Source organism: Anolis carolinensis, chromosome 5 (genome assembly GCF_035594765.1).
Source record: "Anolis carolinensis isolate JA03-04 chromosome 5, rAnoCar3.1.pri, whole genome shotgun sequence".
Classification (NCBI taxonomy): Eukaryota; Metazoa; Chordata; class Lepidosauria; order Squamata; family Dactyloidae; genus Anolis; species Anolis carolinensis.
In genome coordinates, this window is record NC_085845.1 from 130,815,122 (window position 1) to 130,887,210 (window position 72,089).

Genomic DNA, 72,089 nt, shown 5'->3' on the forward strand with positions numbered 1-72,089 from the left:
GCAAAGGTTAAAACAGGCACTGCTAAAATGTACATCATACAGAAGTTTATAATATACAAGGGCTATCCTGAAAGTAGATTACATTTTGGAATTTAAAATGAACAAAGTATAGGAGAAAACATTTACCATATGCAGTTGAAAGCCAGACCCAAATATCACTTCTCAACATAGTCCCCATTGAAATCTAGGCACTTCTCATAGCGATAAAAGAGTTTGTAAAGTCCTTCACCACCAAACTTTGCCGCTTGGCTTGCGTCCTCAACTAGGCGGGTGTCCCTTCCCACAGCTGTGCATGTGCATGCGCTCAACTTTCCCCCATGCTTGTCCTGGATCGCTCTTATAAGGTTTTGCAAGAAGTACACCTTTCCTGTCTCAAAAAATGGTTGCCATAACCTTCCTAGCAAACATTTGCAAAACAAAAGAGCGATCCAGGATGAGCGTGGGGAAAAGTTGAGCACATGCACATGTGCAGCTGCAGGAAGGGACTCCTGCCTGGTTGAGGATGCAAGCCAAGCAGCAAAGTTTGGTGGGGAAGGGCTTTGCAAACTCTTTTATTGCTATGAGAAGTGCCTAGATTTCAATGGGGACAATGTTGAGAAGTGGTATTTGGGTCTGGCTTTTAACTGCATATGGTAAATGTTTTCTCCTATACTTTGTTCATTTTAAATTCCAAAATGTAATCTACTTCCTGGATAGCCCTCGTATTAAACTGACAATAGAATGAAAACAGTTAAAAGCAGGCTCATTAAAATCAAACATCAAATAAACAGTACAGCCCATTTTGAAAGTCCCTTTCCCTCTATGCAATAACCACACAAAAACATACACAAAGGTCTTCATATGCCCATGAATGGGTAACAATGAGAACTTTCTGTGTAGGAAGTTACAGAACATGGGAGCAACCACTGCGAAGGCCTTCTCCTGGATTCCCACTAGAAGTATCTGAGAAGGTGATAGGACAGCGAGAAGGGCCTCCCTAAAAGATCTCCAAACATGGACAGGCTTATAGGGCATGGGCAGGACTTATTGCAGGCATGTCCAAAGTCTAGTCCAGGGGCCAATTGCGGCCCCTGCTCAAGTTTCCACTGGCCCTCGCTCTCCAGGCTTCCCTCTTTTGATTCATTTCTTCCTCCCTTCCTTCCTTGACCTCCTTCCTTCCACTCTCCTCAAGAGGAGAAAAAGAGAGATGGTGGCCTCTTCTGTCCCTTCACCCCAGTTAAGCGTCACCTTCGCCTAGCGTGGCTCCGGTCTCAGGCATCCTATCCCAGTGGTTCCTTCTCTCTCTCTTCTTCCATAACTTTTTCTTTATTTAATTGCAAATGAAGGGTCCCCAATTGCTCTGCTTGCCCCAGGCACTCACTGCTGCTGCTACATGGCCGGGAAGGGTGGGCCCTGGAAACTGAGAGGCTGCCTGACTTCCTTCCCTCCCTTCCTTCTCTGTGTCGCCACCCTGTATTTTCCATAAAGGCTGCCCTTCACTGTGACGCCTCCCTTGGAAAGAAAAAGGGAGAACCAGATAGCAACTATAATCCCCCCTGCAATCATCAAAGCCCTCCCGACAGATGGCCATGCTGAAAAACCTCCAGAGAAGAAGACTCCATCAGACTCTGAGGCAGCATATAACACTGTCTGAAACGACTTGAAGGCACACAACAACAATTCTAATTAACATGACTCTCTCATCAGCCAAAAGCAGGCCCTACTTCACATTGATAGACTGGTACATTTATGTTGGTTAAAATTGTTATTTGTTTTATATATTGTATTGTTTTTTCAGTGTACATAGGAACGCATTCATGATTTTTCAAACTGCCCCCCCCCCCCACCAACAGGCTGAGAGACCATGAACTGGCCTTTGGCTTTAAAAGTTTGGAGCTCCCTGACCTATGTGGTCCTGAGCTGCATAGAATTCTGCTGCCCCGAATTTGAATTCAGGATAAATGAAATACAGGAACAGCAAACAAGAAGCGAATGGAATAGGAGAAGTGTCTTTATTCTTATTAAGACAGTTTGCCAGCAGATGGCCTGGGGAAACTTGGAAAAGCACCAGGCAATAATGTAATTGTATGTCCTTTCAGTATTTTGCCAAAAGAGAAAACAAACATTATAAATTATTATACTTCCTTTAGTAGGGGGTAGCTTAAATGGAAAGCACCTGGCCTTCCCATCCAAACAATCTGATCGTAACAATGATCTCCTCCCAAGAAAGTAATTTATTCTCTCTTCCACCTGTTGAGGGGTATGCGTTTATGAGCATCATCCTTTGAAATCAATATTGTCTGATGATGGTGCTCCAAAATATTTATTCCTTTCTGTTGATCTATTGGAGGTGTCGGGTTTGGGGACGATGCCAAAATCAGAGCTACTGAGGGCAGCTTTTTTAAAAACATGAACAGAGAAGCAAATGTTCAAGTATTTTCTTGACACGATAGACTTTCTTGTTTGAGGATGGTCTGCCTTCAGCAAGGTCTGCCTGACAGAGTATTTGGAATATAAATGTTTCTGGGGATATAGAGATAACTGTAGCAGCGTTGTGTCTAGACGCTATGCATCATCAGATTTGCAAAGATCACACAATGGGCCATGTTGGTTGTCTGAGGGGAAAAGAGAGAGAGAGACTGAGAGAGAGAGATAGAAAACAGCAGTCTCAGTAGTTTTCCTAACTCAATTGCTCCTGTGGGGAAATGTCTCTCTAAATAATTTAGGACTATTGATTTAAATTTCAGGGAAGTATATTTTTTCTGCTTACCAAATTTCAGAAGAATTAGGAGAAATGGGAAAAGTGATTTCTTTTCCTCCAGGGCATCTTCACGTGAAATTGGGGCATGAATGTTTGGCCATATCTTGCCTTTTTGCTTTTTTTTTCACCTCTATTGACGGGTGAAATGTTGTCAGCTTGCCAGTCTTCTGAAAGGATTATAATATGATAATGCACAGACCTTCATTGTAAGAAAATTCTTATGGAGGCACTGTGATAAGAAAAATGTCTTTAAAAACAATGAAGTAACAAGGGATAATTTTACGTGAGAGCTAGGATAGTGTAGTGTTGGCCTATGTCTCTGGAGACAAGGGTTTGATTCCCTGCTCAGCCATGGAAACCTCCTGAGTAACCTTGAGCAAATCGCACACACTCAGCCCCAGTACATGCCATGACATAGTCACCATAAATTGGAAACTACTTGACGGCACATGACAATAACAATTTCAGGATTTGTGGAGTTAGCTGCTGTGATGATGTGGGGAAGGGCTCAGTGTTAAAACACATGCTTTGTGGAGAGGGGGGCAGAATGTAAATAAAGATTATTATTATTGTTGTACAGAAAGTGACACATTCAGTCCTCAGCATTTCCAGATGAGTCTAGGAAATTCCCCTGCTTGAAATACCAAGCAGCTACTACCAATCGAGTTAGGTAATTCTGAGTAAGATTGACTTGTGGTCTAATTCAAAATACAATATGTTTCCATCTTGTAACAGCTCGATGGTTGAATTCTGAGTTCTGAGTAGGGATATAAAATCTCGGTTAGCCCATGTAGAAACTTATCTTTGAATTATCAACATAGGACCATCTGTGGTCAAGAGAATTCTTTGTTTAGAGTGAACCACATATTTCAGAGAAAAAAGGTGTAGTTTGATACCACATGCTACGTTAGTAAGGTCCCACCTACATTGACCAATTAGGTTGTTGTGGAGTCACAATCACAGAATCATAGAATCTTGGAATAGTAGAGTTGGAAGAGATCTCATGGGCCATCCAGTCCAACCCCATGCCAAGAAGCAGGAAATCGCATTCAAAGCACCCTTGACAGATAGCCATCCAACCTCTGCTTAAAAGCCTCCAAAGAAGGAGCCTCCACCACAGTCCGGGGCAGAGAGTTCCACTGCCGAACAGCTCTCACAGTCAGGAAGTTCTTCCTGATGTTCAGGTGGAATCTCCTTTCCTGTAGTTTGAAGCCATTGTTCCGTGTCCTAGTCTGCAGGGCAGCAGAAAACAAGATTGCTCCCTCCTCCCTATGATTTCTCCTCACATATTTGTACATGGCTATCATGTCTCCTCTCAGCCTTCTCTTCTGCAGGCTAAACATGCCCAGTTCTTTAAGCCGCTCCTCATAGGGCTTGTTCTCCAGACCTTTGATCATTTTAGTTGCCCTCCTCTGGACACATTCCAGCTTGTCAACATCTCCCTTCAACTGCGGTGCCCAGAATTGGACACAGTATTCCAGGTGTGGTCTGACCAAAGCAGAATAGAGGGGTAGCATGACTTCCCTGGATCTAGACACTATACTCCTATTGATGCAGGCCAAAATCCTGTTGGCTTTCTTAGCAGCTGCATCACATTGTTGGCTCATGTTTAACTTGTTGTCCATGAGGACTCCAAGATCTTTTCGCACATACTGCTGTCAAGCCAGGTGCCCCCCATTCTGTATCTTTGCATTCCATTTTTTCTGCCGAAGTGAAGTATCTTGCATTTGTCCCTGTTGAACTTCATTTTGTTAGTTTCGGCCCATCTCTCTAATCTATCAAGATCATTTTGAATTCTGCTCCTGTCTTCGGCCATGAGACACACATGGGCATATCTGGATTAACCTAGAGAAGGTCGCTTGATGAGCCTGAACCCCAGGTTTAAAAAACACAGGGGAAAGCCTAAGTCCTGCACCAGGGTTCAGGCTTTCCTCTATGTTCTGGCAGTGCAGAAACCTACAGTTGGTTCTGACATTCATCCCACCTTCTCATTCTCTGTCATTGCCAGCTACAACAGCAACAGAGCCATGTACCTGCTTATCAGTAATCTCTCCTCCTGGTTCAACGCCATGTGACTGGCAAAGTAGCCCAGGAGGAGTGAAGGGTGAGAGAGCTCACTCGTTCTGTGCTCTTTTGCCAGTCACATGACACAGAAGCAGAAAGTGAAGCTGCCAAGGAGCAGGTATTTAGATCTGTTGCCATTGTAACCAGGATAGAGAGGCGGTGGCATTTGGGCCCTGCCCAGTGGGGCTGAATTGGCTTCAGTGTGGCTGGATAGTTAGGACACCCTTCCACATCTGAGGTGGCTCAGGGTGCCCCTGTCGGGCCACAATATGGGCGAGAATCACAATTTTTCATTCCATTCCAGTTCTGGACCATATTATTTGTCGGTGTAGGATCCAGGAAATAATGCCCGGCTGCTCACTGGAGGGAAGGATATTAGAGGCAAAGTTGAAGTATTTTGACCACATCATGAGAAGACAGGAAAGCTTGGAAAAGATCACAGTGCTGGGGAAAATGGAAGGAAAAAGGAAGAGAGGCCAACCAAGGGCGAGATGGATGGATGGTATCCTTGAAGTGACTGGCTTGACCATGAAGGAACTGGGGGTGGTGACGGCCGACAGGGAGCTCTGGTATGGACTGGTCCATGAGGTCACGAAGAGTCGGAAACTACTATGTGATTGAGCAGCAGCAGCAGAACCCCACTAAGAGAGAAGCAGAGATGTGTGGGAAAAATGTGAAATCACACCTGAGCCTGAAGAAGGAGCAACACAGCAGACAATGAAATCCTAATAACCAATGTCTACTTCTTTTTTCCTCTATAGAATCCAGTCAAGTGTATACTTATATTTTCCTATCACTTTCCAGACCAGGTGTGGGCAGCTGCAGATGGCCCATTTTACCCCTATATCAGTTCAATGGGAAGCAACAGCGTACCAAAGATAACATGTTCCCTAAAAATATATATAATGCATATCTTTTGTTCAACCTTCTACAATGCTTAAAAGCACTGCAGAAAAATGCTCCAAACTGGAGATGAGTGTCATAACTTCCTGTTTTTGTTTTGGCCAATTTTTGGCCAATGAGGGGGGTCTAACAGATGTTTAGGGTATCTGATAGGCTTAGAAGAGGATTCGAAGAGTTGTGGGATAAAGGATCAAATATTGCTTTGTGATGGGGAGCTTGGGACTTTAGGGGCCATGCTATGGGGCCCATGTGACCTGAAGGTGGCTGCACTTTGAGCACCCCCCACTGTACACTTTGTAAGTAAAAGAGTGGGACCTATCAGATTGGATAGAGAGCCTAGTGGGATAGTAGGCGCATAGTCCAATGGCACCTGATAAAGGTAAAGGATGACACTTGGTAGGTCAGGAGATTATTTCTGGTGCTCTTGGAATTGAACCCATTGAACATTGTCAGATTTTTCCATTGGGGAAAGAATTGAAATTGTTGAGTGCTTAGCTTGTTTGGCTCGCTGACTTGATTGCCAAGTCCCACTAATGCTTCTCAAGTGCTGGCAATGATCACTGAAAACATCCAATGTTTTCCAAGTGCTTTTGATATAACCCAAAGACTGCAGAATGCTTCCTAGTGCTTAACAGGAAGGAGTATATACTGTTCATTTTAAAATGACAAGCCAACGAGGAAACATGCTGCTTCAGGAAGTCTTGAGTGGTTGCTAAGATCTTGTAGCTTGGCATGATGGTGGATGCACCAAAAAGTAGAATGCACTTGGGTGAGAATGTACCCAAGACTGCGGCAAAGTGAAGAATGTGAGCTTAGATAAGATACTGTTGAGCTCCTCCACTCTGTGCTGGTCATGGATGGTAATAAAGTCTTCTTCTTGTTGCTGTTGTTGTTGTTGTACTGTTGAGCTGTTTCAGAGACAGGTTCTTTTCCATAGGCTGATGATTACCTCCTGCAGATTTAGGATTTTATCACACAAGGCTGATAAATTACAATTATGGTGGGATAAAAGTATATTACATGAAGCTTATCACATAATGTTGTGTCTCTCCTATAGTCACATAGCATTTGAATCATTATTGGATCATCCATACATTACAGGGAAAAATTGATTAATCAATTCAATATCATTATTTTCCCATCACTCTTCTTTACTTGATAATTTCCAAACTGCTGCAGTCTCAATATTAGAAAATATCTAATGCAGTTGCAGCAAAAGTTGGTGGGGGAAAAGGAAAATAGAAAATACATGGCATGCATGCTCTTGGTAGGACAGACATAGGTTGGAGGTGGAGGCTGTGTGGAAGACAGATCATGGGGACTTGCTTCAACAAAATGCCAGCATTGTGCAATTGTGGCAAGGTGTGAAAGTGATCATTCCAACAACAATGTTCCCATTCACATAAAGAACCTGATTGCAACAAGATAACAGGCTGGTGTGATAAAGCCCTTAGAGGCAGAACTGCTTTGATCGCTGTGATTTGAACTGAAGACAGCAGAAAGAAGATATATAAATTATCCACAGACAAATAGATGATTGAGAGGCAGTTAGGGTATGTACTCAAAAGGTGTCACCCCCCCCCCCCCCCGGTGCATTTATATACTGGTAGATACTTAACTGTGAATAGTTGTATGAGAAAAGCCACAGACTGATACAATGTGTGGACCTGAATCTTTAAATTGGGGGCCCGTTGTTTTGTCTAAGAATCTGAAGATTGCTGTGGTGAATTGCTGGTTGGTTAATGGAAACATTTGTTGGATTTTGTAGTGAATTCTAGAAAATCAAAAACATTATTGTGTCTTCATTGGACACTCATGTGCATGAGTGCATGTCAGTGGAGAACCTATCCCAGATGCATCGACCAGGGTTCTTGGTGCAGCACCAAGCTTACCTTCATGGAAAGGGAAAATAGGCTAGATGATAGGGAATCCATGTCTTTAATCAATTCTCAATACTCCATTTCCACTAGAATGCAACTCCTTTCTCTAGGTCAGTGGTTCTCAACCTGTGGGTCCCCAGGTGTTTTGGCCTACAGCTCCCAGAAATGCCAGCCAGTTTACTAGCTATTAGGATTTCTGGGAGTTGAAGACCAAAATATCTGGGGACCCACAGGTTGAGAACCACTGCTCTAGGTCTTTGGTGAGTTCTTGACATTGGCCAAATGGATAACTTTCCCTATTAAAGAAAGCGAACAGCAGATATCCTAAAAATAGGTTCCCCGGTGGTGAAGTGCGTTAAAGCACTAAGCTGGAGACCGAAAGGTCTCAGGTTCAATCCCCGGGAGCGGTGTGAGCGGCCGTTGTTAGCTCCAGCTCCTGCCAACCTAGCAGTTTGAAAACATGCCAATGTGAGTAGAACAATAGGTTCCGCTCCGGCAGGAAGGTAACGGCGCTCCATGCAGTCATGCCGGTCACATGACCTTGGAGGTGTCTACAGACAACGCCGGCTCTTGGGCTTAGAAATGGAGATGAGCACCAACCCCCAGAGTCAGACATGACTGGACTTAACGTCAAAGGGAAAACCTTTACCTTACTAACAGTGGAAATGGCTGTGAAGAGCATTCTGTACAGTGCTGTAGTGGTAAATATTGAGGTTCAGGATCTCATCACAACAATCCATAAAACAACTTTCGCAAGGAGAATAAAAAAATACAGACATCTCACTCTCTCTCTCTCTTTCTCTCTCCCGCCCCCCCCCCCCCCCATTTCTAGCACTTTTTACCTCCAACAGAAGCAAGTCTTTCTCTCTCTGTTTCATAAATTCAATGGGTCTTCATTGCTGACTCAAGGGAAAGCCATCCCCAAATATATTGACTACAATAGTAATAGAACTTAACTATACATTGGTGTTGGGCACCTCTATTTCCTCTCCAGCTGCTGTCAAGATTGCACTTAAACTCAATAGTGGTGGTGGCAATGGTGGGAGATGATGGAATAGTCCCCGCTAATAAAAGATATCAACCTTTCAGGTTCTACATCAATAATTCTTTGCCATCACACCAGTTCAGCCAATCACTGCTGAAGGCTTTAGCACCATTGACCCAATTCATTATAGATTCAGCATAATTAAACATGAAAGAATGTAACCTGCATACATGTGTGACATATGCAAGGAACTAATTTAATTTTCTAATTAAATCTCTGCTAGGAGTGTACGTGTCTGCAGATTTTGCGTGAACAACATGTAATCATTTGTAATTTTTCTCCCCTGGTTTTAGGTTTCTAATTATGAGGCTCAGCTGTTTGATGTTCTGCTTATGTCTTTGGAAAGTACAGCGTTCTTGCCAGGCTATCATTTACCCTAATTCAAGATAAAGGACTTGGGAGCACAAGGAAGAAAGCATCCACAACCTTCTAAATATTATGTTTATGAATCAACCAAGAAGTATTTTCATTTTCTACAAAGCAAATATGCAGACCGGCTTCCTGGCCCCAATATAAGCAAGATGTGTTAATAGTATTCATCAGCTTTTAGGATTCTACTGCTTTCTAAATCATAACTTCATTCCAGGTTTTCATTTAAGAATGCAAAGTAGAATTATTATTTCCTTTATCAAGGGGAATCTTCATATGCTGTCTGACAAAATACTAACTTTTAACTGTCCACTAGCCCCTCCATTTGGTTTCACCGGGGCACCTTGGATGCTTAAAGGAGGAAACAAAGGGGGAGACCTACCTGTCCACTTTCTATAGACTAGTGGTTCTCAACCTGTGGGTCCCCAGATGTTTTGGCCTTCAACTCCCAGAAATCCTAATAGCTGGTAAACTGGCTGGGATTTCTGGGAGTTGTAGGCCAAAACATCTAGGGACCTATAGGTTGAGAACCACTGCTATAGACCATTTTATTTTAATTTTATTTATTTTAATCATGTCCCCTCCCCAACACTTTTTTTCTTAAGCAAAAGATCCCCAAACATTGAAATCATTCCTCTAGGAGCATTATTATAACTCCTGGACCATTTTTCCCTATGCCTATAAAGACCAAATAAAATGTACCTACCCTGAACCCATTGTGAGCAGTTCACACAATGTACAGCCAGTTCCTCAGCAGAAGCACTGCTTCCAGTTAATATTCTGGCACAAGAAAAACTGCATTCTCTGGAGCTTCCAGAAATCCTGATCCTGATATTTTTGATGTGTGGGCAGCTGGATCATACTAGATCTGGGGCAATCTACAGTCCACATGTCGAGAAAAGACCCACTGCTGTTTCACCAGTCAGAAACAGCTTCCCTGCAGCGCCCTGCTGGCAGCATCACCTCTGGTGATATCTGTTGCGATATCACAAGAAGCAATCTTGCCAGCAAGACTCTGCTGGGGATTGGCTTCAAGCTGGCAAAACTATGTCAATATTGGCAGCCCTCAGGATGACAAAGCACCAATGCCAATGTGCTGCCATATGGACTGCAAAAGGGCTTTGGGATACATCTATGCTGGTACGTATGTGCTCCCCGTGGTGTATCCAAGGCAGCTCTGGAGCAGATTATTCCAGAATACTTCATCTGGTCTAGTTTACCTTTTCCAGCACCTTTTCAAGCACCACAATGTCTCTTCTGATGTGCCTTGACCTGAAACCCATTCATACTACATAAATACATCACTGGTATTCCACTTTTAACTATCACGTTCCATCTCATTTAATGTACCACAATAGATGTGTAGCTGAGAATTCTAAAAGTCCCTCCCTAAATTACTAATTGTGGACTTCCACAGGACAGAGGTAGGCTATCAAAATGGAGTCGCAGTGTGTAACTGTGTACATGGTCTTCCAGATATGATCACACCACAGATTTCTTTTAATAAAAGCACTATGACACTGGACCTCTGTAAGTTTTATTTACTATTCCATTTCTAATATTTCCCAATATGATTTTTTTTCAAGTCAATTTTGCACTGGAACACTATTTTTAAACTGACCCCTCAGATTCTCTTTCCTGGAAAGCAACCTCTGACTTAGTCTCCATCAGTGTTTACGCGAAGCTACCTTTTTTGTCCAGTAAACATCACTGTTCACTTGCTTACATTCAACCCTGATTTTAATGAAACATTAATTAATATTGGTAGAATGTGATGTTTCATCTTGGGATTTCATTCTTAGCTAGGACCTATCCTCAATCATTGCTTAAATGTCTATTTTAAAGACTCTAGACCTCTTCTAGTTAAGCTGTAAGACAATTATCTTCAAAGGGTCCTGGCTCAGGAGGGAAATCAGGCAGAGAAACTCAGTCTCGTGAGAGATGCAAAAAGAAAAGTTTATTTTCACCACAGCTGTGAGAAGGCGGGACAGCCGTACATACCCCAGAGGGCTGTACAATGCAAATGGCCGCCGCAACATGTGCGTAGCAAACAAAGAATTTATACCTTTTGCTTATCTAAAATAGACTAATGGCTGAGGGTCTTCCTCACCTTCCACATCCACTTGGCATAAGTGATACCTGTGACCTCACTTGTTGATTTCAAGCTAACTTTTGGTCTTGGAACTTTCTGGAGAAAGGCACCAGCTCATAGGAAGGGGGGGGCATATGAAGAGGCAAAGCTACATAGGCAATAGGTTACTATTTTCTGGCTTATGGTCCCTTCAAAGCTATTCGGAAATTTGCAAGGTAATATATATATAATATAAAATACCTCCTCCCAAAACCAAATCTGATGGACTATCAAGGCTGGCGACTGAAAAATTGATCAATCATGTCTTATCAAATGTCTGAGAATGGGAAAGCATTCACTAGGATGTGTGTTGGGGTGGGGTGGGGAATTCAATGCATCCCTACCTTGTTACCACCTTTCTCTAAGAGCGGGTACTTGGAGAAAATGCTCCAGTGATGAACTCAGGATATATGCAGTTTGATAAGAGAAGCTGCATAATTTTATAGCTTAAAGTCAGCAGATGAAGTTGTGTAAAAATATGTGTTGGGAGCCATTGTACCTGGCCAAAATAGGTGTTGTCCGATAAATCCTTCTGGTCTCTGTGATCAACTTGTCCTGACATTCTGAACTAGCTGCATTTCCTGAATTATCTTCAAATGCAGCCCCACATATAGTGCACAACAGAAATCTAACCTGAAGGTCACCTGAACATAGATCACCAAAGCTAGGTTATCCCTGTACAAAGAGTAACAAAGCTAATGAAAAGTAAAAACCCAATCTATGGCACCGAAACTATCTGTGTCTTAATGGATTGATGCACGAGAACTCCTGTGCTATTGAAGGGACCATAAGCCAGAAAATAGTAAACTATTGCCTATGTAGCTTTGCCTCTACATATGCCCCTCCCTTCCTGTGAGCTGGCGCCTTTCTCCAGAAAGTTCCAAGACCAAAAGTTAGCTTAAAATCAGCAAGTGAGATCACAGGTATCACTTATGCCAAGTGGGTGTGGAAGGTGAGAAAGACCCTCAACCATTGGTCTATTTTAGATAAGCAAAAGGTATAAATTCTTTGTTTGCTACGCACATGTTGTGGCAGCCATTTACATGGTACGGCACCCATTGAAATGGGTGCCTACGGCTGTTTGCCTTATCATAGCTATGATAATAAACTTTTCTTTTTGCATCTCTCACGAGACTGAGTTTTCTGCCTGATTTCCCTCCTGAGCCAGGACCTTTTGAAGGTAATTGTCTTACACTATGAAGTTGCTCCTTCAGGAGAAATGCAAGGCCATCTAGTACATGCTGAATAACACTCATCTTTTCAGCAGATCTTCAACGTTGCTTGGTTTGAGCCTTAGCATATTGGCTGTCATCCGAACTACTCTCAAGGATAAACATCAATTAATCCCATCAACGGCCTCACCAGCTGAAAATGAACACGAGAAATCAAGCTGCATGTTCTCAGGGTACTTATTATTCAAAAATTCCTGATAACTGAACAGTTGTTAAATAGGGTGAGGCTTAAACCCATTCCCAAACTGGAGATCCCATAGAGCCAAGCAACATTCCCTAAGAGTCACCATTTGGTGCTGGACATCCAAGTAGGAGTGAATGCATAACTATTCCCCTTTCCCAGCTTGGGCAAGCTTTCTGAAAGGATACCATGGTAGATGATATTGAAAGCCACTGGGAAATCAGAGACAACCAACAATCATAATTCCCGTTGCCACCACCAAGCTCCTTCCCAGTTGTACAGATTGATTTGGATCAGGTAGTTTCTGATCTTAAACCAGTCCTGATAGAAATGAATCTAGAATAACAAATAGTTGTCAACCCTCTAATCAAGGATTTTTTTCCAGGAAATTACATTTGCCATTGGCCTAATGTTAACTAAGATTTTCTCAGTCCAGGAAGGTTTTCTTTAGGAATAGGAGGAGGATCACCATGCTTTAAGATGGCCTTGAGCTACCTACTCATAATAAAGCATAAATCAAGTTGCTCTGAATAGCAGTTCAAGGAGGCATTAATCAAGGTAATCTTAATTGCAAATGTGTATCAAGTACAAACCTCCATATAAACAAGATACTCTTTCATTTGAACTCTGAAGAACCGAGCCCTTGGAATTTGTTATATACACTTTTTCTCTAGTAATAGAGATAACTCCTCAAATGCCTTTAGTATGATCTTTAAATAGGCATAGCAAAAAAGTCAATTGATTTCAGTCTTGGTTAAATTAAGAGGTGCAATCGGTTTGAACTGATTTAATGAAATCCATTCTAAAATCAATTAATTTTATTTAAACTGAGTAATTTTAATACAGACAAATGCTGAACACGGATTTAGGGATGGTATATGTCTGGTTTGACTGGAAATTGGGAGTCAGCTGTCAATTGATTTTGGAACTTTGGAAACGGGCATTTCTGAAAACAACCAGAGTAATTCATTTATTGTGTTCCTTGGAGATGATGCAGAAAACCTCCTATACATTATGATCTCTTCAGATGCAATTAGGCAATTAACTAACACACTGAACCATATTAAGACCATGAGGATTTACTATCATTTCAACTCAATGCTTCATAACCAAATTCCATGTAAAGATACTGTAAAGAAATACTGATAAAGAATTTTAAGGATTCCTAGTAATATTTCCTTAAAGGTTCTTGAAATATTTCTTTTACTTGTAATTCATTTTATTACCAAAGACATAAAACTAATGAGCATAATTACATTGTGTTAATTGTGGGTAAGCAAAGTGCATGCAAGCTCCCAAGGCTATTTTTGTGACCCGAGACTCCTTCAACTTCCTGGACTTCCATTATTTCACTAAGGCCCATCTAGTAAAGGTAAAGCTTTCCCCCTGACATAAAGTCCAGTCATGTCCAACTCTGGGGTTTGGTGCTCATCTCAATTTCTAAATCGAAGAGCTGGCATTGTCCATAGACACCTCCAAGGTCATGTGGCCAGCATGACTACATGGAGCGCTGTTACCTTCCCACCGGAGCAGTACCTATTTATCTACTCACATTTGCATGTTTTTGAACTACTAGGTTGGCAGAAGCTGGGGCTAACAGCAGGAGCTCACCCTGCTCCCTGGATTTGAACTGCCAAGCTTTTGGACAGCAAGTTCAGCAGCTCAGCAGTTTAACCTGCTGCATCACCAGGAGGCTGTCTAGAAGATAACAGGGTTTCAAAGACCTATTTATACTCCGGATCAAATGCCTGTGTAAAAGCGCATTAAGAAAAGGGTAATTCGTCTGACCTGGAAACTTTCAGGAGTGGTGATCCACCTTTCCGATCGACTGTAGTCCTCCTACAATGCAGAAGTTAATTTCTACTGTGTTTCATGGAGTCTCTATCTGTGGAGGTTTTTAAGCAGAGGCTGCTTGGCCATCTGTCGAGACAGCTTGGATTGGGTGTTCCTGCACGGCCAAGGGTTGGACTAGATGGTCCTTTGGGTCTCTTCCAACTCTATGATTCTATCATTCTGTGGGTCTGCAGGATCTGAGAAGGGCTATTGAAGATAGGATGACCTGGAGATCTTTTCCACAAGGTCACCATATGTTGAAGACAACAGCAACAACAATCCCAGAAGAGATTATGACTGGTTGGTTGGCAGTCTGAACAAGGCCACTATCTGTTCCTAGGTTTTGTTATGGGGACCACCCGTGTAGTGTTAAATATGGAATAGCAGGCAGTTCTGTCTTTGTTCTGCTTGTTTTGGGGCTAAACTGTAACAGGTAAATCAATGCTGAACACACTCAAGCTTCTCTCCTGCCCTGTGAGATTCTAGAAGCTGAAACGCCGCACTGTTGTCTATGATTTATTTATAACGGAATCTTTTCCTGCCTGATGGTGGAACATTTCAGAGGCCTATCTGTGTTCTTTTTTTCCATTCTTAAAGACACCTGTCAACGGCGTCTGGGAAGCATCTCAGCCATCACCTTTTTTTTGCAGACAGTTTATTTGAGTCGGACCAACAGAGGTCGCTAAGCTTCCACATGGAAGGAGCCTTCAACCCGATAGACTTTTTGCCTGAATGAACCCACAGCTCAGCGCAGTCAGTCGGCGGTCTCTCTCTTCTCTTGCCTGCCTTATTACAGTTTCAGCAGAAGTAGGGGGTGAAATGGTACCAGCATGAAGAAGAGAACAAGACCTGGCTTTGGGGATGGTGCTTTGTAGAAAAGATCCTTCTGATTTCAAAACAAGGATTGCATTTAACAGCTGAAGCAAAAGAGCATGTGAAAAATAGCTTTGAGATCCAAACTCATCAGGCGTTTCTGGGATTCTTTTTTTAATATATGATGCTAAGATGGTTTGGACATTTTGGTCTTCAAAAGCTGTATTCTGGAGGCATTACAAGTAATTAACATGGAGGCGTAAGTGGTGGTTGGGAAGTGGAGATGATTGTTGAAAAATGCATCTACACCAGTGGTTCCCAAACTTATTTGGCCTACCGCCCCCTTTCCAGAAAAAATATTACTCAGCGCCCACTGAAAAGGGGGGCGTGGCTTAGAGAGGTGGGCGTGGCTCCTGATCAAGAGGGCGGGTCTGAGCCTCTCCCCTAGTCCAAGATGTAGGGTGGGGAGGGGTAGGGGGCGGAGCCACAAATGGGCAGCCAGGACTAGGATGGGTGGAGTTACGAGCTCTGAGGCAGGGCTGAGCTTCTATCCCTGTCCTGCGGAGCCTGCCAGGACACAGGGGACAGGGCTAGAGGACGGGGCGAGGCCTCTTCCCAAGTGCCTGACAGGGCTGAACCTCTATACCCCACCCCCGTGTTCTAACAAGCACCTCAGGGGAGGTAAACAGAGGCTCAGCCCTGTCTCGCGCTCTTAGGAAAAGGCCCCGCCCCTGCCTCTAGCCCCGCCCTTTAGTCCTAAAAGGCCTCTCAGGAGAGGTATAGAGGCTCAGCCCTGTCTCGGGCTCTCGGAAGGAGGCCCCACCTCCTTCCCTAGCTCCACCCTCTGTGTCCCAACAAGCGCCTCAGGAGAGGTATAGAGTCTCAGCCCTGTCTCAGTCTCTTGGGAAGAAGCCACGCCCACTCCTTTAGCTCCGCCCCCTGTGTCCTAACAGGTGCCTCAGGTGTTTAGCCTTGTCTCCGGCACTTGGGAAGAGGCCCCGCCCCACCCCTGGCCCCGCCCCCGTGTCCTAATAGGTGCCATCACCGCCCCCTGGATCGCTGCAGCACCCACCCGGGGGCAGTAGCGCCCACTTTGGGAATCACTGATCTACACCAAAAGATCAATGCAGTCCAACACCACTTTAACTGCAATGACTCAATGCTATAGAATCCTGGGATTTATAGTTAGGTGAGATCCCAGGGCTCTGACAGAAAGGACTAAAAACCTTGTAAAACTACAGTTCCCATGATTCAATATTATCTGACAGTCTACCTAGTGAAGATTCTCCTGAGGACCTTCCAGACCACACAATTATATCACTATGAGGTGATTTTAACTACAACAGCTACATCCTGTGAGATCCTGTGGTTTCTAGTCAGGTGAGTCACTAAAGCAATCTGGGAATGTTAAATGCCAAAATTGCAAATCACAGGATTCCAAATAATGGAACCATGGCAGTTAACATAGAATGATTGGGCTAGGACAAAGAATCAGGCTCCCTATCCACTTATTCTGCATCCACAGATTCCATCATCCACAGCTTGAAAGTGTCAACCTTGATTTTGCCATTGAGACACCATTTGACTATACCATTTTATTCAGTGGGACTTGAGCATTCACAGATCCACGGGGCTACTGAAACCAAATCCCAGTGGATACCAAGAGACCATTGTAAATATTTCTCAAAGGCAAGTGATGATTGTTTGTGATTGTGAAAGATTTGCCAGTATGGAAATACCCTTCAGATGTGAAATTGTTGTGTGTCAAGCCACTGTGAATTATCCAAGACATGGACAACATTGAAAATTCGCCTCTTTACCTGGAAATATATATCTGCTTTTAAGGAAATGGGTTTTCCCCTTCAGTTCTGCTTTCTGAGAAAGCTAAAAACCTAATTAATGGGACTGATAGAAGCAGGTTCTATCACTTCTGATTAACTGAAAATGCTATTTAGAGGTTCAGAGAGGAATATGCTGCATAAGATTCAATGGGAAGCAGGGCAGCTCTTGCAAATGTTCAAAAATACTTTCAAGTAAAATCTTTACTAAACCAGTGGAAAGGCACAAAATACGTTAGGAGAGCAATGTACGGTATTTTTGCTTGGATACCCCAGATATATGACTTAAAATGCCCTTTTCAATTATAGCTTGTATTTTTTGCTTATCCTGTTCCTCCTCACCTTTAATAGCAGCCTGATATCTGAAAATATATTGGTTAAAGCTTTTTGAGGCATAATAGGATTTTGTTTGTTAGATCTGTTTCTGGTGATGAGGCTGATAGTGATGACATGAGCTACACTGGGTCACAGATGGCTGCATGGAATATGTATTGGTGTCTAATGGGGGGCTTATACGAGCATGGTGTTAAATATAGAGGAGCCATACAAACGGATGAGATTAGTGGGAGTAAAGAATTCCTCACCATGGTCTCAGAAAGCCTCCATCTGAAATGTGTGGACTTTTTAAAATTTTCTAAATAAAAATAGTGATTCATTTTTGAGGCCACGAAGAGAGGGCAGGACCATCACAATGCTAACATGGTTAAGTCCACCCTTTACTCCATAAACTCCATCCTTAAAGGCAGACAGCTGTGGTTCTGTACATGTTGGGATGCAATTCCCAGTAACTCCCAGCTATTCTATCCTGAGGATGATGGGAGCTGTAGTCGAGCAATACCTGGACGACTAATTGTCTGCCCCTGTTCATGTCACAGATAACAAAACAAAGGAATTATCAGGTTGCTGTGAGTTTTCTGGGCTGTCTGGCCATGTTCCAGAAGCATTCTCTCCTGAGGTTTCACCCACATCTATGGCAGGCATCCTTAAGGTTGTGAGGTCTGTTGGAAACTAGGCAAGTGGGATTTATATATCTGTGGAATAATGTCCAGGGTAGAAGAAAGAACTCTTGTCTGTTTGAGGCAAGTGTAAATGTTGCAATTAGCCACCTTGATTAGCATTGAATGGCCTTGCAGTTTCAAAACATGGCTGATTCCTTGCTTCTACACTGTATAATTAATGCAGTTTGATGCCACTTTAACTGCCATGGCCCTATGCTATGGAATCATGTGACTTGTAGTTTTGCAAGGTCTTTAGCCTTTACCACCGGTACCTGACAAAATGACACCTCCCAGGATTCCATGGTATTGAGCCATAGTCATTAAAGCGATGTCAAAATGCATTCATCCCGTAGAGTAAGCTGAATAAATTTATGCTACACCCATGCTGCTGGTCTCAGACTGAAGAAGGAGATTCCTTAGAGAAGATTGTCAGACACCAAGGCAAAGTTGCTTCATGAAAGCAACTGCCACAAGATGAATGTCTCCGGTTTTTGGTTTCATGGCCCAGAAAGGGAACTGCAGAAGAATACAAAGATATTGCAGCATCTGACAGAAGATGTATCTTGTGTGAGACTATGTGAATTGTGTTGTTTTAACTGGTTTTTATTTGTTCATTGCCTCAGGAGAGTCAGAAATACACCAAACAAATAAATTCAGTAAAAGATATGTATGTGAAGATTCATGGGGCTGACCCCATGAATAAATTTATTCAGCTTACTCTACAGGATGAATGCATTTTGACATTGCTTTAATGACTATGGCTAATGGGTTGGGAGGGGGTATACCTCTGCATTTCTCTTTTATGAATTCTGTGTTGATCAGTTAGAACATGATGAGGAACATCTAGTTCATGGATTATATGTGGTCTCCATCCATTCTGTGCCCCCCAAGCTCTGAAGGCCATAGACACCCTAAAATTAATAAACAGATCCCAGTTGCTAAAATAGCACTGCATCACACTAAAGTCATTTTATTGACTTCCCACTCCCTACTAATCCAAACTCATGATGATCCAAACCCATTTCTGACCGTGAGTCATGGTCGGAAATTGAAGTGGTGTCATGTTACTTCCATATCTGGGGAAGTGGGCACGTGAAACGCATGAGGAGGGCACATGATAAGAAAAATTGGCTTCCAATCCCTACCCCCACCCCACACCCTTGCTTGGTCTTGAGTTGGATTGAAACTGTTGTCATTTGGGCCAAGGCCTAAGTAATCCAGGCTGCCCCTTTTGGCTAGGCGTGACACAGAGGTGGACAGGGAAGCCGGGAAGATCAGAGAAGGGTTTAATTAGCCCCTTTGTTAATTGAAAGCCACAATAACAAGAAAGGCTTCTTTGTCTGTTTGGATCCACATACACCCAGGGAGAGCCTGGTTTACAAAGGGGCACTTGAGTTTTGAAAAGTTGGGAGAAAATGCTGCCGCTTCAAGTGTGCAATTGAAGGCAGATGATGTGTGTGTGGCCGCCTCGCCATCTTCCTGTAATTTAACACTGACCTAGAAAAGTGCAACGCTCCGTAGAATGACGTTGGTTTTCCACTTAACAGAACTAGATGGGAGGGAGGATCAAACACCCTGCATGGCGAAACTGCTTTAGGGGGAGGTGGTGGGGGGTCTTGCTTTTTATCTTGCTCATCTCCCACGTTCCTCCCCTTTCTAGCTATTTTATAAACCGGGAAGAGGTTTCTGATGGCTTGCTTGTCATCCCTTTAGGGGAAAAACCAACTCCTGTCAGTAAAGAAGGAAGCCCTTTGTTCCTGCCGGGTTCTTCCTGGCATTCCAGAATTTTAGAAATTGAACTATTAATATCCCTGCTTGTGTGTTTGTGTGTCTGAGTCTTGATACTGCACTATCATCTCTACGGGAAGGAGAGCAATTTTCCCTTCACAGTGAAACCTATCGGATCAGGTGTCTCAGTATTTGAGTTTCCTTAAACTCAAGACATTTTAGGAAAGATTTACTTATAGCCAGGCCTTGTCATCTTGGATACAAGGCATTTGCTGGGTCACTCATTTTATGAGCATAGAAACCTTATCCATTATGGCGTGCTAACACCAGTTACATCAGGGGGCATATATGTAGTCATAGGGGGAGTTTACAGTACTGTAAGTGCTAACACACTGGCAGTGATATTATGAACCTCTCAGGAGGCACTTCAAAAGTACTGGAATAGTCATAGTGCAGATTGGAGCGCATCTCTCAATAGTCCCATCTCTGCCCTTTAGAAAGTCTTTTCACATATGCAGAACTAGCACAGCAGGAAGAAGCTTAGTGAAAACCTCCTCCTGCTGTGACAGGTCAAAAGCAGGGAGAAAACCCCAAAGCACTCAATGCAGACTTAAATGATACTAAAAACAGAGGGAGAGGACCTCTGGCACATCAGGACTATGATTCCCATTGCTCTAGCCAGTGGCCCAGTGTGATAAGAGCTGTATGCCATCAACATCCTGGAAGGTCAATTGTTATAGTACAGGCATGGGCAAACTTCAGCTCTCCAGGTGTTTTGGACTCCAACTCCCATAATTCGGCTGTTAGGAATTGTGGAGGTCCAAAGTTTGCCCATGCTTGTTACAATATGACTGACACTACAGATGTTAGAGCTGCAATTTCCATCTGTTTCAGGCAACATGGCCAACAGCAAGGCATCATAGCAGCTGCAGTTCAGTATCTAGGCCACTGTTGAAGATCCTATTCTGGGATCTCCAAAAACAATGTATTTACAAAGCTAAGCGATACACCCTATTCTACAAGTGAAATTTTCTTCTCTGGAGCATATGTGGCGGCAGAGAGCAAGTCTGTAACTTCTCATGGTATTGCAATAAAAAGATTCTCTCTCCAAATGTACTTCATACAAGGGAGAAATATTGTAACCTTCTGGTAAGCAGCAGCATTTGAGAAGTATTTACATGCTAGCAGAACTTTCCACGAGATATGTTTCAGTTGGCAATGGGCCCATTGTAAGGGCCTCATCCAGCACAGATGGTCAAGATGAATATGCTAGCTTTGCAGGAATCCTAATAAACCATCTAGCCATGAAGCAGGACCATTAGCCAAGCTGTAACAGACTTATCATGGATCATATTATGTGTGATTTCTATTACAGTGAGCCTAAATATTTAAATATTGTGTTAAAACATGTGTCTATTTTCAAATATGCGCCAGATATGTATATGTAGGATCTGCTGTAGAATAAACTTCATTGTATTCAATGAGATTTATCTTTTGAATAGGGCTGCAATGAGACACTGAGCCAGCAGGGCATTGTTGAGACCAAAGGAATGCTTCACACAGATTATCTACAAAAAAGTTTAATTGAAATACCTGTATAAAAAAATATGATCTCCATACATTTCACACCGTTAAACAGAAGGAAAAAATGTCCAAGCTGCATAAATGCAACCAGATCACAAAACACACAGCTATTAAAATAAATTAAGGTTTATGACTCTGCCATTCTTCCTTCCAGAGCCAATGCACAAAGACTGTACAATGTCAATAATTTAAAACCCTTCCAAACAGCATTACTTTACAATTCTGGTATGTAAATAATACCAGACAAAAAAGGCATACCAACTAACTTTTAAAGTCATTCTAGTTCCCTTAAATTAGACTTTGTACAATTTTCCACCTTCCAACCAAAAAATGAAAAAACAAAACAGGCATGGTCAGACTTTTAACTTTTTCAACAAAATCAAAAAGAGAGGGGGGAAAATAAAAGGGAGACAGACAAGACAGATAGGAATGTACAAAAAAAAATTGTTTGGATCACCTGTAAGAAAGTCCATGACGAGAAAAGAGAGAAGCACAGTGTTGGATACTTCTAAACAAATAAATTAGCTAAAATAAATAGCCACAGATGAGACTGTGAGAGATCATCTAAACTCCAGACAATAAATAAAATAGTATAGTCCATGGGGGAAAAACAAAATGTACATAAACATTTTATACAGGTATGGAAATAACACACACACAAAGTCCTTGAATATTGCATTGATTGTGCATTTAACATGCCCATACATACTTTTTAAGACTTGCAGGTGGGGGGGGGGGGGGGGGAGTTGAGAAAGGGCCTTTTTTTAGTGCCCAGTGGTAGAGATGATGAAAATGGAATATGAGCAAGTGTTCCTGATAAAACAGCTGATAACCTGTGCAGCTTATTGGAAATACAGTGTGGAGCAGCAGAGGTTGTCTTGGGGGGAGGAAAAGGAGAGCCAGAAGAGAACCGGAAAAGGAGTGAAATGTTTGTGTTCAAGTATTCCATCGCCAGTGGATGGGACTACTTCATTCAATCACTGAACATGTTCTTCCACTGCATCATAGGATTTGTATCCCCACTGCACTTGGTGTGACTAAAGGGAGCCAAATCCTATCATGTATTGGATCTTCTTTGGACATACACAGCTCAAAAAAAGAAAGTCCCACTGAAGCAGCTTTCAAAAAGGCACTCAAAAAAGCAAATAAAATCTAGTCCAGGCTCTATGAGAGCAAAAAGATTTACCATGTTATTTATAAAGAGGTCACTGCTTTTTTCTTTAATTTAAAAAAAATGGTCAGTCTTTTGACTTAAGTACTGGCCTGCAAACTCCCAAACATGAACGTTTCCAAAGGAAATCTCTCATTCCAAAGCAGAAACCAGCCAAAAGGGGGAGGGGGAAATAAAAAAAGATCAATTCCCTCAGACAAAGATTCAAACTACAGAATAATGAATGCATTTTTTTCTAGCCCCTCCTACATAATGGCAGCAGCAGCACTCTGGTCTTTTTTCTTTTTTTGTTTTCCTCCTGCTTGAAGCTCCCCTCCCATTGCAAGGTCCTCAAGTCTTTCACAGGCTCTCGTTGCTTGAACTTGTGCTAGATACGTCAGTGTCAATGGTCCGTAGCCTTATGTCACAGTCGTCTGACTTCACCACTTCCGATTTGTGCATCCAAGGGTGATCAAAAATTTGCTCAAGTGTCGGTCTGTCGGAAGGCCTCAGAGAAAGGCACCATTTGATCAGTTGTTGGCATTCTGGAAAACACACACACAAAAGGTAAGGTTAGGGAAGAGGCGAATCAAAACCTTACCAATGGGTTGAGAGGGAGCTACAGAGTTGTGATGGGGGTCTAGGAAAAACCAAAGCCTACCAGGTGAAATTCTTCTTCGGAAGTATAACCGTCCCCTCAAGATCTCTTCGTCTTGTTCAAAAGGGATGTCTCCACAGACCATGTCATACAAGAGCACGCCCAGGGACCACACGGTGGCTGATCTTCCGTGATATCTGTGGAAGCGGATCCATTCTGGAGGACTGTATACTCGTGTTCCTGCAATGAAATAACACAAAACCCATCCCTGATATTAGCTAAGACGCAACTTTTTGCGAAAAGATCTACATCACATAAGCCTTATTTGAGGGGGGGGGGAGGAATTTGAGAGATGAAACTGCCTCTATGTATTATATCACATTATTAATTGGGGGCCTTAGGTCATGTGCTGTTTCCATGCAGTGGAGAGCACCGCTTCCCAGCAGCTGACTGTTTACTAACATAAAGCTCTCCTGCCCTGACCACGTGGCGTCTGCAGCACCACACCAAAAATAGACACAAAAGGACAAAGGGAGAGAGGACGAAAGGAGGGGGCTGGATTTAAAAAAAGAGGGGTGAAACTCCGATCTTGGTTGCTATATATAAATACATCTATACGGTTAAGCAGCCTTAGTCAGTTCTAAATAAAACTGCTGCCTTTTTAAAAAAGGAACAAAGAAAAGAAGGAATTCCAGATAATAATAAAAAGAACAGTGAAATCTGCCTCATGCTTAAGAGACGGTTAGCAACTGCCCTCCCTCTGCACTGAGCTGTTACTTGGATACCAAATAAAAAGTGGAATTTGTGATGCTGAAGGTCACATGGCACAAGGCTCCAGTTTCACAACAAACAGATGTTAAATGCTGCAGCTGACTTGGGGAAGGAAGGGTGGTGGCAGGGAAGAATCCCTCATTTCCATCTATTGCATTCACCTTGAAAGGAATAAAAATATAGGTGCTCAAAAAGAAGAAAGTGAAAAAGGGAAAGGTGTCATTCTAACCCTCCCCCATCTGCAATGCGGGATTTCTAAAGCATCATGTAGGAAGGAGATTGGTTAAGAAGGAACATATTATTAGGGGAAATGGAGGAATAAAGAAAAGAAAAACAGATGCAGGGAGGCACAGGGAACAGGCAAAGCCTGAGTCAATTGTAAACACTAGGAAAATGCCTCCTCCCACCTTCCCAAGGCAAGGAAAATATAAACTGCTGCGTCACTGCCTGGAATCACTTCTATTCCTACGCAACTGACGCCCCCTAAAACCGCCTTCAGTGCAAAGGATTTAATCACCAGCAGGTCTGTGACTGGCTGCTGTAGCAGAAATATCTTTTGTTAGTAGTAGGTGGTAGGAATGTGACTAAGATAGAGGGGGATGCGTCAGTGGAAGCACTTTCACGACACACATGCGCGCGCACACACACACACAGAAGCAGACAGACAGGGACGCTGAGGATGGGAGGGACACCTACCATCAAAATCAGTGTAGACTGTGTCCTTCAGGATGGCGCCTGATCCAAAATCTATCAGCTTCAGCTCCCCTGTCCTGAGATCCACTAGGAGATTCTCATCCTTGATGTCTCGGTGCACCACGCCGCAGTTGTAACAATGGCGCACTGCCTCCAGCACTTGGCGGAAAAAGCCCCGGGCCGTCTCTTCGTCCAGTGCCCCCTTCTCGGTAATGAAGTCAAAGAGGTCTTTGACCAGGTCGGGCCGCTCCATGATGATCAAGTAGCCATCCGGCCTCTCATACCAGTCCAGCAGCTTGATCACCCCTCGGAAGCCCGAGCCCACTTTTTTCAGGAGGACTATCTCCAAGGGCACCATTACTCCACCCTAAAAAAAGGAGGCAGGAGGGGATGCGGGAGGAGAGAAAGGAAGGGCGACGTGAGCTTTCTGTTCAGAATGCCAAGTAAGAAGGGGAGGGGAGACCAGAAGAAGGGAAAATCCTCTTTCTCGGCCATTTGAACACAAGTCACACATTTTGGTGCTGAATGGAAACTCCAGCAGCAACACAGAAGGGTTGGGGGGGGGGAGGAAGAGAGGCTGGCAAGACAGAGCAAGGAGGGAAGTCCACTGGGTGTCTCTGCTGCCGCAGTCAAAAGGGGAGGGCGGAGGGGGGCTCAGGGAAGCAGAGGAGGAGGACAGGAATGAAAAACCCCGCCAAATCCCCCCCAACGTAAACAATAACAGAGGCTAGAGAGGCAGCAGCATGGAAGGCGGGTAAGCAAACAATAGCCAGCCCTCCATTATTAATGCACTGTTCCACACAAGCAAAACAAGACTGTCTTTGGGATACTTACAATGGTGCCCCACTCGGTCACCCGCTCCTTCACCACATGTTTCACGGCCACCTGGAAAGGAAGGCAGAGAGGTTAGGATGGGGATGGGGATATGTAGGTGAGTGGGTGGGGTGAGGCTTTGCCTGTTGCTTGGCAGGTGGCATCAGCGATTTCTGGGCGACCCCCCCTTTTTTCCGCCACCCAAAGGGTTCGGATTCTGGAAAGGCCAGCCATCAAGGAAAGAGGGAGGGAGACACAACAAAAGCCTCGTGGTTGGGGGTGGAGGAGAATAGAAGGGAAGGAGGGAGGGCGCCTCCTCTTACCGGCAAGCCATCTGCGATCCTGTTCCCGGCATATACTGTGCCAAATCCCCCGCTGCCCAGGACTGAGCCCACTTGATAGATTTTATCGAACGGCTCCTTCTCCACTTTCACTAGAGGCAAAGAAAAGGGAGACAGGCAGGGGTGAGTGAGGCAGACAAGAAGAAAGATGCAGGAAGCAGTTTGTTGACAGGGAGGCAGCAAGGAGCCATCTCAGCCCCTGGGCAAGGAAGATTATGGGGATGCCCTGAGCCAAAACCTTCTCAATCAAAACAATATATATATCTGGATAGATATATGGGTTTGTTGACAGGGAGGCAGCAAGGAGCTATCTCAGCCCCAGGGCAAGGGAAGATTACAGGCATGCCCTGAGCTCAAACCTTCACAATCAAAACAGATATAAATATATGTGTGTGTGTCTGGATAGCTATATGGGTATATATAGACACATGCATACATATGTTTACACATGTGTGTACATTAATTCCTGTGATCTATGTGGTGGGCAGGTGTGTGTGTATATCTGGATATATATAGAGACACACACACACAAATGTTTACATGTGTGCACATCAATTCCTGTGATCTATGTGGCGGGCAGGTGTGTGTGTGTGTGTGTGTGTCTGGATAGATATATGGGTATATATAGACACACACATACATATGTTTATACATCAATTCCTGTAATCTATGTGGCGGGCAGGAAAAAAAAACGGGGTTTGGGTTGCTGTGAGTTTCCCGGGCTCTATGGCTATGTTCCAGAAGCATTTTCTCCTGACGTTTTGCCCACATCTACGGCAGGCATCCTCAAAATAGGGTTTCCTCCTCACTGATGTGCGAAATATCTGGAAACGCCACATCACAGAACAGACACCACTCCCAAACCCTTTTAAGGCGCTTGAGCGCGCACATCTTTAGGATTTCTTTGCTTTACAACAGTGGTTTCCCAGTTGGTTTGGATTTCTAACTCCCAGAAATCCCATCCAGCTTGCCAGCTGTTAGGAATTATGGTAGCTGAAGTCCAAAACCACCTGGAGGTCCAAAGGTTGGGAACCACTGCTTTACAAGGTGGGGATTTCCCACCCCCACCCCATATTTTGTTTTGGCCAGTTGGGCTGAGGCAAGGGACGCATGCAGAATCGAGAGAGAGAGAGGGATGCGTTTTCTTGTTTGTTTACCTGGCTGGAGGATCTTCACCGGCAAGTGATCCATGCTGCTTGGGTTGCAAAGGTGAGCAAGGGAGCCGAACTTGGAGAGTAACATCTTCCAAAAAATAAAACCAGTCACCAGGAGGGAGTCAGGGGAGGAAGGAAGAAGGCAAATTCAACGAAGCACGATCCGGATCCTTCCCGGTTGGTTGATAGGATTTCACCGGGGAGTAATAATAACAACAGAGAGGAATAAAACTGCTGATGGGAGCAAACAGCTCCTTCCTTCCCAAAGCTGGGAAGGAGGAGGCGGGAGGGAGGGAAGGAGAGGAGACTTGTCAGCAGCTGTCTCGAGATCTTCCTTCCTTTCAAAATTCTCAAAAAATATAGAAATGTTGTCCCCAATTTAAAAAAAAGAGGGGTGTTAAAAAAGAAGCCCAAATCCAAACGAAGATGTGTCCTTAGATGAGACTGCGCCACCAAAATAATAATAATAATAAAGAAGAGGTTTCTTGTGGTGGCACACTTTTAAATGTCGGAAAAGCACCACCCCATCGAAGCCGCAATGTTGGAAGTTTGTATTTTAAAATCCAGTCCTGGCTTGGAAATGGAAATCCAGTCAGCCGCAGTCAAGGAAGACAGAAGGAAAGCCTTTCCGCAGCAGCAGCTCAGCCTCCGCCTGGCTACTGCTCTCTTCTGGGCTCAATTACACAGAGGAGCTGCCTCTTAACTCTCAATATTTTGGTGGGGAGGGAGGGGAGGAGAAAAAAAGGCGCAGACACGCACGCGGATATATATATCCCTCCGCGGGGGGAAAAGAGGTAGCTACTAGCTAGCTAGCTATGGTGGGGCCGCTGTTGGCTGTTTCCTCCTCCCTCCCTCCTTCCCTCACTGCGGAACCTCGCCCCGCGCAGGTCGATTAGAATAGAAGCTGGGCGGGAAAGGCAGGCAGGCAAAGAGGGAGGGCGGCTTTGGGACTATTTGCTTATAGTAAGAGACGCGCAACGTTACTGTCTGAAAAAATTCTCATCACAGGGTTACACAAGAGAAGGGAGGGGGGAGGAGAGAGGGAGAAGAGAGCGCGCGCCAAAGAGAAACCAGAGGGCTATTTGCATACGCCTGAGCGGCTGCCCAATGAGAGGGGCGGTTTGGGGGAATGGAGGCCTCTTTCCAGCCAATCCGAGGGAAGGGTGGGTTTGTATATATGCATCGAGAGGAAAAAAAAGAAAAGAAAAAGGGAGGGAGAGGGGGGGGGGGGTTACGAGCGCAGGGCGGGAATTCCTCGGCGCCCTTTTCCCCCTTTTTTTCTGAGGGGAAGGTCATCTTGGCGGGAGTTTGAGGCACTGCGTCTGGGGTGGGGTCGCAGGGGGAAAGAAAAGAAAGGAAAGGAAGAAAGGCGAGAAGGAGACAGCCAGCCGGCCCTGAGTCGCCGCCATGAAGCCCCTTGCGAGGGCGAGGCGGGCTTCCCCCACGTTTCCTGCTCCTTTCGGAGCCCCCTCCCCAGCTCCCAAAAACGCGCCATTGAGGAGGTTCCTCCTCGCTTCCGTCCTTCCTGAGGCGGGAAGCCTCACTGCAGTGGCTCAAAGCAGTCGCCTGGGAGGGGGATTTCTGTGCTACGAGGCGCTCCCAGTGGAAGGCAACACATAAGGTAGAAAAGCCCCTCAGAAAAGCTGCACACCAAAAAGACTGCACTTGAGAGGATGGCATCTTTTATATATACACACACAACTCATATCAGCACCGCATGGGCAGAAAAGCCCCTCAGAAAAGCTCCATATTAAAAACACTGCACTTGAGGGAGGATGGCATCTTCTACACACACATACCAGCACCTCGTAGACAGAAAATCCCCTCAGAAAAACCATACCAGAAAGATAGTACTTGAGAGAGGTTGACATCTTTTATACACACACACACACACCTACACACACACACATACCAGCACCTCAGGGGCAGAAAAGCCCCTCAGAAAAACCATACCAAAAACACTGCACTTGAGGGGATGGCATCTTTTATACACACACACACACCAGCACCTCGTGGGCAGAAAAGCCCCTCAGAAAAACCATACCAGAAAGATTGTACTTGAGAGAGGATGACATCTTTTACACACACACACACACACACACTTTCTACACACACACACATACCAGCACCTCAGGGGCAGAAAAGCCCCTCAGGAAAACCATACCAGAAAGATTGTACTTGAGAGAGAATGACATCTTTTACACACACGCACACCTTCTACACACACACACACACCCCAGCACCTCAGGGGCAGAAAAGTCCCTCAGAAAAACCATACCAAAAACACTGCACTTGAGAGAGGATGGGCTGTATGGCCATGTTCTTCTGGAACATGGCCATACAGCCTGGAAAACACACAACAACCCTGTGATTCCGGCCATGAAAGCCTTTGCCAACACATTGAGAGAGGATGGCATCTTTTACACACACACATATCAGCATTGCATGGGCAGAAAAGTCCCGCAGAAAAGCCATAACAAAAACACTGCACTTGTGAGATGATGGCATTTTGTATACACACACATATCAGCACCTCATGGGCAGAAAATTTGTTGGCAGAAAATCCAACAAAATGCTATGTTCAGCGAAGGACAAGAGGATCCTCTCACATCTGCAGGAGTCTACCGTATACCATGCAGCTGTGGACAATTTGCATAGGGACCACCAAATGCAACATTGCCCAAACATGAATTAAGGGACATGAAAGGCACTGCAGACTAACTCAGCCAGAGAAGTCAGCCATAGCAGAGCATTTGATGAACCAACCTGGACAAAGCATATTATTTGAGAATACGGAAATCCTGGACCACTCTGACAACCACCTTGTCAGACTACAGAGAAGCCACTGAAATCCACAAGCATGTGGACAATTTCAACAGAAAAGAGGAAACAATGAAAATGAACAAAATCTGGCTACCAGTATTCAAAAACTAAAATCAGGACAGTAAATAAAGAACAACACTCTGAAAACAGAGGAATTTCAGACATGAATCAATCAGGGGCAGCTAACACCTCAGAACAACGGATTCCCCCAGGCAGGAATGAAGCTGGCAAGGCCATGAATGCTAATCAAGGTGATTAATTACAACATTCACACTGGCCTCCAACAAACAAGACTTCTTTTCCCCACCCTGGATCTTCCACAGATATATAAACCTCCTTTGCTTCGTTTTCCAACAGACCTCACAACCTCTGAGGATGCCTGCCATAGATGTGGGTGAAACATCAGGAAAGAATGCTTCTGGAACATGGCCATACAGCCCGGAAAATGCACAACCCAGTGATTCCAGCCATGAAAGCCTTTGATAACACATTGACTAAACTCAATTTTTGACAACCTGTCAGAAGAGCCCCATTCCAAAAGCACTGCACTTGAGAGAGGATGGCATCTTTCACGCACACACATATCAGCACTTCATGGGCAGAAAAGGCCCTTAGAAAAGCTCCATACCAAAAACACTGCACTTAAAACTTCACCTGAGACAAAAAGCACCTCCAAATTTGTGAGGGAAACCTTTGCTGGCATCCCTCACTTTGCATTGGCACTGTCTTGTGTGCGTTTATATACCGATAATAATAAAACAGGCAGGGAAATAATGATTAATCATCATAATCATAATGAAGAAGGATGGTAATCTGATTGGAAGGCGGATGCAGTGTGCCATGATATGCTACTAGGCTTCAAACTGGACTTCTCGTGTTGCCCTATCGAATGGTGGAGATGATAATCTGCATCAGAGGAAGACTTGAGTGTCAGATGTCACTCCTCTCAGTCCAATAGGTTTCATCCCCTTTCAAAAAAGGAGGCATCAATGTGTTGAGATTATTATTATTCACAAAGCAGGGAGTTTTGTTGCTTGTCAAAAAAAATCCTATCCATTCCCAACAAAGACTCAGAGAGAGAGAAAGACAGACAGAGAAGCATGCGCCGCAGTGTCTCCCATTTGAATTTTTGAATTCTTGCTTTGGTTTTTCAAAGGAGGGAAGCAAACTGCTCGGCGTCTGCTGCTGTTCCCTTCCTTGGCCAGAGGGGGCGACAAGGCAGCAGGGAAGGGCCTGCCTCGCACTATTCCTGGCTGCATTGCTTCTCTCTCTGCCTTTGGGAAGCAGGCTCCCGCCTTTTGTATTGATCTTTCAATCTCCCCTCTGTTGTTTTTTTTTAAAGAAAAAAGGCCATAATAATGATCATTATTGTCACCATATGTCTTTTCGGAAGAATAAATGTCACCCACTGTTTGGAGCTTGGGCTGTGCATCCCATCCCCACTGCCCAAACTCCAAGCATCACTGCTTGACTATCAAGTCGCTCCTGACACACACACACACACACACACACACACAAATCAAGCAAAAAGTGGGTGCTAGAAATAATATCACAAATGCTGACTGGCACAACCTGGGGATCACAACAAGATACAGTGAAGACATCTGCCCTTGCGTTTTGCTACTCTGCTGCTGAATACGCATTCCTAGTGTGGGACACATCTCACCACATTAAAACAGTGGATATGACTCTTAATGAGACATGCCACATTATCACAGGATGTCTACACCGCACACCGCTGGAGAAATTATACTGTTTAGCTGGTATTGCACCACCTGACATCCGCCAGGAAGTAGCAGACAGCAATGAAAGGACCGAGGCAGGGACATCTCCGGCCCATCTTCTGTTCGGAAGCACGCCAACTCCTTAAATCAAGATCTAAGATCTACAGAGATACCCGCAGAAACACCTCAGCAAGTGAAAGTCCAAAAGTGGCAGGCTAGAACCTGAAACTTCAACCCATGGCTTATACCAGATGAAAGACTGGGCGACTTAGAGGCTCTGAATAGACTGCACTCTGGCACCACAAGGTGCAGAGCCAACCTTAAGAAATAGTGCAATCCACAACATGCAAGTGTGGAGAAGAGTAAACCACAAACCACCTACTATAATGCAGTCTGAGCCCTGCCACACACAATGGAGGACCTTCTTATAGCAACACCAGAGGCACTCCAAGTGGCCAGCTACTGGTCAAAGGATATTTAGTACAATGCCAAGTTTTTAATTTTGTTTGTGTTTTTAAATACATAACAACAGTACCCTCGGTTCACTTCTGATAAGATAAATACAATAAATAAATAAATAACATACTGCTTGGAGTTTGGGCTATGCATCCCCACTGCCCTGTAATACTGTTTGAAATTGTGTTGTCAAAGGCTTTCATGGCCAGAATCACTGGACTGCTGTGAGTTTTCTGGGCTGTATGGCCATGTTCCAGAAGCATGCTTTCCTGACATTTCATGTCAAGAGTCAGACGCCAATTAGCGAACAAAAATAGAGTTTATTCAGCAGATAAGCCAAAAAGTAATGATAACAGAAAAAACCTTGAAACACTTCACTATCAGTGCTTCAAGAGCAGTTCAAACAAAAATATAATTCAGCAACACAAGCAGGTAAAAACAAAGCTAAACAAACTTAGTGCAAACTGCACTTTCTGAGTCCAAGCCCTGCCAGCCGGCTCTGTAGTTTTCAAAGGAACAGTTCCCAAAAGAAAACACCAAATTGGTCAGGAAACAAACAAACAAACTAAGAATGCAGTAGACTGCTTCCACAATGTGGATAAAGCCGAAGGCTCCAAAAGGATGATGAAAAGACGTCGTCCGGGATTCCAAGGTCAGGTCAGGAGATAACAGCGGTGTCCAAAGAGCAAGCCAGGCGTCAAAAGCCGATAGTAGTCATCAATCACAGGGCAAAGGCAGTAGCAAGGTCAAATTCCGATCCAAAGTCTGAAGAGGGTGCAGTCATCCAAAACAGGTCCACGATAAGACACAGCGAGAGCCAAGCTAGGTGATAACAGCAGATTCAAATCATAGTCCAAGTCCAGTCTTCATGGAAACACAGAGATCCCAATGGCGCCTCAGCAACAGCTTGCCACACGCAAAGTGCAGTGGCCAAACATTCCCATTTTATTCCCCTTCCTCCTGGGTGACCAAACACTCACACCCAAACACCAGGTGTCCCAAATCTACTCAGAGTCTGAGCTCCACACAGCTAGAGCTCGTGGATCTGGAGTACCTAGCAATTTGTCGGAGTCCCAATCATCCTGCCCACACTTAGCCCCATGAACACTTAAAGAACCATCCTCCCTTCTCCAAGCATCCCAATTGGGATCAGCTCCTGCAGAAACCCCAGGTTCAGAAGTATCCATAGACCCCAAATCCCCAGACATCTCCGGTGGCTGTGCCCATTCAGTGCCCGCTTCCCCAGCCACCACCTGTTCCTCAGCATCCATCTCCCCATCTGAATCTTCCTCAGAAGATCCCCCATATAGCTCTCTAAGTCGCTTCCTGCGCAACTCCTCCAGTGAACCCTCATCACGAGGGTTTTTTCTTCCTCTTCGAATTCCATCCCCATCAACCATAATCCCCGAAGGCGCAGTCACAACATTTCACCTGCATCTATATCAGGCATCCTCAGTGGTTGTGAGATATATTGGAAACTAGACAAGTGGGGTTTATATATCTGTGGAACGTTCAGGGTGGAAGAAAGAACTCTTGCCTTTTTGAGGTAGATATGAATATTGAAATTGGCCACCTTAAATAGCCTTTCAGCTTCAAGGTCTGCCTGGGGGAATCCTTTGTTGGGAAGTGGAACATGAAAGGCACTGCAGACTAATTCAACCAGAGAAGTTAGCCATAGCAAAGCACTTGATTGACCAACCTGGACACAGCGAATTATTTGAGAACACAGACATGCTGGATCATTCTAAGAACCACCATGTCAGACTACACAGAGAAGCTATTGAAATCCACAAGCATGTGGACAATTTCAACAGAAAGGAGAAAATCATGAAAATGAACAAAATCTGGCTACCAGTATTTAAAAAAACTCTAAAATCAGGACAGTAAATAAAAAACACCATTCAGAAACAGGGTGGCTAATTGAAACATTCACACCTGCCTCAAACTGACAAGAGTTCTTTCTCCCACCCTGAATATTCCACAGATATATAAACCTCACTTGACTAGTTTCCAACAGACCTCACAACCTCTGAGGATGCTGCCATAGATGCAGGTGAAATGTTGGGAAAGAATGCTTCTAGAACATGGTCATACAGCTCAGAAAACCCAGAGCAACCCAATGATTCCGGCCATGAAAGCCAGCAGCAACACATTGCATTGCATCTCTCTCTGCCATTGGGAAGCAGGCTTCTGCCTTCTGTATTGATCTTTCAATCTCTTCTCTGTTTTTTAAGAGAAAAAAGGCCATAATGATGATCATTATTGTCACCATATGTCTTTTCAGAAGAATAAATGTCACCCACTGCTTGGATCTTAGGCTGTGCATCACCACTGACCTATAATACAGTTTGAAATTGCATTTGATGCTAAGCATAGACTCCTATAAAGCAGTCCAGTGCAGCTGAGGTCACTTCCACACAGGTGAATAAAATCCCACATTATCTGCTTTGAACTGGGATATGTGGACTCAGATATCCCAGTTCAAAGCAGATATGGGTTATTCTGCCTTAATATTCTGGATTATATGGCTGTGTGGAAGGGCCCAGAGTTGACATATAATGCATCATATGGCTGTGTGGCCTTGGCTTCGGGAAGAATGTGGTGACCTCTGGGGTAAAAACCCAAAAGGAGGGAGTGTTTATAGAACTACAGGCAGTCCCCAAGTTACAAACATCCAACTTACAAATGACTCATAGTTAAGAACAGGGGTGAGACAACAGGAACTGAGAGAAATCTACCACTCCAAAGGGAAATTCACTCCTGGAAGAGTTATCATGGATAAAAGGGTTCACCACTGAAGCTTTCTCACCAATCCTTGTTTCCACAACAAGCCACATTTTTCAAAATCTTATTATAACAGGGACAGAAAGTGAAGTGAAATCTTCTGAACAGGGGCGTAAACAGCAAAACAAATACCACAGGAGTGTTAACCCTTCCCTATGCCATCCAAAGTTCTTTCTAAGGGCACTTCCACACAGCAGAAAAGAATGGGTCAGGGCGGACTGTAGTCCACACACCAGCCGCAAAAGCCCGCACTTTTGTGGCTGGGTATCCAGATGTTCTCCTGGTATCTTCCGGGAGAATACCCAGACACCATAACCCCCTCCCCAAACCCCATTAAAAAGCATCAAAAAAATAAAATAACTTACCCGGCCAGCATTTCCCCTCTGCCAGCCCCCTCCTGACACTTAGAAATAACACGTGGGGGCGAGGGGGGAGCAAGAGCAATTTTCCTCCTCCTCTCTCCCCTTCTCCTGGTGTGTCACTCCTAGGTGCCAGGAGAGGGCCGGAAGAAGGGAATTGCCGGCTGGGTAAGTTATTTTACTTTTTTTGATGCTTTTTAAAGGGGGTTGGTGAGGGGGTTGTTGTCCTCGCAGTTTTCCGGGCTAATTTTTCAGGGCAGTCCAGACAGCAGAAGTAGTGGGTTTATCCCGTGCCTCCCTGGAAAGTGCGGAATAAACCCACTATCAAATTAATTCACCACAATCCAGGGTTTTCCTGGTTTGTGGCGAATTAATTCGCGGTTTCCAGAAACGTCATCAGGACAGCTCCTTTTTTGATGCGGGAAGTCCTGCATTAAAGGGGCTGTCTGGAACGGCCCTATATCTATCTATCTTGCTGGAGTTACACTTTAAAATGTACCTGTTCTGACTTACATACACATTCAACTTAAGAACAAAACCTACACGGACCTATCTTGTTCATAACTTGGGGACTGCCTGTATTATTGTGTTTTTTCAATATAAATCTAGAGTTACAAGCAGCCCTTCATATCTCCAGGTTGTGTACCCATAGATTCTACCATCCATGCCTTGAAAGTATTCTCCAAAGCAAACCTGGTCCACTGCATTGTGCTTAACTTCAGACAGAAAATGAAGGCCCTTGGGTTAAAAACCAAGGAGGAGAAAGTGTTAATATGTAATGGTGATGAGGATGATGATGATTTATTTCTTATCCACCTCTCCTCAAGGTGGGATGCGACTTGATTTAGAATTACTATTGTGTTTCTTTGATATAGGTTGCTGTTGGGGATGAATTACATTCAGCCTTTTAATCTACGGATTCTCCATTTTTGGATTCCATCATCCACGCCTTGAAAATATTGCCAAAAGCTGACTGTCCACTATTTTGTGGAGGTGCTTGGAACTTCAGACAGAAAATGGTGACCTCTGCAATAGATCCAAGAGGAGGGAAGAAGAAGGAGGAGGAGGAGAATCACTCTAAGTCTGAAATGACTTGAAGGCACACAACAACAACAACAACAATCCTAATTAACTTGACTGTCTCATCAGCCACACTTCCTGTTGAAATACTGGTAAGTTTATGTTGGTTAAAATTGTTCTTCATCTTAAATATTGTATTTTTTCATGTTTTTGAGCTACAAATAAGATATGTGCAGTGTGCATAGGAATTCTTTCAGGTTTTTCAAACAGTAGTCTGTCCCCCCAACAGTCTGAGGGACCGTGAACTGGACCTCTGCTTAAAATGTCGAGGATGCCCAGTTTAGCTGTTTCCTATAAAAGCATAAGAGGTGCCCTGTTGGATATTACAAAATCCACAAGGAGCACACAAGAGCATAATAACCTGCCCAGTCATTTATTTGCTCCAGCTTTGCCAATCTGACAGGGACGATCCAATTAATCATATGTTCTTCCACGTTATCAGTTGCTTTTAAAATGTCCCAGTTTTTCTCTCCTGTTCCACCACCTCCCTTTGTCCTCAGCATACTTACCTTTGCTCTGAATGTTGTTATTCTGCACTTCCCTAGGCATAATAATAATAACACTTTATTTAGGCATACATCTAATGGAGAGCATGGTGGGAATTGTAGCCCAAACCATTGGAAAGGCCACATGTTCCCATCTCTGTTGCAATGGGAAATGCTTCAACTGTTGAATATTACCTACTTTGTGCACAAGGCACTATTGCTGCCCTAAAGTCACTTATGCAGAAACTTTTTGTGCTGTTCAATTTGAAATTTTGGACAATGTCGCAAAATACAAGAGCATTTCCCTTGTTGCTACTGTCTGTGAATTGCAGGTTGTTCTACCCAGCAATTTCCGCAGTCTGGTGTAATGATTTGTATGAGTGAGACATGTGGCTTTTCAAAGTCATGTGGCTTTTCATTTACGAACTTTGAAGAAAAACAACATAGCAGCAAACACCTGGCTTTAATTAGCATTGCACCTTTTAACGAGGCACTGCCCTCTCTACTCACCTTATCTGGCATCTTTAGCTTCTGCTTCACCTCACTGTTGCTCTAGTCTACAGGAACCAGAGTGCTTCTAGTTGATTTTTTAAGTGTTGAATTGCCCTGCCTCATACTTGACCCCCACCCCCAGGAGATACAGACAATGGTGTTTTTTATTTGTACCCATATTATCTTTTCCCTATGCTTCTTCCATCATGTTTCTTCACAAATTAAATCAGTTGAAGGAAGGAAAAGTGAAATAGGTCTAATCTACATTACCAAAATGCAATAAACGCACTAGTCAGCTGCTGCTGGAACATAATACAAGGCCAAGTAGTTCTACATCTGGGTCAGAGGAACATCCAGAAGTATGGACAGCTTTGGAGTCATGGACACCTGGCTTAGGCTGGATCTGTCATGATCCATTGTCCACACCTCCAATGGACCCACCACCATACCACCTCCAGCCAGCAGCTTTCTCTCAGAGGTTTAATGTTGATGTCGCATTTCTAGTATTTTCAGCAAGCCTCTTGGACCTGCTTATGGACCTGATGCACCTTCAACTCAAGTGACGCTATGGGTAGCAAAAGGGCTCCAGGGATGCTTTTTGATTATATCAAAGTAGCTCTGGGCCACTTAAAATTGGATTTAGTAAGTATAGATACAGTCAAAGTTGTACTTTATTGTCAGACTAGCTAAGAGCTATTCATTTGGGAACACCTTCAGAAAGGTTTAAATCTGCATCTAAAATGGGTGATGTTTTAGTCATGTTAAGGGAGGTGGTGCTCTGGGTTCTTCTAATTTTGAGAACACTGTTTACATATACATTTCAAATGAATGTACACTAAAATACTATTAGAAGTGGCAATCAGTCATCACAATATTTATTTTTTCACTACTACTCTCCATGTGAAAAAATAATCCACCCCATCTGGATTGCACATCTGCCAATCCCCAGCCAAGATGATGTTATTTCTATCTGCAGAGAAGTCCTGTTGGTACTTATAGGGGCTACCCTCCAACAGCAAATAGCATCACAGGAAGAAAGAGCATTGGTGTGGAATGGGACCATGGGAAACAAAGAGTTATTTGTCGCAGTCTGTTGTAACATTATAGCACAAAGGAAAACAAGTAGAGGGAAAAACAAAGTCTGGTTTGCTACATTTGTCTGAGCAGATTTTTTTGGGATTTTTTTAATTTCCCTATGCCAAATGTTGCACCTTTCATCCTGAAGAAAGATTCTGGAGAACCTGAAAGCTTGCCATTTTCATGATATTAATGAAGGTATTGTAGAAGCCTAAATTTTATTTTGAAGAGCTGGTTGTTCCCAGGGCAGAAGGAATTGGGGTGTGCTGGCTGAAAAACCACACAAACAGACTCAGGAGCCCTTTTTATAATCTTTGAAGCTTTGCTTCTCAGAACAAAACAAGTGTGTCATGGAATTTGGATGCTTACCAGTTGCAATTTCTGCTCACCCTAGGTGAGAAGATAAGTAACAAATTACAGGGCCTCTTTGAACTCTGCTGCCCCATCCACATAGCTGTGGTATGTATAATTTTCTAATAGAGCGCACCTGCTGAAAGGGAATCAATGTAGGGTAAAAGAGGCAGTCCTACACCAAGACCACATCTTAGGCAGAGCTGGTATTGGGACTGACACAGAGTTGGGATAATCACAGACAGAGTGGGTAACCATTGTGTGGATTTGTTTTTATATAATGCTTGTCAGAGGATCCTATCTAACTCACGAGAGCTTACTCAATGAAATCCATCTACTTAACTACATGGTAGTATTTATTTATTTATTTACAGTATTTATATTCCGCCCTTCTCACCTCGAAGGGGACTCAGGGCGGATCACATTACACATATAAGGCAAACATTCAGTGCCTTAACATAGAACAAAGACAACACAAACACGGGGCTCCGAGCTGGCCTCGAACTCATAACCTCTTGGTCAGAGAGATTTGTTGCAGCTGGTTGCTCAACAGCCTGCGCCACAGCTTGGAACCATCATTGTGACAGTTCCTATATTGACACCCCCAAAATAGCAAGGACGTCAGACAAGGCTGCATTTTATTATCTCATATGTTTAACCTGTATCATACATAAAGCAGAATTAGACTCAGAAAATTTGAGGAACATCAATAATTTAAGATATTTAGGTGGCACCATACTACTAGCAGAAAATAGACTTGGATTATTGAAGAGCATCAGAGAACAAAGTGTAAAGGCAGATATACAGTTGAACATAACAAAAACAAAAGTAATCACCACAGATGATGTGCGTAGATAATGTGTTTTATTGGTCTTTTATTATTATTTGTTATATGTTATATGATTGAATATTTATACTATTTACCTATATTGCTTAATTTATTGTTTATTTCTATGGCATTGAATAGTTGCCTTCTATGTTGTAAGCTGCCCTGAGTCCCATGGGGAGACGGGGTGGGATATAAATAAAGTTTGTTTGATTGATACCTTTAAAGTGAAGTTATCACAATAGTTCAAGATTTCTATACTTTAACTCAGTCACTCAGAATGAAGTCAGACAGAAGATAGGCGTTGGAAGGACAGCTAATGAAGGAACTAGACAGGATCTGAAGATGTAAAAAGAAATCATTGAATTCTAAAGTTAGGATTGTCCATGTCATCATATTTCAATTTTTTGTGTATGGTTGTGGAAGCAGAACAGTGAAGATAGTTGAATAGGAGTAAAATCAACTCATTTGACATGTGGTACTGGGAAAGAGTTATTTGAATACTATGGACTATCAAGAAGACCAATCAATGGGTCCTCTAGGGCACATGAAGATTGGGTTCCCCTTAGAAGCCAAGATAATTAAATTGAGACTGTTGTACTTTTGTCATATCATGGCTCACACAAAAGAACAATAATGTTTGGTGAAGTAGAAGGCAGTAGGAAAATAGGAAGACTGTTCTAGAGCCATAGATTCAAACAAGGAAGCCACAGTCCTAAGCATCAAGACCTGAGCAAGACTGTTGATGATCATGTGACTTAGAGGTTCTCTCATTCACAGAGTTACCATAAGTCAAAGTTGACAGTAATTAATAACAAGAAGAAGGAAAACTCTTCTAAAGCTTGACTTCAACTTGTGGAAATTCCATGAGATTATTATCCTAGTTAGGTTAATTCAGGAAGTTTGCCATAGCCTTCCATTAAGGCTGGAATACTATACTTGTCCAAGTAAGTGTCTTTGGTTCAGTAGGAATTTTAACCCAGCCTCCTGATGTCCATGTTCAGCACTAACAATGCTACACCTTTGGTTCTACTTTATAGAGCTAATGAGAGTTAATTTTTGACTTAAGACCAAGTCACTTCAGAATACTTTGGTTTACAACAGGGTTCACTTATATTATAATGTCAATGAGAAAAATCTATACTTCCTCTACCTATTGTGAAATGTATAGCTAAACTTAAAGTGAACAGGGAGTTCAAAGGGTTGACCAATAGGCCTATAGCCTTAAGAACCCTGGTTATACTACACTACTGAACCTAAAGCAGCCTTGTTCTCTGAACTTGCTTATGTAGCTGAAACAGTACTACACATACATAAGATAGTGGTAGCAGCAGGCTGGGTGGAACTTTGCACTGGGTTAATGAAAATTTGCAAGCTCACTGCCCATTCCATGTGTACTCATGAGCCTGTTTTTATTGACATACTATTTTAGGTAACCGGCCTTGCCCAGATTAGGTATTTTGTAATGCTATTTATTGGAAAAAAATATTAGTTGGTTTTTAATTTTATGAATGGTCACATTATAATCATATAATAGGATCATTTCTAAAAGTGTATAGGTGATGAGGTGCAATTCCCATCAATACAGATGTGTCCAATGTGTTCATTAGTTCTGTATCTGAATGGGTGGAAGTCAAAAGTCTGCTCTTAACTGGTCAAATGGGTCAGCCTTTTTGTTGGGGCACAACTCTGATTATCTCAGTCTGTGTAAGGAAGGGGTAAGGATATTGGGAGATGCAGACAAATAAGCAGGGTGAGTTGTGAGATAGGTTAGGAAAAGAGGAACAAACTGGTCATGGGTGGGATTGACACAGCTCTTCAGATGTGGGTGGACTACTGCTTCCATCATCTTCTGTCCCCCTACTCCCAACTCCACCAGTATTTTAAATTGGTCATGATCAGCATGTGTGTCAAGTCTGGTCCAGGCCCACTGCTGGCGGGACTCACAAAGCTCTCTGGATGTTAGTGGATTACAACTCCCATTGTCCTCTGTGAACCTCAACCCCTCCAGCGTTTTAAGGAGCCTCCGATGGCCTAGGGGATAAAAGCTTCGTGACTTGAAGGTTGGGTTGCTGACCTGAAAGCTGCCAGGTTCAAATCCCACCCGGGGAGAGCGTGGATGAGCTCCCTCTATCAGCTCCAGCTCCATGCGGGGACATGAGAGAAGCCTCCCATAAGGGTGGTAAAACATCAAAACATCCAGGCGTCCCCTGGGCAACGTCCTTGCAGACGGCCAATTCTCTCAATCCAGAAGCAACTCCGGTTGCTCCTGACACGAAAAAAAAAAAAAGTTGGTTATCATGGGTGTGTGTGCCAGGCTTGGTCCAAATCCATCATTGGGATTTACATGGTTCCCTGGTTGTGTGTGGACTATACATTCCATCAACCTCTGTCAATCTTCCCTAAATTTCATTGATATTTTAAGTTGGTCATGATGGGTATGTGTGCCAAGTTTGGCACAGGTCTGTCATTGGTGGGACTCAAACAGCTCTCTGGATGTGGGTGGACTAAACTCCCATAATAATCTGTCATTCCCCAAAAACCCTTCCAGTATTTTAAGTTAGATCATGATGGGTCTGTGAACCAGGTTTGGTCCAGATCCATCATGCAACCTTGCAACTATCTTGGAACATGCATACATACAAATATACAAACATATGCTCACTTTTATGTGGAGAGATAAATTTGGTTTGGCATAAAAATAGTGTTTTTAAGACACTATTTTATTTTATCTGTTACTGTCTGAATTCGATTATATAGCCAGACCTTCAGTACCACCAACCAGGACCAAGAACAGTTGTCTTAGCCCTCTTGCTGACCTTGAAGGAAGAAAATCAATTCCCCCAGAATGAAAGCTCCTTTCATTCTTAGCTGCAAGATTTTTCTCTCTTGAAATTCTTGTAGGATGTATTGTTGCCCACTTGCCTACATCACAAATGGAGAAATCCCAATAGGGACACTGCTGACTTCAATTTCCTCTGCACATATTGCAAATCCACCGAGGTGCATTTGTAATATGTGCAAGATGGATAGAAAAGCTGAGCAAAAGTGGAGGCAAAGAGGCATTCCTACAAGGCTGAAACTCTGCTCTCATGTCCCCAGAGAAACAAATTCTACAGACCTACATGGTGAGGCACTATGCCTCCTCTGCCAACCACAAATTGCAGAAAATTGCATCAAAAACGATCAGGGAGATAAAGCAGTTGTCTCAAAAGGAAAGTGTGAGGCATCAGAGATTTTTTGAAAATCAAGAATAACCCTTTTAAGTGGATTGTGTTGCAAGGAAAGTGGAGAAGCCTTACCACCTGTTCTGCTGTGGCACATGGGGTTTGCCCTAGCATTGAATGCCAATTCTACCTTCTGTAGGGTGGGGCGGCCAGAGGCAGCTTCTGCGGGAGATGAAAGCATAGCCACCTGTTTCTGTATTGTAGGGGGAAGGAAGGACTGTATTTTATACAATAAATGCATGGTGTGTACAAAGTGGATACTGAATGCTTTCTCTCCTTTAATGCTAGAAGTTGGCAGCAATTTCATTTTGGAGTTTCATGGTGCCTTGGGAATACTGGTGAGTAGGTGGTTTCAGAGACTGCAAAATTGCCATCCAGGAGCCACCTGCACTTCCCCATCCATGCTATTGGGAGTCATGTCATGTCTTTATTTGGTCTTTGTCTATTGCTTTGCATTTGTACAAGTAAATTTAATTAATTTTCTGATTATAATTAATAATTTATAGACACTGCTGTTTTTTTTAAAGTTTCTGAAGAACATGTAACTATTTCCTACCTGAAACACATCACACTTTTTGTTTGCTTTTAAATGAAGCCCATTTTTAAGCATTCAGAGAATTCTACTCCCCTTGGGATCATAAAACTGTAGCAGATCTTGGAATGATAGCCAAACTGTGGGATTTGTTTCCATATGGTGTATAATGGTGGTTATCCTGGACATTGTCAGAAGACTAATGAACAAAAATTCATGGAGAATGAGCCAAATTACTGAAGACTGTCAGGTATCTCCTTTTTAATTCTGCATACAGTGTGACTCCCATATCAATTGGTGGTATTTATCAAGACATCTCACCCTATGGATACCCGATATTGTGGATAATAGTGAACCTATATTTTGACTATAGGTGGGCTGAATGGGCAGAACCTGACTGGTAATGGTCACTTAAGAGGACATTTTCATTGGCCGCCCTGAGACTGTGGAATGACCTGCCGGAAGAGCTTCAACAGCTAAATGAGATGTCATCGTTCAGGACCGAACTGAAGATCTATCTCCTCCAGCAGGCCTACCCAGTCAATTTTAAATTATCAATTTTAAATGTACATGTAATGTTATACTTGATTTTCATGTGTTTGATCTTTGTTCTATATTTTTAATATATGTATTTTAATGGTGTTATGTTTTATGTATGTATTTTAACTATGATATACCTCATCTCAATTAAATAGGACAGGTGGGAAAATGATGATGATGATGATAATAATAATAATAATAATAATAGTGGTGATAAACAAGTCATTGATTCATCTAGAAATAAATTTCCTGTCCTTGAATAGGATCTGAAAAAAAAAATCTAAGTCTAATTTTTGCTATGAAAAATTCCCAAGCATTTCTCAATTAATTAAAGGTAATGTTTGGATAGCTCACTCATCTGTACCTCAAAAAATTATTTGGATATGTGAGTAATGAAGAAGTGGAACGTGTGAGTTTTCTTTTAGCTTGGAAATGAGCTTGGATGCACAGCCATTCCCCATCATGGGTGAAACTATGTCTGACTCACTTTCAGGCAAAGTAACTGGAAAAGTTAGTTCTCTGGAATGCCTGGGACACAGAAAGGCATGTCCGTCCTGAGTATGCATTCACACTGAGCCTGTGCACATAATTTTCCATGTGTGTTTGCAATGTATCCTTGGCCAGATGGTTGAAATACTATGTTGTTGTTTTTTTTTACAACTCCCAGATTCCTTTCAACCAGCATGATCCCTTTGCCCCCTATTTTTGGTATGTAATATGAAGTTATTGAAATACATTTTTTCACCTATCATGTTTGCTATGGTTCACCTCTTGTTTGTTCATTGTAGTGTTGTTTACTTCCAAAAATATGTGGCATACATCAAAATCTGTTTGCAGGCTTACTTGCTCTGTCCTTGTTACAATCTCAAGTTCATGGTTGCTTTGCAACTCTTCTTGAGAATGGTACACTACAGGGCATCATTATAAAAGATGGTGGCAAGCAAACCATTCATTTATCCAGAAAAATGTTCCTGCCTCTGAACTTTTCAGCTACAATGTTTTTAAAAGTGTGCAATGCAGGTGCTTGAGAGGTTGCATCTGGGAAAAATTAAATGGTCTGAGGCAACATGAACGTAGCAGACATAAAACAGATTGTATATAACCATCTGCTCGGTTGCCTGTAGGTGACAAATAGGAACATTTCTGTAAACTGGATTTTTTAAAAATAGAAAAGTGTGCACCCACCCAAGCTCCAGACCTACCAAGTGTGACTTCTATTGCTTTGTGTGGACATATGGGCTGGTAAAATATTTTTATGAGTTGGGACGTTTTTAGCCCTATTTGTAAGTTTGGATATAATCATCGCCAACAACTAAAACAAAAGACAGTTTGTGGTGCATATATTGGTACAGATAAAGAGATATTCTGGCTTGCTTCAGAATTACTAAACTAAATATGACTTTTCATCATTAAAAAGCACTGTATTGTAGCTATAAACAGTTAATGATATGTATATAGAGTGAATTTTCATCATGAATGGGAGAGAATGTTCAATACTGTTTCCGTCCATGTTGTAGTCTCAATGAAAATTACTTACTGCTGGCACCAGCTGTTAATTTTTTTTAGAGAAAAACATAGACATGATGTCTAGCCATATGTTCAGTGCCACATCTGGATTGGCCCTCCATCTTTAGCTGCACTGTAGGTCTTTCAAGGTAGAATTTTGTTGGAGACGTCTGCAGTAACACTTAGAAGAATAAACAGGAGGATCTCTGAATGTAGGAGACCTGACCTCTCAGTTGTAAACAAATTAACATAAATTCCTGTTCAGAAATACTATCTTTTTCGACTATAGCTTCTAGGTTCTTCCAGTTAGTTGGGGAATTCTGGGAAATGTAGCCCAAAAATATAGCTTTTCCAAGTTCTAGGGTTCTTTCATAATACACATTTATAGTGCTATGATTTCACTTTAGATGGCAGTATCATGTGAAATCCTGAGATCTGCATTTTAGGAAGAGGTATTTCAAATCCTCAGTCAGAGAGCAGTAGTACCTATCCAAGCTACATGTTCCAGGTTTTCCTAGGCGGTTAAAGGGGGTATAGCAAAATAACTGTGTAGCGAGACAGTGCCATAAGCTAATATTTATAGAGAGAAGGGGTCTATAAGTCTTCAAGAATTTGCCAGCCTCCCTGATTTTGAGAAGAATGTAAAGTAAAGAAAAGAAAGGAAAAACCTTTAACTTATAATATCCTGAAGAAGAACAAACAGAGCCAGGATTCATGTTTTATTGTTGAGCCAAATAGAGGAAAGTGCAACAAAAATCATCTTGCACTGTGACCTAGGGTTGCTGTGACTGAAAGGCAATGTACTTGTTCCTTGCCGGGAAGAGAGCATAAATGATTAACCAACTCAACTGGCACTCATGCTAAAGTGGACTTTGCCAGTGGTGCACAGGCCCATGCCAATCTGTCTAATACAGATTTCAGAGATGATACTCGACCACATCAGTATTGTGTACATAATTCATACTGATAATGTATTATAAAAAAGGATGTGACTGAAAAAAAATGATCTCTTGTAGATCTTCCATCACGTTTTAATGGTCAATGTCCACAAGAAATTGACTATGGAATCACACTGGAGGATCTGCAAATGCCTAGAGAAAACACTTCTCTGGGACACATCTACACGACCACTTACCCCAAAGGACAGGTGAATCAATGACTTGGTGGCTAGTACAGGTAAAGGGCCAAGGTTTACTTAATGTGTCATGATTTCTCCTGAAGAATCTGGAGCAAATTGCAACTTTGGGCCCATATAAACAGTTGGACTGGTTCCATGACAGAACCAGCCACACCTGTTTACATGCTCAACACATATTCTCTGGACTCAGGTGACACTCACCGGTGGGGGATGACATTCACTGACCCCTACTGTTCTCGGTGTTGTACCATGCCTCATGTCAATCACTTCTTGCCTGGAATGATACTAGCTGGAGCAATGAGGTGAGTAGAAAAGGGAGGGAGAGAGGATTTCTTGGTTCCCCTACCAATATCATTCCAGACAAAAAGCAACCAATATGAATCATGCCCTGCTTGCTGGCTGCTTTGATGAGAAGAATGGGATGGGGGCAGTACAGTGACTATCTGGCGGCACAATGACTTGGGGTGATGGTGATGGTGTAAACCATCATGGGACTGGTCTGACTTTGCCACTTTGGCTTGATCTTGACATAAGTTGTCAATGTAGACCCACCCATAGAAATTGTAGTTCCTCCAGCTCAACCCTATGGTCAGTGTTTGATTCTTTCACGAACTGTTTCAGGTGTGTAACTGGCAATTTCCAGTGTGCTAGGGAACTGCACTGAATTTATGCCCATTTGTTGCAATTGTTTCTACTCTGGAAACCTGCCAGGTTCTGGCAGTCAGTGGTTCAGGGACTGGCATTGGTCCAGGGACTATCACTTTAAATAGCACTGTCTTACAGGGTATCAACCACCAAATGTGCAATCCTTCATATACATATATTCCTTTTTGGAATATGTATGGATCAACATTTCAGGTTTCAGTTCCCCGTTGCGCCATGGAAGTCCACTGGGTCACCTTGACCTTCATACACCCTCAGTCCCAGAAAACCTTATGAGAGGGTTCCCATGAGTCAGATATGACTTGAAGGCACACCATCACAACAAAATATGTTGATGAATGGTGATTTTTAATAGTCATAGTTGGTTGTAAACTTAACATTGATTTTATGTCATAACACAGCATTATATTTTTCTAATCTACAGATTGCTCATTGCATTAAAATTTATTGGTCAGAGAATGAGGGAGATAGCATGGTGCACATGAGGACCATAGTCTTCTCGTCTGTAAATAGAAAATTGACACTGACAGGGGGAGATGATAAAGCACTTTCAGGAAGGGTGCCAAAGTTCAAAATGTTCGAGACACCCTGTTCTATGTACAGCACAACACAGAGGGCTGATCTGTTTTGTAATTGTAATTGTGGTGTGTTATTAAAGGAAAGTGTATCGACAAAAATAGTTTATTTGGTGATCTCTGATTAAGGATCATCTGGGTGCATTTCAACCTTTTGCTATATTGTCAGTTCCTATGACCATCCTGCTTAATGTTTTATCTAGAGATAACTAAAGTATGTTGCCTTTATGCCCAGCCACCACATGACCTGTGGTTAAAGGTAGCTTTTCAAGGTGATTTATGTGGTGCGCCTGACATGCATACTTATTTTACAATAATAACTTCTGCATTTGTTTTTCAATCCATTGTTAACAATTGTCTTGTTTATACTGTGTTCCTCAGTCTACTAATTAACCAGTTAAGAAGTTTAACAAATCATTGGTGAGAATATAGACAAATGCAAAGATTTTCTTTCCTCAAGAATGGCAGTTTAGACTCACATAATCCAGTTCAAATAAAATAATCTGGATTATTTACCTTGATAATCTGGATTATATGGCAGTGTAGATCCTGCCTTTGATGTGCTAAACTTTAGGAACAGCACTTGGGTTCACTCATTGGTCCCGCTTTTAAAATGTCCAACAGTGTCTCCGTAGAGAAGTGGTTCTCAACCTGTGGGTCTCCACATGTTTTGACCTTCAAGTCCCAGAAATCTTAACAGCTGGTAAACTGGCTGGGATTTCTGGGAGTTGTAGGCCAAAATACCTGGGGACCCACAGGTTGAGAACCACTGCCCTAGAGTCATATTTATCTGTCAGCAGTGGGTAATTCAGTAAACTGCATTTAATCCAGTGCAGTTTGTGACTTTCATATCGGTGGGGAGATGAATCCACTGTAGGTTTTATTCTGAATTATAAAGGAGCTGTCGAGGTAGCTTTTAGATCAGATTCACCAGTCCTCCAGCACAGAAGCCATGGTTGCTATCACAGCACATTTCCAACACACTAAAGCACCTGATGAAACCATACTGCATGTTAAAATCAAAGGACGGCTCAGGAAGGTTATCACACTGGACAAATTAAAATGTCAGATTTTAAAAAGAAATCAAGTCATTCGTCCCCTACAAATATCAGTTAGCTTTATATTCATTTTAATTTAATTTTTATTTTAAAGAAGACTAAGTAGTTTGCTTAGACTGGTAGTTTGGTGAGGCTTCTAAGAATTATATGTCAACCTCACTCAGGCTTTTTCATAGTTCCCCAGGGAAGAGGGAATGACTATTAAACTAAGTCTATAGTGTGAATATTCCCATAGGATTTCAGGAACCCTCAGGCAAGTTGTACAGAGTATGGGATGGAATAATAATGAAATGGGTCGCATTCCAGAAATCTCTTTCTGGGGCGTGGTGAGACTTTGTTTGCACGTCTGATTTTCTTAAGATGCTCTAGTATGATAGCTTGCATATGCTTTTATCTCCCTCTCTAATGAATAAAAACTCCCCGCGTCTGGGAGAGAAAGTGACAATGTGTACATTTAAACGAAACTTGCATTTAGTCTCTTCGATCAGATAAGGATGACAGGGAGGGCGTTTTCTTCAAGGCATCGCTTTGCCGTGGCTTTTGGCTTAACTATTGTTTAAATTATCATGTGACCCCACCCTTTTCCTTGCCTTACTCAGCAAGGGCATTCACATAGTTTCTTACAAGGGAGGACAAGAGAATCTGGTGCCAATTTTGTTGTGTGGTTTGTTTTTTGTTTTTTGGCCATAGGCTTGTATAAATAGCATTTTGTGGAGACAATGCATTAATGAATAGCTATGTCTGAGACTACAACAACTGAGACTACAACAACTGTTACTCACCGAGCCATGGTCTTGGGATCTTCATCTCCTTTGGGGTTAGATTTTGACATTACCTTTATTTACATATTTCATTTAATTCCTAAAAGTTACTTTCTACAAATGGATTACTACGACCCTTCCAAACTTGTTTCACAACATCAAAAAGCCAGGTTCTCCAAAGCTTTTCAACAGGCTACACCTGAGTGTACTTGTCAAAGTGTAGTTACACTGTACTCAATTAATTATTCAACTATTCATATCCTGCCCTATATGAACAAATCCCATGGCCTGGTACAGAAAATGAAATAATTTAAACAATGCAAAACAATGCAACATGGTTTTATATAACATATAGTTGTAATACGCCATCTATCTTTCCTCTAAAGTGCCACCTGTATCTTTGCTGGGAATGTCATGCCACTTGTGGAGCTGATTACAAAATGTTTCAAGGGCTTTTCTATCTAGCCAGTTCTCTTTCTAGTTTAGTCCAATGCACTATGCCCCTTAGATGTGATAATGCTCCTTAGCAATAAACATGCCTTGGCTCAGTACCCTTGAAAAAGAAGGACTGAAACCTGGCAATGAATTTATCAGTAAGGTCAGGGAGGAGCACTTCTCTATATGAGTAACCGTAAATAATTAGGGTTGGGCAAGTAAAGGAAAATGAAACTTAAGTGAAACTTAAAATCATAGAATCATAGAATTGTAAATGAACACAAATGCTGTCTAATCCAACCTCCTGCTACCCTGTTTCCCCAAAAACAAGACATCCCCTGATAATAAGACCTAGTAGAGGTTTTGCTGAAGGCTATAAGGCCTCTCCTGAAAGTAAGACCTAGCAAACTTTTTGTTTGGAAGCATGCCTGCCGAACAGAACACCAGAGCATGCAGGATCGCTAAATGTATGTACCATAGATTGATATACATGGAAACAATGATAGTAGCATGAAATTCTTGATAGGATTTCACAGTTTGTCTGGTTATGCTGGTTTGTGATGACAACTTCTGTACAGAATATAATAAATGTTCATTTTTTTGTTCAGCAATAAATGTGAATTCTTCATGGAAAAATAAGACATCCCCTGAAAATAAGACCTAGCACATCTTTGAGAGCAAAATGAATACAAGACGCTGTCTTATTTTCGAGGAAACATGGCATGTAGAGATGCATACAACAAGACTTCGGTACCTTCAGGAGGAAACATTCCTGGCAGGATTGCAGATACTAGGCATGAGCAAAAAAAATCAGAAAAGTTGTTAATCGTAATAAATTTGTTAATCGTATTAATATTGAACTGGGTTCCGAGGTGGTTTGGTGCTTCGAATTTAACCTTCCAATTCGAAGCGTTGGCGCCCATGCCTCGGAATACCTTCGGATAACTTTCAGATATATGAGAAATCTCCCATCCAAAGGGCTCTTAAAGCAGTTGCTGGAGAAAAATCTCCCTTCCCTTCCTGGTTGCTGAAGTGAGGTTTGCAAAGGGCTCTTAGAGCGATTGCTGGAGAGAAATCTCCAAGCGTTGCTGGAGAGAAATCTCCCTTCCCATCCTGGCTGCAGAAGTGAGGTTTGTAAAATATATTAGATAGTATCATTCTGGAAAGGGAAAAGGTTGCATTTTAAATCTATGTTTTAGTAGTATTCCTTTTAAAATTTGCTCTATATTTGTGTTATGTGTAAGCCCCATAGGAAGAAACCCCTTCTGGTTAGAAGCGAGCTAAGCCCCATTAGAAGAATCCCACTCCTAGATTAGCTTCTTATCCAAGATTATCTGGCAGTGTGGACTCATATAATCCAGTTCAGAGCACATAATCTGGGATCAGATTTTGGGATATAGCAGCAGTCTAGAAGGGGACTCAGGCTGGATCTACACTGCCCTAATTCCCAGCATCTGATCCCAGATTATTTTCTTATCCCAGATTATCTGGCAATGTGGACTCATATAATCCAGTTCAAAGCAGATAATCTGAGATCAGATCCTGAGATATAGAAGTGTGGAAGAGGAATCAGGCTGAATCTACACTGCCCTATATCCCAGGATCTGATTTCAGATTATCTGATTTAAACTGGATTATATGAGTCCCCACTGCCATATAATCTGGAATAAGAAGAAAAGTGATGGATCTGGACCAAGCTTGGCACACAGAGACCCAACATGGCCAGCTGTGAATCCTGGGGGAATTTTGGGAGGGTTGACCCAAGACTTTTGGGAATTGTAGTTCACCCACATCCTTATACATTTTCTCATGGGAGCATTCATAAAAAACAAAAGACTGAGGTTTTTTCCTAAGACATAGTGTAACATCGAAAGCGGGCTAAGCCTCATAGGGAAGAAAGCCACTCATGAGCAGAAGAGGGCTAAGCCTCATAGGAAGAAACAGCGGGCCCCTTTTTGGGGACAGCATGGTGTAGTGTAGAGGTTTGAGAATTGGACTACGATTGTGGCTTGATTCCCCACTCAGCCATGGAAACCTACTGGGTGATCTTGAGCAAGTCACACACACTCAGCCCCAGAAAACCCAATGAAACAGTTTCAAAACAGGAACAGATTTCCTTATTCAGAGGCTGATGGCCATCTGTCAGGAGGGATTTGATGGTGTACTATGATTTTTGTTCCTGGGTGATGAATGTCATTTCCTAATTGGTTCTGTCATAGAAACATGGCAAAACGTTACATTGCCAAAACTTTGTCTTTGCGCAAGGGACATGGTGCCATGATAGCACATTATGGTTTCCTGGGACACTGTCCACCAATTTAACAAAGTTTCAGCAACAAAAATAAAGTTTCTGAAGTAGAACAATGACTTTCAAAGTAAAGACAACCCAATGAAACAGGAAATAACATGTTCAAACCAAGAACAGATTTTTGTTATTATTAAAAAAATGTTTTTTATATAAACTTTGAAAATTCACCAAAAGTCTGAGGATAAGTCAAATGATCTTAGATTTGGTGAGCTACCAGTGGTTTTTGTGTTCTACCACTATAGCAAATTTCATTAGGATAGCTCAAAAAATGAGGGAGAGAAAAGCCCCTCAATTTTCCCCATTGACGATAATGTTTTCATCCATGCGCATGCGCATTCGCCATTAACGAGATACATACAAACATTCGGAAGTTTCGGAAAGTTTTGAATTTTTTGCTTCAAAATTCAAAAATGACTTTAGAAACAAAGCGCCAGCGCCCCCCTACTTTTGAAGCGAGTATTGAACCATTTTTTTATGGATCACACATGCCTAGCAGATACATAAAATTGCAGATGTGACTGAAGGCAATTAAATCACCTCATTTCCAGTTCCAACATATCTTAGTTGTATTGGAGGACCTAGAGATTTCTAAAAAGCTTTCCTGTTTAAGAATTTGCTAGTAATGGCTAACACGCACACTAAGGAGGAAAAGACAGGAACAATGGATAACCCAGATAAAAGACGGAACCAAAGTTTATACATCAGAGAAAGAGATTATGGACCAATTTAGCAAATATTTTGGAAACCTATATAAAAGTGACCATATAAATAGAGAAGAAGTTATGCTATACTTGGGGAGACAAAAGATACAAAGACTAACAGATGACCAAAGGGAGATGCTAAACAAGGATATATGACATAAAGAAATCGATATTGCTATAAGGAAATTAGATCCCAATAAAGCACCGGGTCCAGATGGCCTAACGCCAATTTACTATAAAAGATTGAAAGATGATCTGATACCCCACTTACAAAAAGTTATGAATAACGCCCTAAATCAAAAACAGATACCTAAATCTTGGAAAGAAGCTAACATAATACTGTTACCTAAAGACAATTCGGACCCCAATAACATCAAAAATTATAGACCTATTTCCCTATTAAATACGGATTATAAAATCTTTGCTTTAATTATTGCGGAAAGACTAAAATTATATTTAACAAATTGGATAAAAGAAGAACAATCGGGATTTTTACCAGATAGGAATATTAAAAACAACGTACGAAGTTTAGTAAATATAATTGAATACTATGAAAAACATAATCAAAAAGAAGTAGCCATAATGACGGTTGATGCGGAAAAGGCATTTGACCGTATAAATTGGGATTTATTTAAAATGTTAATGAGAGAAATGGATATAGGGAATAATTTTATGAATGCGATACAAGCTATATACGAAGATCAGACGGCAAATATCTGGGTAAATGGTCAATCATCTAACAAAATTAGGGTGGAGAAGGGGACTAGGCAAGGATGTCCCCTATCCCCACTAATATTTGTAATGTCATTGGAATTACTCCTTAATAATTTGAGAGATGACGACAATTTAAAAGGCTTAAAAATAGGCAAAGAGACATACAAACTCCGTGCCTTTGCGGATGACTTAGTGTGCATTATAGAGGATCCATTAAATAATATCAAAAAATGGCTACGGGAAATAGAAGACTTCGGCAAAATATCAGGTTTCAGAATAAATAAAGATAAATCCATGATATTAACCAAAAATGTATCAAAAGAAAGACAATCCCAGATAAGTGATATCACAGGTATGAAAACGCCAACCAAAATAAAATATCTAGGAATATATCTAACAACAAAGAATTCACAGTTACTCCAAAACAACTATATCAATAAATGGAAAGAAATTAAAAACAATCTCAAGAATTGGTCTTCATTAAAATTATCCTTATTGGGTAGAATAGCGTTTATTAAATCAAATGTATTACCAAAAATGATATATCTTTTCCAAAACCTTCCAATAATTAGGAACCAGAAGTTATTCAAAGAATGGAATAAAGATATATCAAAATTCATCTGGAATAATAAGAAACCAAGAATAAATTATACAAATTTGACAGATGCCAAAAATAGAGGGGGTTTAGGTTTACCGAACCTTGCCCTTTACTCAGAAGCCTGCGGATTAGATTGGGTAAGGGATTGGATTAATTTAAGCAATAAGAAAATGTTGACCCTGGAAGGACATGATTTGCGAGCCGGCTCGCATGCGTACCTATGGTACAACAAAGCACCAATCGAAAAAATTTTTGGCAACCATTTTATTCGTTCGGCCTTACTCAAGATCTGGAATAAATATAAACAGAGAATCTATAATAAAACCCCCCTCTGGGTGTCTTCTATGGAGGCACGCCAGAGAAGAGAACTGGGATGGAACACATGGCCTACGTATGGAGATATACTAGAAAAAGAAGGAAGGGAAATAAAATTAAAATCACAGGAAGAATTAAAATTAAAATATGGTAATCTAACCTGGCTCCAGTATTATCAATTAAAAGAAAGCTTCAATAAAGATAAGATTCAGGGATTCGAGGATAAGGTAACACCATGGGATGTAATAGTAGACAAGGGAAAGAGGAAAATTTCAAAAATATATAAATTTCTATTGGAATGGAGTACTGAGAAGGAACAAATAAAAGAGTGCATGACAAATTGGGCAAGAGATCTAGGAAGAACTATACGATTAGAGGAATGGGAACTTTTATGGGGGAAAAAATTAAATTATACATATGCCTATGAATTGAAAGAAAATTGGTGGAAAATGTTCTATAGGTGGCACCTGACCCCAAAAAGGATATCAAAATTTACCAAAGGAAAGAAGATTAAATGCTGGAAATGTGGAAGAGGTGAAGGATCATATCTACACATGTGGTGGTCTTGTGAGAAGGTAAAACCGTACTGGAGGGAAATCCACGACAAATGTCAAAAAATTTTAAAGATAAAAATACCACTACTCCCAGAATTCTTTCTATTGGGCATGACGAATAACCAATGGGGAAAGAATGAAGACAAAATCTTTACACACTTAACAACAGCTGCCAGATTAGTTCTTGCAAGATTATGGAAACAGAAATTAATACCCAAAGTGGAAGAACGGTAAAAAGAATATGGGATATAATGAATATGGACTACCTAACGTTCCTGCTATCAACAACACAAAATAAGCCAAAAAAAAGGATAGATTGGACACCGGTAAAGGACTGGATGAAGAAAGAAAAAGTTAGAATATTGTTATAAAGCCCTTAACGCGAAGGAGAAGTGTCAACTGTCGACACAAAAAAAAAAAGAATGATACCAACAACATAAATAATACAAATAGTTATGACAACTTTATAGAGAAGAATGGAAGTCAAGAATCGACAAGGACCCTGACCCCCCCCCCACCCTTATTACCCCTTTTCCCCTCACTTTCTACCACCCCCTCCCTACCCCCCATCCTTTCTCCCCCCCCCATACTTTCCTAACCCATTTTATTGTTATTTTCAAAATTTAATAAAAATTACTAAAAAAAAAAAAGAATTTGCTAGTAATTGCAGTGTAACTCTATGTTAACTTCTAGGGGAAGTATCCCATAGAACAGTAGTGTCCAACCTTTGGTCCTCTGGGTGTTTGTGATTCCATCTCCCAGCTTGTCCAATTGTCAGGAATTATGGAAACTGAAGTTCAAAACACTCGGAGGACTAAAAGTTGGACACCATTGCTATTTGAGGGAACCTAGCAAACTGAGAGATACCATCCCCCAAATATATGGTTACATGAAATCAAAGATATGGGTTGCACAGTTATGGCACCTTACACTCTCTACCTGAAATATGCCTACCTAGTCTCTGTTTAAAGATCTTCAAAGATGGAGAGTCCACCACCCTCCAAATTCTTCTGAAGATTTAAGTGCAAATTCTTTTCTTCACATTTGAATCTTCTAGTTTGTGATGTAGTCACTGAAACATCCGAAACAAGCTTGTATCATCTTCCACATGGCATCTCTACATATATTTAAAGATAGCTAGCATGTCACCTCTCAGCCATCTCTTCTACAAACTAAGCAAACACAACTGCTTCAGTCAGTCCTTATAAAGCTTGGTTTCCAGACCTTTTATCATCTCGATCACCCTTCTTTGGACATGTTGCAGGTTGTCAATACCCTTCTTGAATTGTGGTGTCCAGAACCAGACACAGTATTTCAGGTGAGGTCTGACTAAACCAGAATAAAGCGGCATTGCTATTTTCCTCAATCAGAATGCTATACTCTTGTTGATACACCTAAGATTGTATTAGCTTTTGGGGCCACTGCATCACACCATTGACTCACATTTACCTTGTGGCCTACTAAAACCCATGGATCTTTTCTCGCATGTACTGCATATAAAATGTTATTTTAAATTGTTTGGCAGGCTTTGCAAAATTTTTAAAAAATGTTTGTTATCTGTCCCACACATTAAAGATTTCAGATTCACATTTTCTTTTTTAATCCAGAGAACAGGTGAAAAGCAAACATTGCTCTCACTCTGCTGTCAGTGGATAGGCTGGAAAGGAAGCAACTCCAATATTGATGTGTTCTGTATCTTAAGGTAAAGGTAAAGGTTTCCCCTGACATTAAGTCCAGTCGTGATCGGCTCTGGGGGTTGGTGCTCATCTCCATTTCTAAGCTGAAGAGCCGGTGTTGTCCATAGACATCTCCAGGTCATGTGGCCGGCATGACTGCATGGAGCACCGTTACCTTCCCGCCGGAGCGGTACCTATTAATCTACTCACATTCTGTATCTTACTATACTAAATAACTATAGACCAGTCTCCAACTTTCCATTTTTGGGCAAACTACTAGAGCATGTGGTGGCTTCTCAGCTTCTAAGAGTTGTTGGAGGAGATGGATTCTTCAATATTCCTTTCTGCTGAATTATAAAAATGCTCACTGCCTTACAAAGCAAGCAACTCACAAACAAATGTTTTGCATGTTTATTTATTCGTTCATGCTTCCGTACATAATTTGACTAGATCACAGTTATATCTAAATAATACTTTTTGACACTCTGCAGCAGAAGTTAGCAATCACCGAGAAACCATATTTGTTATTCATAGAGTGTAAACATTGATCAATAGCAATCCCACATCTTCTTCACTGTTCCTAGTAAAACATTGTTACAGTTATGACACTGAAGAATAGAGTAAAAACCAGTTTTGGAAACTTGGGAGGGGTAAAAAAAATTACTTCATTTCACAACTTTGAAATCATCCTATACCTATTCTATGTCTCCTGTGCTGCCGTTTGGCAGTCATTGGCACTGGTTCTATGTACTGAAAATATTATTTCCTCTCTTGTCTCTTGTTGCAATCTGTTTGATCAACAAGAGTGTCTCTGTTACAATATGTCCCAGATCCAGTGATTTCTTCAGGGCCCAGAGGCACGGGTATGACTATGTACACACTACACAGTTTCCAATTCCCTATTTTATGAAGAGCTTATGTTCTAAGGGCACATGGAGCTGAACTTTCTGTTGAAATAAATTGACCCAGAAAGGTGCTCTTGGTAAATATTGCTGCACATCCTGGATTCTGGACCAAAGCATGTGTACAACAAGTGTAGGATAGAGCTCAATATAGAGAATGATTTCTCTTTGACCGCCCTGTAAAACTAGATTACAACCATTTGTGTCAAGGGCTGAATTTACTTAGGGTATTCTGTCAAGGGTGGCATCCCATTGTTGGGAAGGGTGTATGTAGATGGAACTATGAAAGATAACCCTATGCCTTTCATCGTTTCCCTCTCTTTTCCTTTTTTACCCAGCAGTTTGCTAGAGGAGGAGCACATTGCTCATGTACAAGTTTGAAGTGGTCATTTTAAAGAGCTTTCAAAATTATTCCATGGCCAACTTAGGATGAAGCTTGAGGCTCGATGTCACAAGTGGTCCTTGGACCATGGATTGTCCAGTGACACACTTGTTGGGTTTCCAACTAAAATATCAGGCTTTTCAATGTATCTTGGTAGCTGACAAATGTGTGAGGTGGGCGAATTCTAGGACTGACAATTGCATTGTGTCAATTGACTCAGTGTTGACTCAACACTGATTCTGATGTTTGGTTGTTTTAACATATTATCATTAGCTAAAGTTTCAAATGAGGATTGGCAAGGAAAGAAGTACTAACTCACAATTCGCTTCCTTGAAAGTTTTTTGCCAGTCTGCAAGGCAAAGAAACGGAAACAAAGCAAATCTGTTGTGATTTGTGAGCCCCCTCCCACAACTTCTCGTCTCTTACAACCAGCAATTTGGAATGTCTCTTATGTTTTTATGCTGACTTGAGCATATAAATGAATGTAGATATTATAATCTTATATTAAAGTAATAGAAATCATATTGTGCATTGTCAAGATCTAGGGTATTATAGTCTCTAATGCCTTTGGTGCAATTACAGTAATAAATTCAGTATGTAAAATATGCATTGTTGTATTTCTGCACTGTGTCTTTTTGTCGAGGGAGAATTTCTCAATGGAGTGATAACACTATGTAACAAAATTTGAAAAGAATTTCTGTTCCTGTTTTGCAAGTGTTAGTGTTTAATTGTGTGATACCTACTTTGAAAGCAGTTGTTATACTCCAGAAACTTCGTTTTTGTGGCTGCCACAAACTATCTTGAATTGGTTGAGACTTGATCAGATAGTCATAGAAAAATTACAACGAAATGTGCTGCAGGATGTCCTGCAGAAACAAAACTTTAGCAATTTAATAAACTTTGTCCATGTCTTTATGATAAGAACCAATTAGGAAATGACATTTATAACCCAGGAACAAAATTTGTGTTACATAGTGTAACAGAATCTTAAAAGACATCAATATTGGTAAAAATGTTGGCTTCTTGGATGCTTGGAATTTTTAAGATGCTTGATGTCATCTATCTAGGCCATGATAGCCTTTCTTATTATTGTAACAAAATATGTTGCTGCATTGTGACGACTAGCAGACGTCTTTCCCTCCTTTTACAACAGATAAAAACATGGATTGTCAGTTTGCTGTTTCTTGAACAGTTTCCCACAAACAACTCTTCTGAAGTCAAGCCAATCCAGCAAGTTTTGACTGGTTTACCAACTATTTCATACTGAAACTGTGGAAGTTGCTCAACGCCTCAATGCCAGATTATGATCTGAGTTTTGCCAATGCAAACCAAAAGTGTGGCCATTGTCATAAAGGGCATAATTCCAAGCCTGCATTCCTGTGATTTAGAACACATTCATATCCAGTCTGTTTGTAAGATGGATGGGGAGGTAGGACTATTAGATCAATCAAATTCAAAAGAAGAGAACAAAGCTATGCACATAATTATAATCCTTCAAACACATTTCATGTTGCCTTTATGGGTTAGTGTTGTATTAAAATAATTACTTAATTAGAGATGCGTGCATGTAAATATACATATTTAGGGTAGATGTTATCACCTGGAAGACCTATAAGCATTTTATTTCCTGATTGGGTGGAGTGGTCATGACTACAATGCAGAGAGCAAAGGAATGTATTGTGCTGGTACTTCCACTGTGAAGCTTTAATGAAATAATCTTTCTTAATGAAGAAAAACATATATGAAGCAAACAATGAATTGGGCTAACTAACACATTCCATTGCATCACTGGCAGTAATATTGTATTTAAAAGTATTTATTTGTGACAGAAATGTAGAATGTAAGGAGTTATTTCAGAGAACAATGGATTCATGTGATCCCCTCCCCCATAAACATTTTGGCCATCAGCAACTTCAGAACATGCTGACTTTGCAATTTATCATAAATTATCCCACTACAAGGCACCCTGCATGTTGCATTTGTCAAGAGAAAGGACAACTGTATTAATCATATGTTGAAAATGTTCTCCCAAGCAGGGGCAGCTCAAGCGGTAAGCGAACTACGCATTTGCGGAAGGCACCATCCTCTAGGGGTGCAGTTGAGGCACATTCAGGCACCTAGACTCCAGCTGCAAAAAAGAGGGAGAGAAATGCCACTTCTCTCCTCCCTGAAGCGCCAGCCCCCTTCCTACTTGCAAGGAAGGAGGCCGGCACTTTGGCGAGGGAAACACTGATTCTCTCCTCCCCAAAGTGCTGCCCCCCTTCCTTCTTGCAAGGAAGGAGGCCAGCGCTTTGGAGAGGAGAGAAACGCCGCTTCTCTCCTCCCCAAAGCACCGGCCCCCTTCCTTCTTGCAAGCGAGGAGGCCAGCACTTTGGAGAGGTAAACGGCGCTTATCTCCTCCCCAAAGCGCCAGCCCCCTTCCTTCTTGCAAGGAATGAGGCCGGCGTTTTGGCAAGGGAAACACTGCTTCTCTCCTCAAAGACCTGGCCTCCTTCCTTGCTGCAAGGGAGGAGGCCGGCGGCTAGACGTAGAAAGAAGCAGCGAGTGATTGGTTTGGGGGGGGGGGTGCCAAAAATACTGCTTGCTTACACTTGAAAATTACCTAGGGCCGGCTCTGCTCCCAAGAGAGAATTTTCCCAAGTTTGGCTCTTTTATTTATTTACTAGTTCGGGTGCCTGGAGATATCTGGGTTATTTGAAAAAGTCATTTTTTAACATTTTATTAATGGTCCCATTAAGAAAATGCAGAAGGTTGTAGGCAAACTACAACTCACACCATGCCAGGTTAATCTGCTCAAAATCCACCAGTTTTTATAGTTGGATATGTTCGGCATGTGTGGCAAGTTTGCTCCAGATGCATCATTGATGGGGTTCAGTGTGCTCTCTGGCTGCAGGATAAACTACAACTCCCACCATGGTGGGTCAGTCCTCTCAAACCCTTCCAGTAGGTTCAGTTGGTCATGCGGGTTCTGTGTGCCAAGTTTGGTCCAGGTCCATTGTCAGTTGGGGGTCACAGTGTCTCCCGATGTACGTGAACTACAATACCTAGAAATCAAGGTAAATTCCCCCAAAACCGCTCTAGTATGTTCAGTTGGTCATTCTGTATGCCAAGTATGGTCCAGGTCCATTGTCAGTTGGGGGTCACAGTTTTCTCTGGATGTAGGTGAACTACAACTCCCAGAAATCAAATTCAGTTTCCTTAAACCTTTCCAGTATGTTTAGTTGGTCATGAGGGTCCTGTGTGCCAAGTTTGATCCAAATTCATCATTGGTGGAGACCACAGTTTTCTCTGGATGTAGGTGAACTAAAACTCCCAAAAATCAAGGTCAATCCCTCCAGTATTCAAATTTGGGTGTTTCAGGTATGTGTGCCAAGTTTGGTCCAGAACTATCGTTGTTTGGGTTCACAGTGCTCTCTGGATGTAGGTGAACTACAACTCCTATAAATCATGGTCAATTCTTCTCAAACCTCTCTAGTATTTTTTGTTGGTCATGGGGGTTCTTGTGTGCCAAACTTGGCTCCAGGTCATTGCTGGTGGGGGTCACCATGCTCTGTCTTGATGCAAACTGAACTACAACTTCCATCATGTTGAGTCAGTCCGCCAAAGCCATCTATTATGTTTAGTTGCTGATCAATTCCACTGTGTTTGCTGTGTGCCATAGAAAAGAGTAGGAAAGGGTTATTGGAGAGGTAGTGGGTGGGATCATGCAAATTCCACACCAATGGAGAGAGTAAGAAACACGGAGATATCTGTGGTGGAGGAAACACATAAAATCTAGGATGAAATTGTTCCTGTATGAAAGCATTCACACACAGTATTGTATTTGTGGAGAATATTGGCAGGAGTTGGCGGCGCATGTTCACAGCATTCTCTATAACCAGCAATGTCATTGGAGGAAGGGCCTTTGGTGGCTCCTCATTGGTGGGGGTCATAGTTGTTTGTGGAAGTGGAAGCCTATCTATGGAAGCCACATACATACTTTCACTTTTATTATGGATATAGATATAGAAGATAGATATATAGATACTGATAAAGATACATATAGATTAGTTGATGTTCGGTCTCAAGGTCTTGGGGCAGCATGCAATCAAATTAACACAATGATTTCAAAATGGTGCAAATGATAAAAGGCTTAAAATATGTTAAACAATGTCATAAGTTAAAAGGCAGATTAAAACTAGATAAAATACTATGAAAAAACTTAAATTCATACACATGTTCGATTTGTATACAACTAATTTGACCACAAAGGCTTTTGTAGGCATGCATGTTTTTGTTTGATACTAGATTGACAGCAAAGTAGGACTCAATTGAGTCTCTAACGGGAGGATATTCCATAGCTGGGATCCACAGCAGAGAAGACCTTCTCCTACATGTTTCCGGGCACAGGCCACAAGCCTTGGATAGGCATCTGTAGGGAGACGCCCTCCTTCAGATATTGAAATCCCAAGATGTTTGAAATAGCACTCCTGTGTTATCAATCATTTTGTGTTTTTAAATTTTGTCAGGATCCTCTGGGAGATGGAGCAGCAGGAAGAAATAAAATAATACACAACATGACAAATATTGCTGGAGTATAGTTTGACCTCTGTATCCACAGAGGATATGTTCCTGGACTTCACATGGATATGTGAATTTGCTGATAATAGCAAACCTGATTGAAATGAAGAACGTCTGGCCTAAGAATGCCATAGAGTTGTGGTGGAGGACTTAGAAAACTCTTTAAAAATGACATATTTTGTTGAATGTGGATAAATTAAACCATGGACCCCAGCCCTGTGAATATTGGGGCTGTACTATATTTTAATGTGTGGTGCAAGCACTGTCAAAAATACCCACTTCCTTCCTTCAAAACTGTTTTAGAACTTCATATGGATGAAATGTAACAGCATCGTTCCCACCCCCTTTTCCCTCTCATTGTTGAGTTCTGACTGCGTTAAAGAAAACCTCAGGCATATTTCCCTGAATTCAGACAGATGGAATGCTTGTCCTTTGAAAAATCAATTGACATGGAAAATAGTACTTACATGACATTGCAAACATTTATAAGCAAGACTCAAAGATTAATTTATTACCCCTGTGTAGTAAATTGTTGATATTATTATCCATGTTTTCCAGACAAGGAAATGAAAGAAGAAACCTTAAGTGACTTGCCATAAGCTATCCAGTAAGTCAGTGGCGAACCAAAGAGCTGAGGATCAAAGACTAGTACAGACTAAGATTTTTTTATCTCTCCTGAGAAAGGAATAAGTGGTGAAAGAGGATGCTCATAGAGCAGAAGCAGACTTTTCTCTGACTTCATGAGATCATAGATATCAGTACATAACTTATACATTAATGCATTTAGGCTTCAGATTGAGTTGGAGATAGAGGACTCCAGGGCCAAACACTAAACAGGTTTTGTCACAACTGAGGATCACAATAAATAGCACTGTACAGAAATATCTTTCAGCTACATTCTTTTGTTCTTCGTATATACTGACCATTTGATACTGCTTTTCGTTTGAAAAAATCTCAAAGTGCAGGAAAAACAGATACAATATTACCAAGAGCATACAATAATGAACGACAATAAAACAAGACAAATAGTAGGATAAATCTTCTTTTAAAAAATCTCCCTAGTCTAAGGAATGGCAGTATATATCCATCTGGCATAGCAATGTTAGATTATGGGAGTTGATGTTCCAAACATCCCAAAGTCTGAATTTCCTTCACCCCTGCTGTTCATGTTCACAGTGATGCATCACAACCCGATCTATGGTGAACTAAGTAGGGCTTACTACCAGATAAATCATGTGTCCTGCAACATAGATGAAATGAAGTGTATTGCTCTGGAAAAGTTGTGTAAGTGAAAAGATAACTTAGCCTTAAGGCAGTTTCTTGGCCTAATCATTAATACATTATTGAAAAATAATTTAGTATTTTCAAAAATAAGACCTTAGTGATTTGTGTTTATCAGAATTCTACTTAATTAAAAGACCTTACAGTTTATTGGTCTTCTGTTTAACTGATTAAATAATTGGTCAATCAGATTTATCAGTTAAAATGTTTGTGCAGAATAAATACACAATACAGCGTGTGTGTGTCATTTTCACGTGTCTTTGATTATCACAGTACTTGGATAATTAAGCTAAGTCCATAATTACAAGGACATTCTGGGAATTTGTCCTCAATAAACCTGTTGTTCATGAAAAACCTGCTCTTAAGTGTACAGACTTGGGCACCTTAGCATTTCAACGGAGAGGCCCTGATTGTAGTTCCACAATCACAAACATGTTTGTTTCTAAACGAATGAATAACAGCTTACATTCTGCAGACATATACACCTTCCTGGCAACAGCTACCAGGAAGGTGTATATCCCACTACCTTCATCACTCAGCTAGCTTGCAGCTGAGCCATGCAGGTATTGATAGTTTCATTTTTTAGACATACGGTCCTGGCTTTAACTGTAAATCCCTCCTCCCTTGTTACTAATACTCTTTTATGGGACAATATTCCACGTCATCTCTCGTTTAGCTTGTTATGTGTTGACATGCTTTCAGAAAGGCGTATTGCATGTCATGAGTTGGGAAATTCCTACGGTTAGATATTTATAGTAATTGCAGATTTTTGGTCTTTGTGTGTGCTCAAACCTCCAAAATATAAGGGAATATAAACAGCCTAATGCCCCCTTTCAATAGTCAGATGTACAAATTCCTCAATCAGATACTTCTGTATCCAGTACCAGAAAAATAGGGACTTCTTTCTTCTATTCCTTCTGCTCCAGACTTCCATGCCCCACATAACTTCCTCGGGTGTTCTCCAACCATAGAAGGTTTTTAGGATAGAGAAGGGACTGAAGGATGGAAGGAGATTACTGACTCTAATGAAAGAAGTAAGATTCTACACCATTAGATCCTAGATACTGGATAAAGCAGTGAAACTTGCTTCAAAGTAAATGTCGCTGGCATGACGAGCTTTTATAGGATAGGAAAGCAGATCTCTAGTATGCATGGCAGGGCTCCCAGTGGTGAAGTGTGTTGAACTTGTGGTGAGCTGCTGAACTTGTGGACCAAAAGGTTGCAGGTTCGAATCTGGGGAACAAAATGAGCGCCCACTGTTAGCCCAGCTTCTGCCAACATTGCAGTTCGAAAACATGCAAATGTGAGTAGATCAATAAGTACCACTCCAGTGGGAAGGTAACGGTGCTCCATGCAGTCATGCCGGCCACATGATCTTGGCGGTATCTGTGGACAATGACGGCTCTTTGGCTTAGAAATGGGGATGAGCACCAGCCCCTGGAATTGGACACAATTGGACTTAATGTCAGGGAAAACCTTTACCTTTACTAGTATGCATGCCTGGTCAATCAGCAGTCCAAAACTCTTTTACTGAATTAGCAAACAAGGTCTTAGGGATTGTCCACAGCCAGTCTTTAGCCGTTATGATCCAGACTGACTCTAGAGGTGGCCGCACAACACACTCAAACCCACATTGATGACGTCTTGGCATACACATCATCCAGACAAGCCAAAATCACATTGGCCCCACTGGACTGTGTCTGTTTCACCACTGCTGCTCTAAGCCAGACACAAAGCTAAGTGAGAGCTCCTGGCTGTTATGGTTGCTCCTATTTTGACATCAGCAGAGGTGCCCACATGACCAGGAAGAATGTGGGGGCAATTACTCGAAAGGAGGGCCTTGTGGTGAGGCTTTTATTCAGAAGGAGAAAGAAATGATCCCTGAGAAGGATCCCATTCTTCTTAGGTGGGATTTTCCTCCCCCTTTTTCTCTCTCCGGCCATGCAAGCATCACTGTTGATGTTAGCATGAGGTGCTTCTGACAGTCAGACATTCTCACTGTCAGAGAATGTGCCTGACCAGTAATGGCAACTACACAGGCACAATCTATCACATTTCCCCTGGGCTGATGAGAGCAAGAAAAAGGGGATGGTAGCAGAAGCCTGTGTGTATAGTGGAACGGTCTACATCGGATCCATTTGTACTGTCCATACTGGGCCCAAACTGCAGAACTATTCTAGAGTTTCAGCCAAAATCCAGAGCATCCTCCAACCATCCTTAACAGCTAAACTGGGTTTACCCCCACAATAAGAACCAGAAGGCCCTTGATGTTATGAAGACAGCTAGGAGTAACTTCACTGACAGTATATCTATTGAGCCCATGTAAATGAGCCCTAAATTTGAGGAATTTGTAACCAGTATTCAAAGATGGCTCTATTAGGCAAGGAGACCTATCTAATTCAAGCAGCAGATTTCAGGTGTCTTGAAAGGGCAACACATTTCATGTTATTTTCACTTGTCATTGTTGTGTTTTTACTCGCAAGGATAGGGAAAAGCACTTCCAAGATTTCTTGCTTGATTGGCCACATTGCTTGTTGGGGACCCATTTGCTGCAAACAGTCTTGGACTAGACATGTCAGTAGCAGAACCAAGCTAGTATATCCTTTAACACAATGTTAATTGTGGGGTTTCTGCAGTCATTCTTTTTCAGCAGCCGAATTTGGAATAGGATGAGGTTTGGCGTAATTACCCTTATGAGAGACTAGGGAGTCACTAACATTTGCCGATCCATAACAGCTAACCCAGAAACATTTTAGTAGACTCTTGTCTGTCTCCTGGTCTGGCTTGTCACAGAGTTGTTTTCTTTCCTTCTCCTTCTTTTTGATTAGAGATATCAGTGGAAACAATGTGTTCCAAAATGAACTTTTCCCATCTCTCTGATGTCGTCGTTTTACGCAGGCAACAAATTGCAGACCAGCTCTAATCAAAATGTTGTTGAAAATGAAAGTGAGAGAACAATATGACCGTGCCACATGGTAGCATTTTGTTCTTAGCTAAATGTAGCTGCTACTAGAGATTGTACTGTTCTCTGAACAGCCTCTAAATGATGCTCTTTGATGCTTCAGTCTGCCAGAGCTTATTTGGACTTTTTGAAAAGCCATGTGGCAGTCTGGCTCACTTTGTTAGAATGTGTTTCTTTTAGTTGTCATCATTGAATCAGTCAAACTGTGTATATTTGTAGGAAGGGAGGGAAATGGGGAGAAAGGGAGCTACAATGGGAGCTGTGATCCAAAAAATTTACTGTCCCAGTTTGGGGTCTCAATCTCTTCCCTGATGGAAATTTTAAGTGGATAGAAGTCCTAACAACATCATGAGTTGTAGCTTATAATTGAATTGAGACTGAACCAAGTATTCACAGATTTGTACATTTAATAGCCACCCATCTTCATCTCATTCCAGGAAACATATAGCAGGGTTTTATTTTTCAAGGGCTCAGAACTTAAAAGGAATGATTTTCAGCTTTGTAACTGCTCATGCCCCATTGGCAAATCACAATATGAATTATTTCCATAAGAAACACATTCCTACCCTGCAGTATGAAAATAAAAAAGCAGTTTGGCCAAGAATTAACAGATCAAATATGGAACAAATTAATTGTTGAATTGCAAAGCTCATTTAAGAGGAAGTATTTCAATTGCAAGTCCAAAGACCATGTGATGGCGTTTCTCCATTTGTACAATTCATTCTAGATATTGCTCAAATTAAAATATTTAATTGCCTTTATCAGCTACTTTTAGAAGGTTGTGGAGGAAATGATCTGTTTACAGTTTAGGCTTAAATATCATTCACTTTCACTCATTTCCAATGATAGCTGTTGGTGTCCATATATAAAGACAGTTAAACTACTGATCCTGTTTTGAGGATGGAGTTCAACATCTTGGATTCTCTTTGAAAGTTTAGACTAAAATCTGGAACAGATTTGCCATCCTGTTGACATAAAAACCACAAGGCCTATTTCCCTGTTCATGAAATGAATAGACAAGGAGCAGGAGGTTGTTGAAAGAGTTGGCAACAAGCAGCAGCCGTCACTTTCTCTTTTGATTCTTCTGCTAGGAAAGACTGTTGTAATCTCGCCTGTCTTCTGCAAGCATTATTGGCATAAAGGCTATAAATGGTAGTTTAAGTGATGAATCAAACAGCACATTAAGAGATTACTATATTATCTGATGCTGTGTTTACTCAACTTGCACCTGCATGGAGGAGTACTAGGCAGCAATGTCCGGAATTCAGGCCTCACAGGCTTGGAAGATGGGAATGTTTGTATTAGTTGGGATGGTGGTGGTGTTTACCATTATCCTCAGATGCATACTGAGCATAACTGCAAACCTCACAGTAAATGGAGTGAAGGTTAGGGATAGACTTTTCACAGCAATAATATATTGTTGTGACCTTTGTTAATGTGTACTTTCAAATTATTTACCATTTATGGCAGCCCTAAGGTGAACCTAAATACTAAGATCTTATACCCTAAAGGCATCAGATCTTGGAAGCTAAGCAGGGCTAGCCCTGGTTAATACTTGAGTGGAAGTCCACCAAAAAATGACTATATTTCAGAAGAAGCAGGCAAAACTACCATTGGGGAATCATGGTGTCTCTCCCAAATAGTGCTGGTCTCAAACAAAACCTGTTGGGCCACCCCGCAAATTCCACATAGGAATTAAGGGTGGATTTCTGTACTGCCTGAATGCAGGGAAAAGCCTGAATCACACTGCAGAATTTGAAGTTTTCCTTGTGCTTTAAAAAAAACTGGGATGAAACTGCATTAAGTATTAAGTGACTTTCCCCGGGTTAAATCGGATAGGCCTGCATGCATTTTACAGACACCTGAAAGCTGATTCGACTCCACACCAACCTGAGTGGTCTGTGTATATGTACCCTGAGAAGATCTTTTCTTGGCCCAGATATACTGGATTAAAATACATATGACATTAGAAGACATTGTCAAAGCTAAAATTACAATGAAATTAGAGTTTTACTTGTTGTGGATGTTGGATGAATGATCACTTAGAGAGAAAACATGGAAGACTATTATAATATTTGAATATAGCAGTGAGAATCGTCCTGACTCAGCTATCCCGATGCAAGAATATTGTCTTTTGAAAATATGTGAGTTAGCTGAGATGGACAAATTGAAAATATTGATCAAGGTTAGAAATCTTATCAGTTTCAAGAAAGACTGGGGTGCATTTATCACCTTTTTACACTGAAGATGGGAACAATATTCTACTATTGCTTCTCTGACACAGGGTTATTAAAAGTAGAAGGGTGGTTATGCAGAGATTTTTCAAGGGAGCAGCAAATTGAGAAATGAAAACCAACAGCCAGAGAGTGAGAGACTCATAGATTAGTTTTTATTGTTCTATGTGTAGAATGTGTTTAGTAGGGATATGTGTGGTGGTAGCAGTTAGAATTATGGTTTTAGATTGTGTTTGTTAGTTTTAGATTTGTGTTTTATATTAAGAAACAATGTCTATTGTATATTTGTATGGGGAATATGGTTCTTTTGTTTCGTGAAATCTGTCTTTCTGTATATGTCTTTGTTTGATTATTTGACTGCAAGTTTGCTTCTCTGAATAAAAAATAGTTACTTAAAAAGAGGCATTTTCTTGCATTTGCTCCAGACTTGCCTGTAAGAGTAGTAAGACAAAAAGAAAAGCTTTCCCCAAAGATATGAGATGAAACAGAAACATACAGAATAATATAATTCTTCAGCTTTATGAAAGCTTCATTCCAAATCAAGAGGGAAATGACAACAACTGGTTTACTGATAAGGATCAACCCACATGCCTGCATTTCTGGATTTTCCTTGAGGGAGTGGCTGAGAGGATTGTCATAATAATAACACACTTCAAAATTTACTACACCAATGGTACAAGAAATTACCTTTGGATGATTTTGTGGTCCCCTATGTCTCAAGTGAAGAAAAATTGAATGCACCATGATTTTTTTTGTCCAATTCTTTGGACTTTTTCTGTGTTGGAATAGACTGTACAGTTGGACCTCCATGTTTGCAGGTTTCACCTTTGTGGATCTGATTATTCATAGCCCCTGGTGGCACAGCGGATGAAACCTCTGAGTCGCTGATCTTGCTGACCAAAAGGTCGGCGGTTCGAATCCAGGGAGCAGAATGAGCTCCTGCTGTTAGCCGCAGCTTCTGCCAACCTAGCAGTTCAAAAACATGCAAATGTGAGTAGATCAATAGGTACCGCTCTGGCGGGAAGGTAATGGTGCTCCATGTAGTCATGCCACATGACCTTAGAGGTGTCTACGGACAACACCAGTTCTTTGGCTTAGAAATTGAGATAAGAACCAATCCCCAGTGTTGGACACTAGACTTAATGTCAGGGGAAAACCTTTACCTTTAATAGACTTGATTAATATATTTTCTTTAGAAATCTTTTTTATTGTTTTTTTTTTTGCCTTATCCCACTCCAACCCTCTCCTCCTTGTACATGCAATGTATACAGCAATCTACAGAAGTTACATTTGAAATATCAATCTCAGTATTAATTTTTCCACTTCACATCTTACCACATTCTCTAAATAATTCCTAACTGGTTCCCACATGCACTTAATTATTGTAACCTTTTCAATTGTATCTATATTGCTCCATTTGCAATTTTTCCACATTTAACATATTAACTATATACTTATACCAATTTGTCGGAGTCCCTTTTGTTTTATCTTTCCAACCCCTCACTAAAACAATTCATGCACATGCTATATATTTTCTCTAGGAATCTTGAGATCTAGCAACATGACTCTATGGTCAACTTCCATTGTAGAGTTGTACTGAAAAACTAAGGGCGGTTTACACATAGTTATCCCAGGAATATTTGTGTTTTAAAAAAAATGAATGCTCCCAAGTCCCCAGCCACACACATCCCAGAAAGCCTGTGCTTTCTGGGGTGGGTGTCCAGATGTTCTCCCAGAACTTTCTGGGAGAACACCCGGACACTCTAACCCCCTCCCCAAAAGCTCCCCAAACCCCTTTGAAAAGTAAATTAACTTACTGGGCCTCCATTAGAGTGGTCCAACAGCTCTCCTGGTGTGGAGAGCTGTCGGACCACTCTAATGGAGGCCCAGTGATTTAATTTACTTTTCAAAGGGGTTTGGGGGGCTTTTGGGAAGGGGGTAGGTGTCCTCGCAGTTTAGCCTGGAAAAATGCAAAACTGCAGTCCAGACGGAAGTAGTGGGTTTATCACGCGCCTTCCTGGAAGGCGCAGAATAAACCCACTAACAAATTAATTCGCCACAAACCAGGATTTTTCTGGTGTTTTCCAAAGACATCATCTGGACAGCCTCCTTTTTGTGGCAAGAAAGGGGCTGTCTGGATGTGCACCTAGAGAATCCTAGAAAGAACACTTTTCTAGGCACATGCAGGTCTTCCAGCATGATTCTATGGTAAGCTTCCAACAGAAAATGACCAAAGATATGTGGTGGAAGACCTAAAAATTCTTAGAAAGGTATTCTAAGAAAATATGGTATCTTTTATTTGTGTTTTTCCTCTTTTGTATGAGTCCTGCGCCGCTAACCCCAGAAACTGTGGAGGGTTGGCTGCAATATATTCCCATATGAACAGGGCTTGTGCCGTCCGCCGGACAATAAAAAACTATAAAACTGAAACGTGCTGTCCTTTATCCGGGCGAACTGCAAATCCCTATAAGCTGTCCTATAGATATTGAACGACTGAGTCTGGATAACTTCAAAAAAGAATGTTTATTCATACAAGGTTGTAAACCTGGCACAGATCTTAAAGTTGCAGAAAATGAAACAAATTTCTATAGGTTTTAGTCACAGAATTATCCCTGGTTCCAGAAGGCAAAAGTGATTATAAAACCACTATACCCTAATCACGCTGCCTATATTAGAAGGAGAAACTCTTTCCTTCCCTATCTTTACAGCAAAGATTAGTTCTAGAAGCGATGGAATAACTTTGCTCCTCTAACTAGATTTCCTATTCCAGATCAATATAATTCAATACTTATCTAGAATCATAGAATCATAGAATAGTAGAGTTGGAAGAGACCTCAAGGGCCATCTAGTCCAACCCCCCGCTAAGAAGCAGGAAATCGCATTCAAAGCACCCCCGACAGATGGCCATCCAGCCTCTGCTTAAAAGCCTCCAAAGAAGGAGCCTCCACCACGGCCCGGGGGAGAGAGTTCCACTGCCTAACAGCCCTCACAGTGAGGAAGTTCTTCCTGATGTTCAGGTGGAATCTCCTTTCCTGTAGTTTGAAGCCATTGTTCCGTGTCCTAGTCTGCAGGGCAGCAGAAAATAAGCTTGCTCCCTCCTCCCTATGACTTCCCCTCACATATTTGTACATGGCTATCATGTCTCCTCTCA

The 72,089-nt window shown here is 41.8% G+C and overlaps 1 protein-coding gene across 1 annotated transcript; it reads right to left on the minus strand.

Annotated features, from left to right (window-relative positions):
- Nucleotides 1-21,319: 21,319 nt before the first annotated feature.
- Nucleotides 21,320-27,588, minus strand: pim3 (Pim-3 proto-oncogene, serine/threonine kinase). Its single transcript, XM_003224974.4, has 6 exons — nt 26,863-27,588; nt 25,688-25,797; nt 25,386-25,436; nt 24,555-24,918; nt 23,151-23,327; nt 21,320-23,034 (listed from the first exon to the last, which is right to left on the minus strand). Exons 1-6 carry the CDS (start codon nt 26,945-26,947, stop codon nt 22,850-22,852), a joined length of 972 nt encoding a protein of 323 aa, XP_003225022.1. The 5' UTR covers nt 26,948-27,588; the 3' UTR covers nt 21,320-22,849.
- Nucleotides 27,589-72,089: the final 44,501 nt, after the last annotated feature.

Excerpts from the sequence above, each read along its gene's own strand:
- pim3 (XM_003224974.4), bottom strand. The coding sequence starts at position 26,947 with ATGTTACTCTCCAAGTTCGGCTCCCTTGCTCACCTTTGCAACCCAAGC. Across the intron at positions 23,328-24,554 it reads AGTCTACACTGATTTTGATG|GAACACGAGTATACAGTCCT; the intron begins GTAGGTGTCCCT and ends ATTTCATTGCAG. Across the intron at positions 23,035-23,150 it reads CCGAAGAAGAATTTCACCTG|AATGCCAACAACTGATCAAA; the intron begins GTAGGCTTTGGT and ends TGTGTTTTCCAG.